Genomic DNA, 60,948 nt, shown 5'->3' on the forward strand with positions numbered 1-60,948 from the left:
CTTGTTGAATTCATTAGTTTTTAATTCTATGAAAGAAATTGAAAGTTGCTATGATATATATAAAAACATGGAATATGTTTGATAAATGTGTTCATTCATAATTATGGAATTATGTACCTCATGTGTGCTATTTGCATAAAGATGATATTTCAAATACTTTGGTGAATAAAGCTTAAATATGAAATAGTATGAAATCGAAACAAATTGTTATGAAAATGTATTTATATTATCTGTAAGTGTTTCGTGCTTCTCGATAATGCCTCGTACTCTACTCCGGCGACGGATACAGGTAAGGGGTGTTACACAATTTATTACTACTTTTCTTATATATCAATTGTAGGGATGTTACATTTATGCTTGTGCCAAAGAAATTTTTGCATATTTTCAATTTGGTCCCTTCCTCAATAAATCATGTCATGCTTCTTGATTTAACTCTCTTTTGATATATTGTAACTTTCATTTTCTTTGATTTTATACCTTATTTTGCTAAAATTTTATCTCATTTTATTTATGACCAATGGGGTTTTGAGGATGTTACACTGCATACAACATACTTGATAATAATCTTGTAACAAATTAATGTATTAATACAAATCATATAAATATATACAAGTTGATAAGTAAGTCTCGTATAGTTTTTCAAAATAAATATAAAAGTTATATATAAATTTTGATTTAATATGTAATATTATACATGAACTTTAATCTTATACAATTTCATACATAAAAATATTAATTTGACCTAATATTTAATCCACAATTTACTAGCACAATTATAAACATAACACTATTTTAATTACATATATTTCATTATTATATTTATCTAATATAAAAATAGATTAATATGTTTAAACCATAATTAAAATTTTAAATGTAAAAATTATTGAAATCAAAATTTTTTTTGTTTTAATATTAATTTTTAAAGAATGTATATTCCAATTGGAGTAAATCTGAAATGCATAAATTTTATAATATGGTATATATGTTGTTTTTTTAATATATAAAAAAGATACTTAGCGTGTTTGTACGAACACGCTTTGTGAACCCCGCCATAAAGGCATGCAATGGCCTTTGGAACATGCTCATCATTGTCTTCATGTAAGAAATTTCCGGTTGATTGATGCGTGCAAAATTATGATATTAGCCCTACACATAGTACTACGCTTTGAACAAATCACATAAGAGGAGTAGTCCTACGCGATAGATGTTGTTTGACTTTTTTTTTTTTTTGAAAATATAACATATAATTAAATACGATCCACCGGCATCACTTCGTTTTTCCAAAACATATATTTTATAATATGAGGAGACATTATAAAACAAGTCGGATTGAATTAATTAAATTAAGCCTAAATTATCTTATTTTAATTTATAATTATATTATTACTGTTGCCTTCAAAATAACATTTCGAACTTTACAAAATTTTTAAGATATCAAGTTAGAAAAAAATTTGTGTTGCTCAAACTCGAATACGCACTCACTACATATTTAATTTTATTTCTCCCACTTGCTTATAATAAACTATTGACAGTGGACTATTTCCTTCCCCATATAACTTAACACATAATTCCCAACACACAAGCTAAGAGTTGCCTTTTTCATGAAAGAAATTTCTATATCGCTTCTCCATGTGCTTTATCCGCCCTTCACCTCCGCCCCCAGTATACATCATATACATACAAAAACAAAAAAAGTCTTTAATATTTTACAGCTGCATTTTATGATCTTTGAACAGCCAACATCGCCGGAGATTCATTATATATACATTACTATATTTAATTATTTTACTCAATTAATAATTTAATAATGATTTTATCAAACTTTGTCAACATAATAAAAACTTTATTGATTATTATTTCAATTTTAATTACCTTACCCATTATTATTTTTGTGTCCTGCCACATTTCTATTTGCAAGCAAGAATTACCATGATAATTATATTGGAACACTCAATTGGAATCACCATCATGGTGAGTTTAATGTTGTATTGGATTCCTTAATTCATTTAGAACTATTGTATTGAAATTATCATGATAACTGTATTAGAATCCTCCTTCAAAATCATCATATATGAATTTATTAGTTTATTTTGTAAATTAAAATTTGTTAAAGAGAATAAATGGCATAATATTTTTTTACTTAAGAAAATAGATATTTATTTATTTTTTGCACCAATAATTACTTTTTAACTAATAATTTTTAAAAATATTAATCAACTCAAAGTACGAATAATTCAAGCCTTGTAATGATATATTATGAGAAGACATTATAAAACAATTGCACTTGAATTAATTAAATTAAGCCTAAATTATCTATTTTAGTTAAATTTCTTCTATATATATATATATATATATATATATATATATATATCGTTACTGTTAGCCTTCGAAAGAACATTTCAAACGTACGTTATAAATTTGAAGATATCAACTTGACAAAAAAGATCTGTAATCTTGTTGCTCAAACTCGTATATGTACTAAATATATATTTAAATCACTATATATTTAATTTTATATCTCCAACTTGCTTATAGTAAACTATTGACAGTGGACCATTTCCTTTCCCCATATTTAATTGTTTTTATATAATCCAGTTCTTAACACATAATTCCCAACACACAAGCCAAGAGTTGCCTTTTTCGTGAAAGAATTCTATATAGCTTCTCCATGTGCTTTGTCCGCCCTCTTCACCTCCGCCCTCAGTGTCCATCATGAGTCTAATATTTTACAAGTGCATTTTAAATTTATTGGATACCACTTTTATGATCTTTGAACAGTCAACAGTCCCGGAGATTCATTATAATTATATATAGTTAATTAAGTAGATATCACTAATTCCACATCAATTTAGTTAGAAATAATATAAACAAATCAATTTTACAAAATAAAATAATACATTAGTAGAGTTATATAAATATTGTATTTTTCTTCTATTAGTAGACTCTAACTTCACTATTTAAGCTTTGAAACTTCATTTATAATTATTTACATTTTTATTTACCTTTAGCAATAATTATTATTTGTATTTTTGCATATTTCAATTTTTTTTTGTAATTACATCCGATTGCTTTTTCTTTCTTTTTTTAAATTTTTCTTTATCCAACGCTTATGTGAATGAGAACTTCAACAATGTAAATTATTTGCAATTGCATTACGGGACTAGAATTTTAGTCTCACAGACCGTGCAACCTTATGCAATTTTTTTATTTTAAATCTGTCTAAATTAGTTTAACTCTCATAAAGTGAGAATTCTCGTAAAAATTTTCTAAGGCATTGAAATATAGCGAAAGCAAACTCGAATGAATGGGCAACGAAGAACAAAAGACCAAAGGAAAAATAGCGCACACCAAGTGTTTGCGTAAATACTCTCAAATATATTCACAACTATGAATGAAATGAAGTGAAGTGATTACTCCAATATCAACGGAATAGATTGAGTTACATCTACAATTGAGATTAGCGCTTATCTACAATTGAGAGTCATAAAGGATTTAAACTTTATACAATTTGATCCCTTTAGGATTTACACTAATAACTCTATAGTTTTACAGGAGTATTTCATTGGACCGCCAAAACTTTAAGTAGATAGGATTCTTCATGAGTTCCATAAGCCCAGTTAGTTCAAGCAGGTCAAATGAGTCCTATTTCATCAATCGAGCTTTATGGAGCATTATTTGTGCAATCGTCATGGGCTTTGATGCACAACCCACCCATGACATTAGTAATTAGTAATTAGTTAACATTTTTTTTTTTGCTTAAATGTGAGGCCTTTGCCAACCAGCCGATCACGCAGGGCATTTAATTGAATGTTGTTTAGAGATTAAAGGATATGTTGACGACCTGACCTCGTAATTTGATGAAACTCTTTACACATGCTTCACCAACTTCATAATTTAGCAATGAAACTTACTGAAGCACACATCCCATTTCCATTTGAAAATAAATTACTACGAACGCAATGCATTCAAATAGTATTATCAGTTTCCTTCACGTGAGGAACCCTAAGCGGACAATTTCGATAAATTAAAGGACGAGACAAGAGACGGTTCCGTCCGGTAATGCAACAACAATATATTGAGAACGTTAATTTTCCATGGGCTTTTATATTATTAGGTTTCACCATTGTCAATATGTTGCAAATAAGTTGATTACATATACAATAATTAAACTTATTTAAAGGTTGATTTATGTGTACAAATGATTAGACATGATCTTTTTTTTTTTAAATAAGTTTTAAAAAATCATATAAATCTAGATTGGGTAGCTAACCAAATTATTATTTAATAATAAAAAAATATATTTTTTAAACAAAAAGTTGTATCATTGGGTTGAGCCAAGAAAATGGGAGTTGAAAGAATGGAAAAGAGTGGACAAAAAATATTAACCAGATCGAAGAGTGAAGGAAGCATATTTAGACAAAATTCAGAATAAAAATTTGATTCCCACATATCTCTCTCTCTATATAATATATCCATTGAATTAAGGTAGGCAAATTCCAGGAATCTCTTAATATGCCTCAAGGGAAAAAAATGGAACTCGTGTCCTAATTCTCCACCATGTAATTACTAATTAGACACACCTACCTCTTATCACCATCATATCACATGTCAAACAGTTTTAGTTAAGACAGCTCAATGAAGCAGCTTTGGTTGGACCCTTTTTTTTTCCTTTTTTTTTCAATCCTAATTTCTTGGCAAAACATGGATGCAGTATAGAGATAAGAATCCTAAATTAATTGTGTCCACCACCGACTTTAAACCTGATTGGTATAAGTTCAATGCCTGGATCGGAGGCAGCACTGATTCAAGATGAAATTCTTATTAAATAAACAAATAAATCATATAATCATTTTTAAGACATAACATTCCGTAAATTCAGTAAGTTTGGAGTTTGGTTCCCCACGTTTATTTTGTTTTTAGACAATGACCTCAGAATTTCGTACAATATATTCATAATCTCAGAGTCTTAGTCAGCTTGTATATAATCAAACCATGTTAATTATTACATTCATGATGTAGGTTTAGGGTTATTTTATTTTTAGCCATTGAGCTCAATGAATTTCCTATAATATAGTCATGCACCATGTTTACATAACCAAGATATTAAATACTATTTTTTCAATGAAAATAAAATTTTATTAGAACTCAAAAAGGTACAGCTAATCAAAATTAAGGTTAATAAAACATAAACAACAGGAACAAACTTACACCATAAAAACCGGACTCCTTTTATATAGGACACACACCTAAGCATTATAAAAAAGAAAATTTACACAAATTGGAAGATAAAATACAAATACACACCTATTCTAACACAACCTTGCAGTAAATTTATAAGTAGTATAGATTGTCAAATTATAACAAGCCGCTTTGTAAGTAGTATACAGATGGTCAAATATTTGCAATTTCCCAAAAAGGGTTTGGGCTTCAGGCAGCAATGGACATATATAATTCTTCATGTTTGAAATGGGTTTCTATAGATATCAGATTCGAAATGGGTTAGACTTTAGATATGATTTTTGTAATTTAGGATTATTTTGATATAAATTGCTATTTAACACTACAAAAAATTTGTCAAATACATATACCGACGGAAGGAAACTGTCGCTAAAATTGTCTTATATTGAGGAATTTAATCTGTCATTATTGGTAACGATTTATATCGTCAAATAATGTATCTGTCAATATACCTTATTTCTATACTGACGGATTTTATAAGTCCATTGGCAAACCTCATACTATAATGATGGATTTTTAAAAGCATGCTTGGTTTACTTTACTATCTTGACATACTTAGGATCAATTGATGTTTATGTTGCCATGATCTTAAGTTGTTAGAATGTAGTTACATAAGTAAAATGATTGTGCAATAGTTTGGTATGTAATAGTATGTTTTAGGTGATAGTTAGGTATCGTTTATATACTAGAAATATTATATTTTGGACCATTTGATATATAGGTCTTGAGACACATTAGTTAAGTTTTGATATAATATGAACAAAAAAATCAATTTATACATTTTTGGGTAAATGTCTTAAGAATTGGAGCTAGGCAAAACTTGTTTAGATTTGATGTTTACTTGTCTCGATTGACAATGGGATGCATGTCTAAACCATCAGTAAAGCAATGAATTAATTATTGGGTAGCAATTGCTTGACATTGCCTTTACCAATGGAGGTTTTTGTAGTATAAGGTGAAAGGGATTTATCAATGGATTGTTTTTGTCAGTAGAATTCTGTATAAGTAATACTTTTCTCGACATTCAGAATTTCGTTTTGGTAAGTATTTTTCCATCGATATAAAACATAAGGTGTTATACCAATCAATTTTTTGATTATATTATCGACAAATTTTGGCCGTCAATAAATGACATTTTTTGTAGTGTAATAAATAATTTTTCTATTTAAATTTAATAATGAATTTTTATATTAATATTTATATAACTTTTGAAGTTATATTTTCTTATCAATTGGATAGTTAAGTTGCATATTATGAATTTTCCATATGTATTCTTCAATGATTATATGTTTATAAATAAATTTCTCCTTAAAGTTGAAACTTGAAAGTCTAAAAGTGTTAATTTTCTATTAAACTAGTGATTTTTTTTGCCACTTGTATTACAAGCTAAGCTACTATTAGCTATCCAAGAAAAAGCAGAGGAACCCATTTATAGCCCAATCCACGATCCACCGCCCATATTTGGAAACGGTGTCGTATTCCCAATGGAATTTTCGAGGGAAAAAGAAATAAAATACTCAAGCAAATGCCGGTACTTAGGTTAGTTCAGTTGTATTTACCGCGAAACCGATGAGAGAAGAAGCCATTGCCATGGCTTCAACATAGCCGTCGTCTATCTCCTCTCCGGAGGTCCCCATGGTTCTCCACGTTTCCAACCGTCTAAATCTCCTCAACTCTCTTCGCCGGCACCTCTCCGACTTTTCTCGGCCCCTCCGTGGCTTCGCCTTCCTTCAGGGACTGCCGAATCACTCATTTCTAATTGGTTCTCATCCATACATGCTTTCTTCGATGTTAAATTTCTTGGATTAATCGATCGATCAGGGAGGATGAGAGCGAACGCGCTATTGCACCGATCACATTGAGCTTTTCAGGTACTTCGGCCGTGCCTTGCTCTTTATAAACTTTCAATTAAGTTATAATTCAGTACAATGCAATAATTAAAATTTAATTATAATCTATTCAATTTTAGGCAAGAAAGTTGCTTCTCTTACGTTAATTTTCATGTTATACGCTTTTTCTTTGCTAAGGTCATGTTTTTTTAGATGCCAGAGCTTATTGAATCTAAAAACTTTTGAAGTTGATAAACTTCCATTTTTACTGAATTAAGGACATTACAACTGGGAAATTGATTCTATTTGCACCTAGGTTACCTGCTGATTATGCTGATTGGTTGGGGGAAATAAAGCTACTGTCTTATTTCCGGATAAATATTCTATCGATGTTGTCGTGTTCATTATGCCAGGTGATAAGTGCTTCTTATGTTTACATTCTTGTTGGCAGGAAAGGTATATGGTTACAGGTTACTGGATAGCATGACCTTCTATATTGATGAGATTGCTCAAATCTTGACAGAAACCCTTGTTGTTCCTCTTACACAGGCTTAACTCTGATAGCAATAATTTCGCAAAACTTGCCAAGTTCAAGGTTTAACATTTCACCGACCATTCTATTCTCATTTGCCGCTTGCCTTTAGAACAGTGTCATATTATTTCTCAAATTTTGGTGTACTTTTGTATTGTCAGACGGAATTAGTGCACCGACTTTGATTCAATTTTTATGACGTTATGTAAAAGTGCTGCATTGTTTATTTAGAGGCTTATATTGTTTTTTTCTCTACTGTTTTTAGGGAATGTATAATTTTGAGACAGATTTGACAAATTTGCATCCGATATTGACTGAGTGCTCTGTCTTCAAGTCTGACTTGGAGCTTACTCTTATTCAAGTTGCCAATGATATAAGTTCTGAAGCTCATGTTGAGGTAATAATTATAGTACATTGCTTGAACAACAATTGTGTATATATGTTTTTGCGTGTATAAGCAAATGATTTCGGCTATAATATGTCATTCTACATGTTTTAGAAGTTACTTTTTGGCCATTTCGTTCTTTCTTACATCTTCTTTTGCTTCACCTGCATTATTGATGTTGTAGCAGAACTGTTTCCTAAGTGTATTGCTAAATAACGAAAATTTAATCTTTACTTGCTATGTTCCATTCTGTGAGGTTATTAGAAAAACTAAAGCAGGCAAGAAAGAATATCAGTTTGAAAGTATGTTTCAATCACACCTACATTTTCATACACGTGCATTTGCAGTAGATGTGAAAATAGGAGTGCCTCAGTTTCTGATTATTTCTTGTTCAATACATGCAATGCATAATAACAGCACATTAATAGTTTTTTCGTGCCCATTTGTTCAGGATTTACCTTTTAAACTAAACATCCGAGAAAGGAAATCTATTATAGCTATCGTTGTTATAGAATTCCGGTATAATGTACCATTAGGAAAACATTTTGAATGTCAAGAAGTGATGCTCAGTTTCTCATTCTGTATGATTTGAGACATATATTGCAGTTTATATTTTTGGAAGTTTTACTTCTTGTATGGTTAATACATGAGAGTGACTATTGATGCGAGATTCCATCAAAATATTTATGTTTTTATTGTGCAATTGTCTTTTACATTATGGACATGCTGCACCTCCAAATGATAGGGTATTATTTTCAGCCATTTGTCTTTTCGTGATTGTAATTTGCATTAGTCTCATCTGAACGAGAGAAACATGATCTCATTAGGTTTATGACTTGTGTCGTCACAAGGGTTCCAAATCAATGCATTCATGTTATTCTGATAGAAACTGCAGATATTAGAAGATAGAGACATGACCTTGCTCGAATTGGGAGCTGAAGACAGTTTATGGATGTGAGACATTACTTGCACATTCCCTGTGAGTACGTATTTTATCTATTTTGCAACTTATTTCTATGCTTGCGTGTGGAATGCCTGATGCGGCTTTTACTTTTCAATTGATGCAGGTGAATGGAAAGCTTACTAATCACAAGCGATCAAAGCCTTGTGTATAACGTAACTAACTTTTCTACTTTCGGACGAATAATTGACTTAAGAACCCATTTTGGGTTGCCTACTGAAAAGGAAAGAACCAACCCTTTCAGTTTTTGTCGTTTGGATCTTTACCTTTTTTTTTTTTTAACTTATTTGGTTCAGTTCTGTTTTTATTTACAAATTAAAATGTTGTAATTATTCAAATTGAAATGAAATGAATATTCCATTTCTAAAATAATAAAAAACCAGACATTATCATGAAAAGATAAATTTCAAAACCTATTAAACCAGATTTGGACAAATGGAGTTTGGTTCGGATTTCTTTGTTTGATTGGAAATATGATCCTATTTGATTTTGGTTTAATTTTCTTTTTAAAAAATAGGAGCCATTGCTTTTCAGTTATAAGTAAAACGACGCCGATTGATATCTTAGAAAAAATCTTTTTAGAAACTCCCGTACCTCTTAAAAAATAAACGGAGGCAGGCCACCACCGGCAAATATATGGACACATAGCAAGAATGCAAGCAAGCAAAAGCGCTCACGCCACAGTGGAGCTCACCTTCCTCCCAAGCACAGGCTAAAGGCTCTAACGAAAGCCCTAATCTTCTCATCGCTTCTTCCTCCACAAAACCCTAATAAAGGTCGTACAAAAGAACATGGGTCGCCGCAAAAGCACCAGCACAACTCAAACCTCGACCAACTCTTCGAACAAATTCGAAGGAGCTAACATTCGCTTCCAAGACGCCGACGACAAGGAAATCGCCAGCAACAGCTCCAATCTCGATGATTCAATCGTCGCCGTTGACAAAGCTAGTGAAGATGTTTCCATGGGAGAGCCCGACGTTTCGTTTTTCGGTTGCGACGGCGAAGATGATAAAACCAGTGCTGATTATTACTTCGATTCTTACTCTCACTTCGGTATATTTTCTGCTTCTCATCCTCTTTTCCAAGATTCAATTTTGAAGTTTTTTTTTACTGATTTTTCTTGTTGATTAGAAAACAATGAGAATGTGAGGATTTCTTAGTGTTGGCTTTAACATTTTTGTGAAGAAGGTTCGAATGTGAGAAGAAAGTTTCTATCTTTGCAAAAGTTAGAGCTTTGAGTTCAATAGTTTATTTATATCTAAGTAATTTGTGGTTCACTGGTTGCATGTTTATGGGGCTAGCATGTCGGTATCAGGTAGCGCATTGGGTTCGCTGATGTTTCAAGTCATACATTCTTTTATTTATCTCCAGTGAGCACTTTCCTCTAAATCTTTTCCCCCCCTTTTGTGTATGTGCAGGTATTCATGAAGTAAGTGTGCAACAACTTGGACATTTGAATCTTGTTTCGTTTTTGTCGACTTATTTATGGAATAGTTCTGCTTCAGTCACCATTATTTTGTGATCTATTGGGTGCCGAATATCTGTGATTGGAGGGTTGTTTGTAATTTTTCTCTTTGTTTAAGCTCATACATGACTTTATGCAACACAGTTACTATCCAAAAACTGTCTTCTTTTTTTAACTTAATCTTTTACTTAAATTTCTGGAAATGATTTCTGCGTTTGTGTTCTTGGTTTCAGTAGAAGAACTTGGTATGGTTGCATAACTTTTTCATTTCTTCTTTTTTTGTAAAATGTTTTTCCTCTGTGTTAACCTGCCATTCCCTGTATTTCAGGAAATGCTTAAAGATGTAGTGCGAACCAAGACATATCAAAATGTTATTTATCGGAATAAGTTTCTATTCCAGAACAAAGTAGTTCTTGACGTGGGAGCTGGGACTGGAATTTTGTCCCTGTTTTGTGCAAAAGCAGGGGCGGCTCATGTTTATGCTGTATGACTTCCAGTTTACATCTTCCTTTGTTTCTGTTTTATGTGTTGTTAATAATCTGTCTGACCAAATTCTTACACTCCTGGCGTCTATCTCTTATTTGTCAAATGCTGTTCATATTTTTCCCTTTCCTAGGTTGAATGCTCCCATATGGCTGACATGGCTAAACAAATTGTTGAAACAAATGGCTTGTCTGATGGTGAGTTTTTTAAAATTGTTGTGTCTTCTTGTATTGCTTCCTCTCCTTTTTAGCACATTGTTTACCAAAGAATTATTTGATTGTTACAGTTGTCACGGTCTTGAAAGGAAAGATTGAAGAAATTGAGCTTCCTGTTGCAAAAGTAGATATTATAATATCTGAGTGGATGGGTTACTTTTTATTGTTCGAGAATATGTTGAACACAGTGTTATATGCCCGTGATAAATGGCTTGTAAGTTGCTGCTATACTTGATACCATAAATATTTATACTCAAAATATTTCCATGGTTGGAAATATGTTTTTGCACTTTTATCATGTAATAGGAAGTTCCTTGATGAATCATTTATGTGTATGCTATGTTAACCGATATTCAATCTAGTATGGCTGTTATGGAGCTGTATGTGTCAGGTATGGCTTATGTTTAGTTGTGAAGACTCGCTGCCTATATGGTATTTTTCTTGTGATACTATATCCAGTATACCACTGTGCGACCAATCTAAATTCTAGTATGGCAGCAGTAGTGTTGCCTGGTCTTATGTTATTGTCAATGTCTTCTTGACCTTTTCCCATACTCCAGTTGCCATCATCTCAAGCTCTTTTTGGTTGGGGGCAGCTAGCTACTTTATTAGTTAAATTCTCCGCTGCATGATATGATTTGCAGAAAGTAGCTTAGATTCCAGCTATAACTGTTAATTGATTGAGATTTTAACTCTATCATCATGTCAAGCTCTCTTGCGCAGTTTGCTTCCTTATTATTTCATGTGGTGAACGGGCTGGGCCTTTTAAATTTATTTTACTCTTGCTCATGAAAGCAAAATTTTTGTTGGGTTCTTATATGCTACATTCTTTACAATCAAAGTTCTTATTCCTTTACACGTGTCAGGTTGATGATGGAGTTGTGCTACCAGATGAAGCTTCTCTTTACTTGACAGCAATTGAGGATGCCGAATACAAAGACGACAAGATCGAATGTGAGTATAACAGACTGCTAAATTGATATAAATCTAGGTATTCATGTTCATATGTATTTGTATAACTTTCAACGAGTTTTTCTATTGTGTTTCATTTCAATTCAACTTTTTGTATTCTTATATGTACCCCACCTTTTCTACATGGCATCATCTTGCTACAGTTTGGAATAATGTTTATGGCTTTGACATGAGTTGTATAAAAAAGCAAGCTATGATGGAACCTCTTGTTGATACGGTTGACCAGAAACAAATTGTAACAAATTGCCACCTTCTCAAGGTGAGAAAATATATAAGCATATTCCTGTATGTATGTATATATCATTGGGTATCTATATATGAACACTTACTGGAAATTATTTTACAAAATAATGTGTTTGGAGTACAACTGAATTATTTATTTTGGTTTTCTGGTTTCAGACAATGGATATTTCTAAGATGGTTCCTGGGGATGCTTCTTTCACTGCACCTTTCAAGCTTATTGCAGAGCGTGATGATTACATCCATGCTTTCGTTGCATATTTTGATGTTTCGTTTACCAAATGCCACAAATTGATGGGTTTCTCTACAGGTTTGTATCTACATCAAAATTCTCTATCCTTTGTCCTTTCCATTTTATCTACGAATAGAAATCAGCAAGCCAGCCTAGAAGAACTTTGCCTTGGCTAATGGCAAATACAAAATGCAGGACCAAGATCACGAGCTACCCATTGGAAGCAAACAGTCCTATATCTAGAGGATGTGTTAACCATCTGTGAAGGGGAGGCAATAATTGGGAGCATGACTGTTGCACCAAACAAGAAGAATCCCCGAGACGTTGATATAATGGTTAAATATTCATTGAGTGGACGACGTTGTGTGGTTTCGAGAGTTCAATTCTATAAGATGCGCTGATTTTGTTGCAGAGCATTTCATCACCACTACTAGCTGTAGGAGGGGACCTTGTTTGCATGTTCCTTAAACGTTTCACCAAACATTTTTTAATTCCTTTTCTACTTTCTTTTTCCTCGAAAGGTTTTCCCTGAGAAAGAAAAACACATAAGATGCATGTACTTCATTAACTCAATCCAACTGTTTTCTTCTCATTTATGCTTCATATTGAATCTTGTGGTTTCTTATCATATAGAATACGTTAAGACTTTCCTTACAAAAACGTTGAACAAAAACATATATCTTACAGAAGTGACATTTACACAAGTTTAACCAAAATTTCTTGAATTAAATAACATTTCTCATGATCCCCACATCATATACTATATTATAAGGTAAGGTAAACAAATTGTAAAGTATATTTTATAATAAAAATTTTGTGGTATCATACAATTATGACGAGCGAACACTTTTAATACTTATCAGTTCCATCATTATAATATTAGTATAATTGTTGTTTTTTTATATAGGAAAAAATTCTATTTAAATCTCATTTTAAGTTTTTACTTTTAAAAATACATTTATAATTGAAATTTACTCTAAACTCTTTTATTGGAAAAATCTATTTCTTATAATAATTTAATTTAAAATGTTATCTTGGGAATTATTTTAAATATTACTTTTTAATCTTTTATTCATATTATTTATAAATCCTTTTAATTTTTAAAAAGATTTAATAAAATATATTTTAATCGTATCATATATATATATATATACACAAGGTACATACCTTATATTTACACCAAGTGGCGCACTCTCAATTTTTACATTTTATTCTATTTTTATTCTAATTTTTTTATCAATTTTAAAAATTATTTTCTTTTAATATATAAGTTTTAAACATAATTAAACAGTATCAAAAGATTGTTAATTAAAATGATTTAAAAATAATAATTTTACAAAAAATTATAATGATAATAATAATTTAAAAATAAAAAGAATGTAATAAATTGTCATTAATTCCTTTATACTTTAAATTTAAATTTGAAAAAGCTTTAAAAGTTGTAAAAACAACCCTAAAGTTTTTAATAGATAATGATAATCATTATTTTTAAATTTAAATAATTAAAAAATTTAAAAATTTAGAAAATATTTAATTAATAAAAATAATTAGATAATAATAAATTTTAAATATATATATTAGATTAAATTTTCATATTATATTAATATTTATTATCTTTTACTTTCAATAATCATAAATCAATCATAATTATCTTTTAATCATAATTACTCTTTTGTAACTATATAAATACTATTTTTCTTTAAAAAAGAACTTACAACTTTCATTTTGGGATGTAGACTTTTTCTTCTTATAGCTTTGTTTTTTTTTTAGAACTATATAAAAATTCAAAATATAGATTCTTTTTCAAAAACAAGATTTTCTTAAAAATTATCAAATATATACTTAAACAATTTATTTTGAATTTTTAAAATATAGTTTTAATTTTAAAATTTGAAGATCTAGAATTATCATTTATTTATTATTTTTAATAATTTTTATTTTGAATTATATTCTATTAAATGATTCTTTTCTACCTTTAAATATTTTTATATAATAATAAGTATTGATTATCTAAATTATTATATCCTAAAAGTAATTTTGTAAAGACACATTTTCTTTAATTACTATCAAAGTTTAAAATATAAAAATAAAAACCTAATATTATCAAGTTTTCATTTCCCATAATATTAAAATAAAATATCTTAATTTTATTTAAATTATTGTTTTTGATGTAAAAAGTATATAAATATTTATATAATCTTGATGTATTTTAAATAAATATGTATAATCAATCCGTGGTAAGTACAAAGTAATTATTAAAAATAATAATAAACCCGCATGGGACTAATACATATTTAAAGTCAAGACTGGTCAACATCAAGATTTAATTGTAATCTCACATTAGTTTATACAACTGACGGCGACGATAAGTTTAATCGTTTAGTGACCAAGTACCTAACTTCAATCTGATACAGTCTCCCCACCCCCCAAATAGTCAACAGATTTGAGGCGGGGGTGTCGGAGAGTCCCCTAAAAATGGCGGCTATAGTGGTGGTCTTTGACTTTGATCGGACGTTAATAGACGGGGACAGCGACAGTTGGGTGGTGACGGAGATGGGCCTCTCCGACCTCTTCCATCAACTCCGATCTACCTTGCCTTGGAATTCCCTCATGGTTTGTTTTGCATTTGATTTAAAACTTCCTTTTTCCAGTTTCCATTCCGTTCGCTTTTCTCATAGTTACAGTAAACACTTCATTTTAATCGTCGTTCACAGGTTTCGAGGTAAAACTAAATGTATTGATCACTAGGAATAAATTGGAGTGATAGGCTTTCTAAAATACATGCTAATAAGTTTTTACTCTACTGTGAAATTTAGCTGATTGCTTTATATCAAATGTGCTATTTGTGTTTATTAAACACTAAGATATCATAATTTACTGTTAACTGTGATAAAGGTTTGTACTTTTTCTGAGTATTGCTGAAAAAGTGTATTAGAGGCTTTTCTCGTTTCTTGAACTTAATATTTGTTTTTTAAATTTACTTGTAGGATAGGATGATGAAGGAGCTTCATTCCCGAGGGGAAACTGCTGACGATATTGCAGAATGCTTGAAAAAGACTCCGGTACATCCCAGAATTGCTGCCGCCATTAAAGCCGCCCATGCTTTTGGGTAGTTATTTTTGGACATCCTTTTTCATGGTTTGTTCTTTGTCAAGCTCTACGGTTAATGTTGGTTATATGGGGAATTTCAGATGCGACTTGAGGATACTTAGTGATGCAAATCAGTTTTTCATTGAGAAAATTTTGGAGCATCATGATCTGTTGGGTTGCTTCTCAAAGATCTATACAAATCCAACCTTCGTAGATGAAGAAGGAAGGCTTAGGATCTTCCCTTATCATGACTCTACCTTATCTCCACATGGGTGCAGCCTATGTCCTTCAAATTTGTGCAAGGTAAATAAGTTCACTGATTGAGCATATTTATCGAAAATTCGTTAATTTTTTACTTTATGTTGATTGAAAATTTGGTTGATTATCTGGAATATTAGTTTATGTGAAGCTTGAGGATTGTTGGTTCTGCATTTGCATTTTGTAGGCATGTCGTGGACTTGTTTATTTTGATTGCTGGATATATTGCCTGTGGAGTCCTCGTTTCTGTTAATGTTCTTGATACTCCTAGTTTCAGGAAAGAATTAAAGGGGAATATATGGAGTTGCTAAGATACATGCTCATTCTTCCTTGTTTATAATGCATCTGAATTTGTTGATGCAAAGTGTTTTCTGGGTAGTGGCCATGAAGTTTATGCACTGTCATTATTCTCCTACTCCCTGAAGTAAGCAAGATGCCAATGTGTATGCCTTGGAATTTGTCTGCAAAATATTGGATTGATTTATTCATGTCTAAGTTTGATTTTGTTGATTCGGGATCTGGTTGCTTAGGTAACATATTTTGTGGTTAAGCATAACTGATGTGGTTAACTTTTGCCAAGTCATCATAAATCTTCAAAGTACATTCCCCCATAATCGTTTTAGTTTTGCATGCTGTAATCCATGTTCCACTAGTAAAAGGGAAAGAGTAACCCTAAAATATTTAAAGTTAAGTTTTCATTAGAATGCTACCTAATAGCTCAAAAGGCATTGTAGTTTAGTTTCCCAGTACTGCTTCCTATATACTACGTTACAGGATCTAAGAGTTTGGGAATTAAATAGTCACTGTGTGGTTTCTATTGTAGGGTCAAGTACTTAACAATAACCAAGCTTCTGCTCCTGAAAGCGAAAGGCAGAATTTTATCTACCTGGGAGATGGGTCAGGTGATTACTGCCCAACTTTGAAGCTTGGAGACAAGGATTATGTGATGCCAAGGAAGAACTACCCTTTATGGAACTGTATTTTTAGTGACCGAGCTTTTGTCAAAGCAGAAGTTCGTGAATGGAGCAACGGTGAAGAGCTTGAAGGAATCTTGCTCCACCTCATTAACAGAATATCCTCAGAACGAAGCATCTTGTAACATTTTTTCTCAATTGAACTCATCTAATTGCAAGCTCCATATTTCAGTGTCTTCGCCCAAAGCCTTAAACCATGGAGGTGCTAATATTGCTTCTATACTTACAATTACACCATATGAATGCGGAATTCTTGTTTCATCCCTTAGGCTCAAAATTCTCTGGCGTTTACATTCATCACAACTTATTCTTGTCTCATTTCATATCGGATCAATGTTTGGAAATCACCTTCCAGACTTAAGGTATATTGGTGGATAACTGAGAACCTTGGTTTGCAAAAAATTATTAGATCAGGCAGACATATTCTATAAGAATCTGTTCTGATTCAGTCGTTTATCATTATTCTTGAATGCTAATAATGTTGTTTAGATGACATGTTAAAGATTATAAAGAATTAATTCGGGAAATATCATGGACTATATATACATAGTTTTCATAGAATTCATACTTCCCTCTTCATCTCTATAGAAACTTGCAATCCTACTTCTGTATTTATTATTATTATTACAAATAAGAAGAGAAAGAGGCATTTTAGTTTTTTTATCATTTTTAAGAAAATATCGTAATTTGAGAATACAAAGTATAGGTCGCAGCCGTCGGGTCTTTAAAAATAACTGCATGAATTATTTCAGCTGCTTTCATCGATAGTAAAAGAAACAGAAAAGGTACCAGGAGAATAGGCGCATTTCATTCCACAGTCACTCACCAATGGCCAGTGGCCACCAAACAAGTTGGAACCAATGAAAAAAGAAAAAACCAACAGCCAAGATTGACTATAAAAGAGCCAGTATAATTCCGGAATTAAATACCAGCAGGTCCACAAAACTTGTTAGTAAATTACCTTCCCTTCCCTTCCCTTCCCTTCGCACAACTGTAATCTAATTTATACTGTACCAAACCAAACCAAACCAAACCAAACCGAAGGGGCCATTACATGTGCTCCTCTGAATCTGAGGCTCTGAAATGTCGCTTGTCTCACAACATATAAAACCCAACCCAGTACCGACCCCCATCAGATAGTTTTTCCCTTTTCTTCTCTCTTTTCCTTTCCCACCCATGCTGTTCTTTTAATAACTAACCGTCTTCTTTTACGAAAAGTATCACTCTTTTTTCACTCTATCTGCTTAAAATGGCAAACAAGTGAGGAGAAAGAGATATGGGTTTGTTCTTTGATGGGATCATAGAGTCCATGCCTTTGTTTGCAAAGGAATTGGTCGCTGGAGGTGTTGCCGGTGGCCTTGCAAAGACCGCTGTTGCTCCACTTGAGCGTGTCAAGATTTTGTTTCAGGTATTTCTTTTTCGATGCTTCACAGTTTGTGCTCGATTTATTGCTTCTTGATTTACTTTGTGTAACTATTTGCTCTTAGCCGCGATTGTACTTGTTGGACTCTTTGGTTCTTCTTTGCTGTTTTTTTTATTTGGTTTTTTGTTTTCTTTCTTATATGAATTGGCATCCATAATTGATTTTCGAGCTTACAATAACTTGTTGGTTTTGTCAATGCAATGAAGTTTCGTTGCTAAAAACTATGTTGGCTTTGAGATTATTTAATTTTGATATTTTGATAGCCTTCTTCATTCTAGGAATAACAAAGTGATATGTAATTTATTAAAGTAAGAATGTAGATTTCAGTATTGTGCCGCCAACTTCCAGGGGCCTGCAACATTTGGATATTCACCGTGCATTTGCAGATGAACTTATAATTCGTTGTTCTGTTCCAGACTAGAAAAGCAGAATTTCGCAGCATAGGCTTCTTTGGATCCATCGAAAAGATTGCTAAAACAGAAGGCATCAAGGGTTTCTACAGGTGGATATCCAATTCATTAGCTTTTTTACTTGAAGGATTTCCCCGAAATATATCTTTAATTGCTTACTAAGTTTATGAGATGACTATAGAGGAAACGGTGCTAGTGTCGCTCGAATTGTTCCCTATGCAGCACTTCACTATATGGCTTACGAACAATACCGTAGATGGACCATCAAGCGATTTCCTGGCATTGGAAGGGGCCCTGCACTTGATTTTGTTGCTGGATCATTTGCTGGAGGAACTGCTGTGCTTTTTACTTATCCTCTCGATTTGGTTCGGACTAAATTAGCTTATCAGGTAAATAGAGAAATATTCTAGAGGCTCCGAGGAGGTGCGGGGGCAGTCGGTGTCGACACTCACTCAGCTTGGCTCCTTCTTTCTGGGATTTTCTGTTTGTCTGACCAAGTTGCGTTTGCTAGAGCAGGTTGTTGGTCCACCAGGGATTAATGTCGTGGGAGTCGTTAACAGAGAACAAGTTTACAGAGGAATTCTTGATTGTTTTTCCAAGACTTACAAAGTGTCAGGGCTCAGAGGTCTCTATCGGGGTGTTGGTATGGATTTCAAAACTAATCATGCTGCGGTTAAATTGTGTGTTGGTGGTTACATTATCATGGGTTTTCTTAGTCATATGTGAGGATGATTTTCAGCTCCATCGCTTTACGGAATCTTCCCGTATGCTGGTTTGAAGTTTTACTTCTATGAAGAGATGAAGCGTCACGTCCCTCATGAGCAGAAGAAAAACATAATGGTGAATCTAGTATGTGGATCTGTAGCTGGTCTGTTGGGCCAAACTTTCACATATCCTCTTGATGTCGTGAGGAGGCAAATGCAGGTATTTTACTCGGACTCAAATCCATCGAAGGAAAAGTGATCAAACCAGGAATTTTAATGTAATGAATGAGAATTGTGTTGTTAGGTCCAAAGGGTATTGGCATCTAATAGTCCTGAGTTGAAAGGAACAATCGAAACATTTATTATGATTGCTAAAAGTCAAGGCTGGAAGCAATTGTTTTCAGGGCTGAGCATCAACTACCTGAAAGTATGAAAAGAATGTCATGCATTTTTATCTATCATTTCTTGTTAAACTAATCTCTGTATGTTTTCTCCAGGTTGTACCATCTGTGGCAATTGGTTTTACAGTTTACGACATCATGAAATCAAGCCTGAAAGTTCCATCCCATGAGGAAGCTGTGATAGAAGTGGTAACAAATAAAAGAAATACCCGAACATCATCTCTTCGGTCATGATAATAAGTAATATCTGTCTCATTGATTGTTCGAGTGGCCATGAAGGAGCTTCACTTCACCTTTAAAGCTCTTATGTTATAATATGGATATCAAGTCAGGCCATCTGAGTTGTACATTCCATTCTTTTAAGCTGTATGTTAGCCTTAGAGCAGCTTACAGATAAGTTTTCATGCCAAGAGACTCGAATTTTATGCATATATTTGAAATCGATTCGGAATGGATGCGGTTCAACTTATCTTTTAGGTTCCCACTGTTGGGTTTTGGAGCTTTGTATTATAGCTTGTTGCATGTACTTGCATGAGAACCTTCCAAGAGGCTCTGGTTTGCTTCATAGATGTTTGATCTAATATTTTTCTGATATTATATACGTTAGTCAAAGTGAAATTGCTATTAATTTAATCTCATTCAATAACATATTTGTTAGTTTTATCCTTTTGTGTTGCCTTTTTTGACTGCTAAAATAACCATGTTGGTTTATTGAAGATGTTTGTTATTTGGATTTATTTAATCCTATTTGATATTTGTATTCACACACATATATATATATATATAAAATGACCATTTCAGGGTAGATGCGTATTTATAGTTGATGCTGGTCGGTTCATGCATACTTATTGAAACCGAACGCATACCTTTGGTTTCTGGATTAATTGTTGAAATCATACTTTCAAAAAAAATCAATGCAAACATGGTCCTTTTTGGAAAAAGAACAAACCCAGTCATGGTTTCCATGGCAAGCCGTTTTTCATTGGCTGAAATAAAGCCAATAGCATCCTGCATGATAGAGGTGGCATTTAATGAAACGAATCGAATAAAAGAATTTTGAATTAGTCAAGTTGAGGGGTGATATTTTATCTTATTAATTCAATTTGATTTTTTCTGAATCAAATTAACTGTAATGAAAATTGAGCCAAATAATTTAGAGTGATAAACTTGATTTGCTAATTTACTTATTTAAGATCTCAAATTTATCATTTTAATTTTTCAAAAATAATATATATAAATATATCATTTTTATTTCTTTGATTTTTTTTTTGTATTTGTTTACAAAATTTGAAAGTTTTTTATATAAATATTTTGAAAATTGTTTTGACTTTTTAATTTTAAAAGAATCAATTTATTCATTTTCTAAATTAACCGAAATCAATAAATGTTTATTCATTTATTATTTAAATTATTTCAAATTATGAAATTAAAATTGAATTTAACTCAAAAATCAAATTACTTATTAAAATAATTTTTAAAATTGAAGAAGTTCGATAAAATTAACTCAAACTATCAAATTTCTTTAAAATTTTTCAAGTTGGTGTTTTTCATATTGAATTGCTTAGTGTCAAAGAATGATTTGCTGTGAAGAAATTCCACCTTTCTTTTTTTCAGGCATACAAGTGCAACCCACTTTCTTCCTCCTTTTTCCCTTTAAAAAGCTACTTATCATTTGCTGCCCTACTGTCTCTTTTATACTACTGTTCCTTCAGTTACACTTAACCATTTTAAATATAATACGAAAGAGGGGAAAAAAAAACGAATATGTTAAAATTTATACAAATGAATTATTAAAATGTAAAAATTACATGAAGATGGCATTTTTCTTCACGTAAATGATAACCCAATGCTTCAAAATCAGTGACATTAAATTATTTGAAGAAACAAAGATATGAAAGTGGTTTGCACATTAGACATTCAACAATGGCCTGCAGTTCTTGATTTTAGAATTTAGATTATATATGATGTATGATGTAATCTCACCCTTCTTTATTTTCTTTAGATTATTATTGTCAAATATTGGAAGTAAGTGATAAAAGAAGCAAAGTGCATGCATCCTATGTTATTAGCTAGTGCTTCATGTCCTTCAATTGAAAGCAACATTTGTGGTGCCTATTTCACTGCAATTATTGCATTTTTTTCCCACTTTCTAATTACTAATTCATTTAATTCTTCCTTCTTCTTTTTTCTTTAAACTATCACAATTTGTTTGAGCAAATCATTAAACTTTATTTTTGGTAATTAAATAAGTTTCTATCTTAGCAATTTATATATATATTTTTATGATGAGTACAAAGCCCTTGTACACGGTTTAGTCCAAAATGGGAAAACAAAGGCGGATTTGGAGATTCCATTTGCAAGTTGATTATGATTTTTAAGCAATCAAATCCATGAAATATTGACATATACCTTTTCTTAGCAATTGGATGATTGGGAGCATCTTATCAACATCCAAAAACTTTTATACACTATGAGAAATGCAATGATTCTTTTATATGTACAAATATAAAATCTATTTATTTATCATATTCGTGAATAAAGAATTAAATTATGTTAAGATAAAATTAATTTAAAAAGTTACAATTTCATTCGATTTATGGATAGATTTAATTAAAAGTCTTCAAAATTAAAAATACATAGAAAGTTAAGACAAAGATTATAAAAAATATTACCATAAGTAATATATTATTGATAGTAACAAGCAAAATACATGTTTAATTATCAAAATTTAAAATTAACTCAATATAAAATATTACAAGCAAACCCCAATTGAAATACAAAATAATCTAAAGGAGGATATACATATGATATTTCGACACAATAAAAAAAAATTCTAAAATTTAGTGTAATAATAAATAAAAGAAGAAAAGATGATGTTATGAGAGAGATTGGTTTGATTATGTTAATAAGTTGATGTGGTTGTTTTCACTAATAAACACCATTAGCTCCTTAAATAGAAAAGGAGAAATGCAAGTAGGGTAAGATATCTATAAACTAGGTATATTTGGATTGTGATTAAAGACAGTTCCACCCTGAAATTTGATTAAACAAACCTTTTTTGAATGCAAAACCTGTATTTAATACCTAAAACAACATCAAAACTACTACTTTTTTTCTTTTTTAAAGTAAGTAAAAGGAGTCTGATTTTTCTCAATTTGTGGTTTGGGGGGGCACTTATCTATCCAATACAATATATAATAAATTTCAATTCAAGTCTTGTTTAATTGGAGAAAGTTTTTACCCTATCATACAACTCCATTATTTCATTCAACAATATCAACTATATTCTACCGCTTTCCTTCTTTTCTAAATATTATATTTTATTAAACAAAACTTAATTTCACCATCCAATTCTCGTTACTTTAAAATATTCTAATTACATCTTCAAATTATAGATTTTATATCAATAAGGTCATTCTATTACTAAAACCGTTAATTTAACTATTAAATGAGACATTAGATATTACGTGACATAATTTAAAATAAAAATTTTAAAAATAAATATTGTAAAATAGATTTAAAATCTTGATTTTTAAAATTTTTTTTAAAGAATTCATAAAACCTATTGTTCACTTTCTTTTCTTTTCTTTTTAAGTTTTTAATTTTAAAAATTATGCGGCAATATCTTACTTTTCTTTAAAACTTTTATTTTAAATTATGTCATATAAAATTTTATGTATCGGTTAAAACAGATTTAATAATGAGAAGACTCGATTAGTATAATATATAAATCAATGAGTAGAAAAATAGAAAAGATACATTGTGAATTGTGGGAGATGTCAAACAGTTTGATATTTGTTTTTATTATTATTACTAATTTATTTATTTATTTGTCTACCAGCAATTCCTTTGAACCATAGTTTTTAAAGTAAGAAGAAGAATTAGGTTAGAGTTTCTTCAGATATAAAAATGGAATAGTTAACATATTAGCCGCCCAGTAAGCACGTCAGTTAAATCCCCAAGTAAACGACAAATGGGAAAGGTTTGAATTTTGCTAATCATTTATTTCTTTCAATAAATAACGAATTTTAAAATTATATATTAAAAGATTTGAGATAAATTTTAAAATTATATATGAAATTTAGTATAATTTACAATTTCACATATGAAATTTTGATTCGATCCAATTCTCATAAATTTTAGCACAATTATTAATATAGCATCATTTTATGTTTATATATTGCATACATAAATATTTATATTTATCTAATATTTAAAATAATTTTTTATTTATATTTCCTAAGTCATTTGGTGAAAATAATTATTGAAAATTTCATTAAACATTTTCAAAGCATTTCAAAGACGTTTCTCTTGATCTCTATGATTTTAAATGTGTTTTAATTTATCTAATATTTTTGAGTCAATCCAAAATGTTATTAAGTGTTTTAAATTCATTTATACAAGTCTAGGAAGTTGTATAGATACGTGGAGAAAGTTCTACCGATAGAAACAAGTTAGAAAGAACCCCAAGCATTCCTACATACTTCTACCAATACTTAAGGAGACTTCTACCGCTATAAGTCCACTTCTACCTATATACCTTGTGAGTTGTATCGATACAAGTCTATCTGGAATACCTCCAACAGCTATAAACAATCACAAAATTTTCCCTTGTTCGATATACATATAAGGAGTACTTAAAGATACAAGAGATGAACATATAGAGATCAAGAGAAAAGTCTTCAATTCTTTATTTGCTTCGTTTTCTCTTGTACATAGATTCATCAAGAGCTTATTGTAATACCTTTTCATCTTTGTATTTAGAGCTTCAATTTGCAGACACACACCTACAAGAGGTTCATTGTTAGTTTGCTAATCTTCTCTTTGTTGTGAAGTGCATATTTAAGGTGTTTGTGGTATAAAATCTTAAGTAGATTGTAAAAGGTTTTCAACTTAGCCACAAAAGCTAGAGGGTTTTAATTAAGTTATAAAAATTAGGGGAATGATCAATCTTAACCCTGTGAAAAAGATTGAGATTATATTGTAAATGTTATACATTTTCCTTGAAAGATAATAATCTAAATATAGTGAATTGAGAAATCCTTGGTTGAGGTATACCAATGCAGTGGAGGTAGTCAGTTGGGGCCAAACCACTATAAATCGAATTATTCAAGCTTTTCTTCCATTTTCTTTTTTCTATTTATAGAAGTTTGTAGAAAATTTTAAAATACCAATTCACTCATCTCTTGATATTTTCTATCCTAACAATATTTATCTTTAAATGAGTATGGTTGGACCAAAATTAAAATTTTATCTATGCATTAATTTACAATCAAAGTTCATGTGTATAATTGCTCGATTTAAAGTTCATATATAAAATTGCAGTTCATGTATAATTTTGAGATTTGTCGTAAAATATTTTTGTTAAATGAAATTATTTTATGAGAAATAAAAATTATATCCAGCAATTCATTTTTATTTCAAAGTTTTGGTTTTCTTTTATATTTAATATTAAATATAAAATTGGTACTTGAATTTGTTCACTTCTCCCAGATTGGTACCCAAACTTTTTTTTTGTAACTACCTGAATTTTAAGGTTATCAGAAAAATGTATTTTCGGGTCTCCGTTTCTAAAAAATAGATTAGTAAATAATTATTAAAAATATTTATGAAGTTAGTCGAGTGGTTAATTAGAGTTTAATGAAGTAAATTTAGCTTAATTAAGGATAAATGGATAAAATGATTAAATTGAATGAAGTGTGAAAGTTTAATTATAGAATAAAGAAAATTGAGGGGATTAAATAAGCAAATAAGCCAAAGTGAGTGCCAAGTGTGTGATAAAATAAAATACATGTGTGATAAATAATGTACATACATTTGTAATACATGTATGTATTTACTTATTATTTAAGTACTTGTATTTATTATTATTAAATTGATAGTATATGATAAATAAATAAAAGAAAGGCAAGTGTATGGAAATGATTTGATATAAGTGTAGAAATAAAATATACACATTTGTAATACAAGTATTTGATAATAAATAGATATTTATTTAAATATTAAATTATTTCTATAATTATTAATTAATATTAATATTATATTATATTATGAAATAAATTAAAATAGTGACAAATGTGTGGTAATTATAAAATACATGTGTAATAAATTGAATACATACATTTGTAATATGTATATTTAATTATTAGTAGATATTTATTATTTATAAAAGATATTTATTAATTAAATAATTATATTATAAGAGTTTTATGTAATAAATATATTAAATTATGACAAATGTGTGGATAATAAATGGATACAAATGTAAAATAAATATTTGATATTAATTAGATATTTATTAAGTTAACATATTATATATATATATGTTGTTTCAATAGGTCGAAGCGTGTAAATTATTGTACTAAAAATCACACAAAGTTCAATTCCTGGGAAGAGAGGTGGATCACAAGGATCTCTTAAATACCAAGTCTTTCCTTAGTCGAATATCCCTTTATAGTAATTTAATAGCACAATTAAATACTACTATTATACCCTCAAATATTGAAAGAAAATAGGACAAGAAAGAACACAAGAGTTTTAACGAGGTTCGTAAATTATACCTACGTCCTCGCACTAACACCAGATGATAACTTTACTATCTCCAAAATATTACAAACAAATAGAATTCTTTAAGAATTCTCAAATGGGAGAAGAGAGAAAACTAAGAGAAAAGATTGGTTGGGATGATTGAAATGAGAAATGGTTAGGCCTATTTATAGTTAAGGCTCGTGGACTAACTTGCAAATGGCCTAAAAAATTAGGGACCAAAATTGCAATTATCCCATTCAACTTTAAACAAGTTGCTTGCCACTTTTTTTCTTTCGGTGCCAATTGCACCTCCCACCACCCACCATTTTTGACTTTTCAACAATCTCCACCTTGAAGATTTGATTAGGATAATCACATCTTCACTTCTTTCAACTCCCCAAATTCGATAAAGCTATCTTTTGTAATGCCTCCAAATGCGCTCTCGAGCGCCATACACCTGAAGGTGCTCAAATTCTCAGGATGTTAATCAAGTTCAAACAATGATTAAACTTGATTGTTGTTACCACTTTGGTCATCATATCTGCAGGATTATCTGCTGTCGGAATCTTCTGAAGTAGAATTTTTCCTTTTTCAAAGACTTCCCGCACAAAGTGATATCTTACGTCGATATGCTTGGTTCTTGAATGATAGACTTGATTTTTCGCTAAATGAATAGCGCTCTGACTGTCACAATATAGACTAATGTGACTTTGAACAACTCCCAAGTCTTTCAACAATCCATTAAGCCAAATAGCCTCCTTAATGCCTTCAGAATCGCCATATATTCCGCTTCGTAGTAGACACACCATCAGAGATCGTAAGGTAGACTTCCAACTCACTGGGCTTTCGCAAGAGTAAACAGATACCCGTAGTTGAACGACGCTTATCTAAATCACCAGAAAGTCGGAATCAACATATCCGACTACAAACCCGACCAAGTGCTTCATCCTGTTCAAAATTAAACCAACATCTACGGTTTTTCAAGATACCGTAGAATCCATTTCACAGACTTGGCAATGTCCTTTTCGAGATCATGCATATACCGCCACAACTCCAACAACTTGTGAAATGTCGGTCACAGACACACATCGCATACATCAAACTCCCAATTGCATTAGCATATGGGACTTTTGCCATATATTCTCTTTCTTCTTCGTTTTGGAGATAATTGAGCACTAAGTTTCAAATGAGAAGCAAGTGGGGTACTTACATGTTTTGTGTTTTCATTTACACCAAAACATTGTAATACCTTTTTCGATATTGCTTCGATTCAAACAAAGCTTGCCTCTCTGTCTATCTCTACTTATCTCCATGCCGAGAATCTTCTTGGCCTCACCTAGATCTTTCATCTCGAACTCTTGATTCAACTGAGCCTTCAGCTTATCTATCTCTTTTTGGCTCTTCGAAGCGATTAACATATCATCAACATACAAGAGTAGATAAATGAAAGATCCGTCATGTAGCTTTTGCAAATACACACAATTATCATATTTGCTTCTTGTGTATTCGCTTTTCATAAAGCTATCAAATCGCTTGTACCACTGCCTCGGGGATTGCTTCAATCCATATAGCGATTTGTTCAGCTTACAAACCCAATTTCTACCACCAGCATCTTTGTATCCTTCGGGCTGAGTCATATAGATCTCCTCTTCTAACTCACCATGCAAGAAAGCCGTTTTAACATCAAGTTGAGCTAGCTCCAAATTCAACTGTGCTACCAAGGCCAACAAAATTCTAATGGAGGAATGCTTCACAACAGGGGAAAAAACATCATTGTAGTCAATTCCTCCTTCGGCGTAGCCTTTAGCTACTAACCTTGCCTTGTAGCGAACATCTTTCTTGCTAGGAGATCCATCTTTCTTTGCGAATACCCACTTGCATCCGATTGCCTTTTACCTTTCGGTAATTGCGCCAACTCCCAAGTATTGTTCTTCAGAGAGATTGCATTTCTTCATCCATGGCGCTTTTCCATTTATCACTTTCTAAGCTTTGCATTGCTTCTTGATAAGTGATAGGAATATCATCATCAACAACGGAAGGGCGTGAGCCACCATATCGAAGAATCGAAGCGGTTTACGAATTTCTCTCCTTGGCCTTGCAACCTGCAATCGGTTCGTGTACTTAATGGTTCTTGGGTCAAAACCTCTTCAACCTCTAATTCCTCCATTGTGGCTGGAGAATTAGACTTATTAACGGAAAATCCCCATCTGCTCAAACTCCACTGTTTTGGAGTACACTCCACCGCTGTGGAGTATCGCTCATCTGAATATCTTTATCTGCTACCTTTTTCAATGTGGCGATTCATCAAAGGTAACATCTCTCTTTCTGATCATTTTCTTTGTGTCTAAGCACCAAAGACGAAATCCCTTCACTCCGAAGTGATTCCCATAAAGAGAGCTTTCTTTGCCCTCGGATCTAACTTTGACTCCTTCACATGGTAATATGCGGTGGATCCAAACATATGTAAGGAATCATAATCAGAGCGGGTTTTCCGACCATACCTCCATAGGAGTTTTTCTTTCTAATGCGATGATGGAAAACGATTAACAAGATGGCCAGTATATGTCACGACCTCAAATTTCAAAATTGCTTGCCCAACCCACATTGGACAACATACATCGAACTTTCTCCAAGAAGTGTTCGATTCATACGCTCTGCCACTCCATTCTGCTGGTGTATCCCTAATCGTGAAGTGTCGAACAATACCATACTCTTGGCACACATCGAAGAACGGATCACTTCATATTCGCCTCCATTGTCCGTTCTAAACCGCTTGATTTTCTTGCCGGTCGGTTTTCGATCATAGTTTTCCATTTAAGAAAAACTCTAAGCACTCCATCCTTAGTTCTCATGGTATACACCCAAACTCTTCTGGAAAAGTCATCAACAAAAGTAACAAAGTAGTGTTTTCCTCCCAACGAAAGTGTTTTGGAAGGCCCCACACATCCGAGTGAACATATTCCAAAATACCTTTTGTATTATGGATAGCGAGGCTTAATTTCACTCTCTTTTGCTTTCCCGAACACAATGCTCGCAAAATTTTAATTTGCAAGCCTTTGCACCTTTCAACAATCCTTGCTTTGCCGAATTTGCAAGGATTTTTCACTGCATGTCCCAACTTCATATGCCACAACCGCATTGAGTCCAATTCTTTGTTACCGGAAGTCTGCAATGATCGCTCCAATAATCTGTACTACCTTGGTAGTAATACAAGTTATTTTTCCGATGCCCTTCAATATCACAAGTCGCCAGATGTCACTTTCAAAACCCCATCTCTCATAGTAATAACCGAACCATTGGATTCCAAGGCTCCCAATGAGATGAGATTTTCTTCAAACCGGGCACGCATCAACATCGCTTAGAACTCGGTTGATCCATCTTGATTCTTTAATTGGATTGAACCTATCCCAACAGCTTTCTGAGCATTGTCATTGCCCATATAAACAACTCCTCCATTTAGTTCTACTAAATCGAGAACCACTCCGGTTAGGGACATATGATAGGTACAACCCGAATCCAATATCCACTCATCCGAATGGAACGACGATGATGATGCAACCAGATGATAATTGAGTCATCGGTATCATGCTTTGCAACACAAGCATCTACAGCAGACTTTTTCCTTATTCTTCACTTTGGACAATTTTTCTTCCAAAGGCCTTTCTCATGACAAAAGGCACATTCATCTTTCCAGTCCGGACTTTAACTTTGATCTCCCTTTGAGTTTTCTTCCGAGTGTATGAACGACCTCGGACTACTAAAGCTTCAGATCTCGATTGAGTTTTTCTGTTTGTCCTTCTTTCTCTGCTCATAACGTATAAGGCCGCATGACTTCGCTCGAGATATATCACTCCTGCCATGAAGTAGAGTAGTTTCTAGGAACTCAAACTCCTCAGGAAGTGACCCCAACAACATCAAAGCCAAATCTTCATCTTTGAATGTCTCATCCATATTCAAAGAAATCGGTGACTAACTGATTAAATTTGGTGATGTGATCATTCATTGTGGTACTTGGGACGTAAGTGAAGCGAAATGCAGTCTTTTCTTCAAGTGGAGCTTATTTTGACCTGTTTTTCTTCAAAAATTTTCTTCAAGTGCCACCCACAACTTATTTCGAAGTCTCCTTTGAAAAAGCATACCTCTTCTCTCGAGAAAGGCATGATCGAATTGTGCCACATGCCAACCGATTGATCGCCTTCCAATCTTTCTCCGTACATCATCTGGTTTCTCTTCATCAATGGCAATGTCTAGACCTCGCTGAAAAAGGGCATCTAGAACCTCACTTTGCCACATACCAAAATGGCCCGTGCCATCAAAGATCTCCACGGCCAATCTTGAATTTGCAATTGTCGGTCTTGTCCACATGGACGATGTTGAAGCTCCTACACCAATCGTTTTCTCCATAATCTTTCAATATACCTAAGGAAATCTTTTCGATGTGGAAGATCGCTTTAAAGCGCAACCACAGAGCATACTACGATTAACCTTCGACTCGATACCACTTGTTGTTTCAATAGGGTCGGAAGCGTGTAAATTATTGTACTAAAAATCACACAAAGTTCAATTCCGTGGAAGAGAGGTGGATCACAAGGATCTCTTAAATACCAAGTCTTTCCTTAGTCGAATATCCCTTTTATAGTAATTTAATAGCACAATTAAATACTACTATTATACCTCAAATATTGAAAGAAAAATAGGACAAGAAAGAACACAAGAGTTTTAACGAGGTTCGTAAATTATACCTACGCCCTCGGCACTAACACCGGATGATAACTTTACTATCTCCAAAATATTACAAACAAATAGAATTCCTTAAGAATTCTCAAATGGGAGAAGAGAAAACTAAGAGAGAAAGATTGGTTGGGATGATTGAAATGAGAAATGGTTAGGCCTATTTATAGTTAAGGCTCGGGGACTAACTTGCAAATGGCCTAAAAATTAGGGACCAAAATTGCAATTATCCCATTCAACTTTAAACAAGTTATGTGCCACTTTTTTTCTTTCGGTGCCAATTGCACCTCCCACCACCCACCATTATTGACTTTTCAACAATATATATATAAAGTAAAACAAAAGAAAAAGAAATGAAAAAAAAAAGATAGAAAAGAAACAGAATGAAACGAAACAGAGAGCAAGGAAGAAAAGAAAAGAAAGAAAGGGAGAAAAGGGAAATTTCAGATTTCAAGGTTTGAAAGTTTAATTGGTAAGTCAATTTAGCCCTTTTTACTTAATTTTGATGTTTTAGAAGCTTTGGAACAAGATTTTGATGAAATTAAGTTGATATTTTGAAAGTTATTAGATTTCTAGATAATGTTCGTGTTGAGTAAAATGATGAATTAAGGGCTAAATTGATAGAAATTCAAGTTAGAAATGAAATAAGGATTGAATTGTAAAGTGATTCATAAGTTTTATGCTTTAAGGACTAAATTGAAAGAATTTCGAAATTATGGTTTTATGATGAAAAATAGATAATTATGTCTAAGTTTGGTTAAAAATTGAGTAGAAATAAAGTATGAATTAAGATAGAAAAGTAAGTGAATTTAGTTAGGATTAAATTGAAATTAAAAGTAGAAAATCAACATTTTGCACTAAGACTATTTTGGACAGCAGCAGTAGTCTAAGTTTGAAAAATCACTAAAAAATTTATAAATTTAATTAGAGAATTAATAAAATATGGAATTAAAGCTTATTGAGTCTAGTTTTTATAGAAGAAATGGTATAAGCAATTGAATTGTAAATTATGAGATATAATGAATTTTGTGAGACAAGGTCAGAATGAATTCGGGTTCCCCTGTTCTGAGTTTGGAAAATCACAAAAAATTGGAGAAAAATAATTAGAGGCTTAAAGTTATATGTTTAGAATCCCTAATGAGTCTATTTTCAGGAGAAATCAACGGGAATATTATCCGAGTTCTGTACTGTGAGATAATTAACTTTTAGTGAAGAAGAGTCGAAACTGTCAGACAGCAGAATATGGATGAATTTAAAGAATAAACTGTACTTAATGGCTAAACGAAAAATTCTGAAAATTTTAGGGTAAGGAGAAATTAGCGGATCTTAATTTAGAATTCTGTAACTCAAGATATAAATTAGTAATGTATTAATGATTATGAATTGTATTACTTTCATAGTCAATGTGGTACCGAAAATCTCGGCTAAGAAAGAACAAGACAAAGTCAACGGGAGTTAGCTCAGAAACTATGGTTTGTATTTCTATAATCCGAACTTAATACTTAAATTGTTGGATTTATTATTTAATATATATATGTAGTAGGTGTTTTGAGATGATTATTTGAATTGGATTGAATATTGATTATATTGAATTGATTTATGAATATATATATATGAATGTTTGAACTTAAATGAATATTGATGTGGAAATCGAATAATAAATATTTGTTATATTGGAAAATATATGTAGTTGGAAGTGTGATGAAATTGATAGAAAATTGTGATTATTGTGAAATTAAATATTTATTAGTGAAAAGTGAATGGAATTATATTGAATTGAAAATATATAGTTAATTAATTAAAATATGAATTAATTAAAAACTGAAAAATGAATTAAATACCCTATTAACTAGTCGGACTAGTCGGATATAGTTGGCATCCCATAGGGTATGGAAGAGTACGGGTTTTGCCGCTTCTCGATCGAGCACTTATGTGTGACTACTATTATTATTCATTCTTCATTATCGATTCGGCACTTTGTGTGTCGGATATTATTATTATTCAGTTCTTTATCTTTTTTGATTTGTTCCGATGAGGTACTCGTATCGCATCGCCATCGTTATCGTTATTATTCCGCTTTGGCCGATGAGGCACTATGTGCCGTACTGGTGTGTTGGTTGGATCCGTGTATTCGTCTGAGTCCGAGTCATGTTAATAAGGGTAAATAAAGGTATAAAATAACTGATTATTACTGAATAATTAACTGTTACCGAATAATTGACTGTTACTGAATATTAGACTGTTATTGAATAACTAAATATTACTGAATAATTGATCATTACTGAATAACTGATTGTCACTGAATGAATGACTGTTACTGAATAACTTAATTGTTACTGAATACCTGATTTTACTGAATAATTGACTGTTACTAGATAACCGATCAATTGATCGAGACTGAATAACTGGTTATTATTGAATAATTGATTGTTATCGAATAATCGATCATTCTTGAATAAATAATTATTCTGATTGTTAATGAACATTACTGATTGATTAATTGCTATTGAAATTAATAAATGATTTGAAATTTAAAGTAAACCAAAACATTGGTTGGAAAGTGAATGTTTGAATACTCATTGAGTTTGAATAGTTCGATATATATATAAAATAATAAGTTTTATAATTACTTAAGTGTTCAGATTATAGAAATACCACTGAGTGTATACTCAGCGTACGGTTTGTTTCCGTGCGCAGGTTAAGTTAAGGCTAGACTGTTGAATCAGCATCCCAGGTCGATCCTGAATTTAATGAGGTAAAGTATGTTGAGTATTGATAATGGCATGTACCTAGGATGTTTAATGAGAGTCATTTAGGTTGTAAAAGTATTGATGAAATAAGTAAATTATTGTTGGCAACGGTATATAGTATGAATTTTGAAATTTATTAAAAATTCGTAGTGATTCTAAATTAGTTCCAAATTGAATTTACTGTTCATATTGGACCACGAGGGCCCATTAAAGGGACGACATCTTAAAATTAGGATGAGTGTGAATATTTATTTTAATTAATGACCGGAATTGGACTGTACTGGCTGGTAATGTCTCGTGACCCTGTTCCGGCAACGGTATAGGGTTAGGGGACATTACATTTTTCGTCCACTATATTGATACCCAGGTCTAATTGATGTGATTCTGAGATCAAGCACTAAGTCAAATTTTGATAGGCTGATGAATGATGTTAATGGGCCCAATCATCATGGTCCAACTATGCATGGAATGTCCAACATATTGCTTGATCCTTTGCAAATGCCAATTGGGCCAATTACAAGGGCCCGAGCAAAATGACTCAAGGAGGCTCTTAATGGATTGATGCGTGGACTCTTGGATCAAGCCCAAGACAGTCTTGTTCAAATTGGGTCGAGAATCCTATTCTAGTTCACTATACCAAGGTTCGAATAATTTTGCAAGTTAAGTGAGTTGGGTTCAATATAACTTTGGTTCCTTATACTGCAAGTACTTCGAGTCAACGTTTCCACCCATTTGTTCCTAAATCAAGACGATCCTTAAAACAATTGTGGCTTTCTCCTTACTATTGAATACGGGCCTCATCGATTTATTTTCGAGGTTCTATTCAGGTTCAAGAAATCGCATCACTAATGTCTTTACTTTTTTGCTAATGTGGCATCGCTAGCCACTCGTGTGCCGCCATGTGCGTACCCTCTTTTTCCATCTTTTTATTTTTATTTTCTTTCTCATGTTTTCTCATTTTCTTTTCTTCTTTTTCTTTTTTTCCTACCTTAGCCACCGGCCGACCTCCTTCGGTGAACTCTCCAACCAACAACGACCACCGTCTGACCTTCTTTCGTCTGCTTTTGTCTGTTAATACTATTAATGAGACTAACGTTGTGCTGAAACTGAAGCTTGCTTGTAGATCTTAGGATTTGAGTTTTAAGGGGGGGAAATGAAGGGTGTTGGTGAATAAGAAAAACAAGAACAAATCTAAATAAGAAGAAAAAATTTATGGGTATTAGAAAATTTAATTTTCGGGTCATCATTTCTGCAAAATGAATTCGTAAATATTTATTAGAAATATTTACGAAGCTAGTAGTGTAGTTAATTAGACTTTAGTTAAGTGAATTAGCTTGAATTAAAGCTAAATTATTGAAAGGACTAGATTGAATATAGGATAAAAGTTTAATTATAGACTAAAGAAATGTGAAGGGACTAAATTAGTAAAAAAACCAAAAAGGGACAAATGTGTGGTATAAATTAATACATTTGTAATAATTTTATTTATACAAATGTAAAATATATATGTATTTACTTATATTTTAAGTATAAGATATTTAATATTTATAATATATTATTATAATAATATAATATAATATTTAAAATAAATAAAAGAAACAAAATAGAAAAAGAAAGAACAGAGAATGAAAACGAAATAGAAAGGAAAGAAAAAGGGAAAGAAAAAGAAAGGAAAAACAGGGTTTTTGAGGTTTGAAGCTTAATTGGTAAGTTAATTTAGTCCATTTTCTTATAATTTTGATGTTTTTGGAATCCTAGAATAAAGCCCTACTTGAATTATGTTAAAGTTTAGAAAGCTAGTGAATTTTTAGATGTTAATTAAGTTGAACAATTGAATGAATTATGAGAAAAAGTGATAGAAATTCAAGTTAGAAGTGGGAAAAGGATTGAATTGTAAAAAGAGATATAAGTTTTGTTATAATAGGGACTAAATTGAAAAGATTGTAGAACTGATGTTTTATGGAGGAAGTTAAGTGTTAAAACTTGTAAAGGATGGATTAAAATGAAAATATGGGATTGGTTTTAAAGAGAAAGAATGGTTATGGTGGAAGGACTAAATTGGAATTTATGTAAAAGTTACATGGAAAATAGAAGAGTGTGTTATTAAATGATATGTATTGATGATTTTAAATATTAATTTTTCCGTAGCTAACGTAGCATCGGGAACGTCATCAAAGAAGGGAAAAGAGAAAGTGAGCGAAGATAACGAATAAACTCGAGAACCACGGTTTTTATTTTTATAAATCGAGCTTAATAATTGTTTATTGATGTAACACCCCCTGACCCTTATCCGTCCCCGGAACAGGATTACGAGGTATTACCAGTCAATACAATTCATTTACGGTTATTAATTAAAATAATTATTTACACTTATCACAAATTTAACAAATTATCAAATAATTCAAATTTATACCAATTAAGCCAAATCCTATTATATACCATTACCAAACCTAATTCTAAATATTTCATCAATACATTGACAATTCAAAATACACATACATAAAATATACTAGGTACATGTCATTACCAACTATTAACACGCTTTATCTCATTGAATTCGGGATCGACCTGGGATGCTGATTCCACGTTCTAGCTTTAACTTAACCTGCGCACGGAAACAAACCATACGCTGAGTATGAACTCAGTTGTATTTCTATAAACCAAACATTAAATAGTAAAACATACACTTAATATCATTTAATGATCATAAATTTTCATTTATTCATTTCAAGGATAATTTTTTTACAACTCATTCAATTTTTATCATCTCAATTAGCTTTTCAAATAAATTCACAACCATTTAAATAATAATTTTATCATCTATTAACCCAATTAGCTTTTCAAATAAATTCACAATCATTTAAATAATAATATTTTTCATTCATATGTCTTACTTATGCTTCGCTCACTATTCAATATCGATAAATAATTTTTAGTATTGATCAATTTTTTAGTTTCATTCAGTAATATTCAATCATTCAATAACAATTAGTTGTTCAATAATATTCAGTCACTCTTTAACAGTCAGTTATTCAGTAACGATAAATTATTCAGTAACAATCAATTATTAAGTAACAATCTTTTACACAGTAGCAGTCAGTTATCTAGTTACAGTCAGTTATTCAGTAGCAGTCAATTATTCAATACATTTATTTATCCCTATTAACATGACTCGAACTCGACGGATACACGGATTCAACCCACACTGGGATAGCATACAATGTTTCATTGGCCGGAGCCGGAATACACCGTAACGGTAACAGTAACAGTAGCGGTACACAGAGTACCTCATCGGAACAAATCCGGAACAGTAACAGTAAGGTACAGAGTACCTCTTCGGAACGAATCCGGAATAGTAACAGTAAGGCGACACTTATAGTGTCTCATCGACACAAAGTCACAATATCCCTGAACACTTCCAATCCTATGGCATGCCAACTATATCCGACTTAGCCCGATACTGTTAATAGGGTTTCATTTTCCAGTTTCCAATCATTTCACATCTCAACAATCATATATATATATATATATATTCATAATTCGATATAATTCATTTTACTTTTCAATAACAAATATTTAATTTTTACAATAATCACATATATCCGTATAAATTCAATAAATTTAACACATACCTTGTAATGACCCGAATTTTACCGTTACTGAAAAAATGTATTTTCGGGTCTCCGTTTCGAAAATGGATTAGTAAATATTTATTAAAAATATTTACGAAGTTAATCGAGTGGTTAATTAGAGTTTAATTAAGTGAACTAGCTTAAACTAAGGATAATTTGATAAAATGATTAAATTGAATGAAGTGTGAAAGTTTAATTATAGAATAAAGAAAATTGAAAGGACTAAATAAGTAAATAAGCCAAAAAGAATGCTAAGTATATGGCAAAAATAAAATACAAGTGTAATAAATATAATACACACATTTGTAATACATGTATGTATTTGTTTATTATTTAAGTAAATATTAGTGTATTTATTATTATTAAATTAATATTATATGATAAATAAATAAAAGTAAGACAAATGTGTGGTAATGATTGGGTACAAGTGTATTAATAAAATAAAAAAATACATACACTTGTAATGCTTGTATTTAAGTATTAAAAGATATTTATTAATTAAATAATTATATTATAAGATTTTTATGATAAATATATTAGATAATGACAAATGTATGGTTATAAATGAATACAAATGTACTAATAATATACACATGAATAAATAAATAATACTTATTATTAAATAATAAATGCATGTGTATATATATAAAAGGAAATAAAGAAAAAAAAAGAATAGAAATAGAAACAGAATAGGCAAAACGAAAAGCAGGGAAAGAAAGAAAGAAAGGAGAAAAGAAAGAAGAAAGGGAAAATTGAAGGTTTGAAGCTTGAGATTTAAATAGGTATGTCAATTTAGCTCTTTTTACTTAATTTTGATGTTTTAGAAACTTTAGAACAAGGTTTTGATGAAGTTAAGTTGATTTATTGTAAGATAGTTGATTATAAGACATTGTTCTTATTGAACAAAAAGATGAATTAAGGGCTAAATTGATAGAAATTCAAGTTAGAAATGAAATAAGGATTGGATTGTAAAGTGATTCATAAGTTTTATGCTTTAAGGACTAAATTGAAAGAATTTTGAAATTATGGTTTTATGATGAAAATAGATAATTATGTGTAAGTTTGGTTAAAAATTGAGTAGAAGTAAAGTATGAATTAAGATAGAAAAGTAAGTGAATTTAGTTAGGATTAAATTGAAATTAAAAGTAGAAAATCAACATTTTGCACTAAGACTATTTTAGACAGCAGTAGTAGTCTAAGTTTTAAAAATCACCAAAAATTTTATAAATTGAATTAGAGGATGAATAAAATATGGAATTAAATCTTATTGAGTCTAGTTTCTTATAGAAGAAAAGATATAAGCAATTGAATTGTAAATTATGAGATATAATGAATTTTGTGAGACAAGGTCAGAATGAATTCGGGCTCCCCTGTTCTGAGTTTGGAAAATCACCAAAAATTGGAGAAAAATAATTAGAGACCTAAAGTTATATTTTTAGAATCCCTAATGAGTATATTTTCAGTAAAAAACAACGGGAATATTATCCGAGTTTTGTACTGTGAGATAATTAATTTTTAGTGAAGAAGGGTTGAAACTGTCAGACAGCAGAACAGAGATAACTTTAAAGAATAAACTGTACTTATTGGCTAAATCAAAAAATTCTGAAAATTTTATGGTAAGAAGATATATGAGTCTAGTTTCAGGAAAATTAGCGGATCGTAATTTGGAGTTTTATAACTCCAGATATAAATAATTTAGTGACTATGACACAGATGGACAGTTTGAATATCCATAAAAGTAAATAATAAAAATTATAGATAATGTTACTTATAAGTGTGTTATATACATTAAGGATGTGGAATGGAGAGTAGGAGGAGGAAAAATATATATGAATATTCAGTTAGCATGGCTAATTTGCATGTTTTAAGCTCATGGACTAAATTGAATAAAAGTAAAACTTTAGGGGGTAATTTTGTAAAAATGTCTAAAATGACTAAATTGAAGGGAATGAATTGTTTTATTATCTGAATTAATAAATTGAATGAAATTATCAATTTATGATTGGGTGAAATTTGGGAAAATGGTAAATTACCAATATGCCCCTAAATCTTGGTATTTCTGCAATTTAGTCAGGTAGGTTCGTATACCTTGAATGAGCATGTAAATATGACAATTTAAGTATTGTACGTATTTTATATGATATTTTGAATTGAATATATAAAAAGGATGTTACATGAAACATGAAAATGAATACTAAATAATATAAATTAATTGAAATTATTCTGAAAATCTCAGTAATGCCTCGTATCCTATCCCGGTCTCAGGTACGGGTATGGGGAATTACATACCTAATCAATCCATTTCAATTATATAACACAATAATTTTCACCTCAATTACTATTATAATATTCAATCAAAATTCAACAATAAATAAATAATTTCACTTTTCAATTCTAACCGATATCTATTCTAATTCAAATATTCATCTCAAAGCACTTTCTATACATATTAAGTAATAAATTTAATAATTAAATATTAAGTTCGGATTGTAAAAATACAAACCGTAATTTTCGGGCTAACCCTCGTCGACTTTGCCTTTTTCTTGCTTAGCCTAGATTTTCGGCATAATGTTAGCTACGAAAATTAAAACAATTAAAAATTCATCAATATACAATTTCATTTTTTTATTCCAATTTCAACTCAATATTTACATAACTTCTAATTTAATCCCAATTCAAACTAACTTATTTTCTTTACAATTTATTCTCTATTTTTCACTCAACTATCACTTAAAATCAAATTTCAACTCTCTAATTTCCCATAAATCCCTAATTTCAAATTTCTTTCAATTCAGTCCCTAAAGCATAAAACTTATGAATTACTTTACAATTCAATCCTTATTTCACTTCTAACTTGAATTTCTATCAATTTAATCTCTAATTCATCATTTTATTCAACATGAACCATATTTAGAAATCTAATAACTTTCAAAATATCAACTTAATTTCATCAAAACCTTATTCCAAAGCTTCTAAAACATAAAAATTAAATAAAAGAGCTAAATTGACTTACCTATTAAACTTCCAAACCATCAAACCCTAATTCTCCCTTTTTCTTTTCTTTCTCCTTTCTTTCTATCCTTCCCCTGCTTTTCGTTTCTTTTATTCTGTTTCTTTCCTTTTTTTTCTTTCTTTTTTTTCATTAAGCTATTATATATTATTTATACTTAAATTAGTAATACTTATTTATTATTTATACATGTGTATATTATTAACACATATGTATCCATTTATAACCATACATTTGTCATAATTTAATTTATTTATTACATAAAAATCTTATAATAGAATTATTTAATTAATAAATATCTTTTACTTAATAATTATCTATTTAATAATTAAATACAAGTATTACAAATGTATGTATTTTTATTAATACACTTGTATCAAATCATCATCACACATTTGCCTTTCTTTAATTCATTTATTTATTTACTTTATTTAATTAATATACAATAATAATTTTAATATAATAATATTTGCTTAAATAATAAGTAAATACATATATGTATTACAAATGTATGTATAATATTTATTACACATTTATATTTTATTACCACTCATTTGTCACTATTTTAATTTATTTAATAATATAATAATTTAATATCAATTAAATAATAATAACCATAATAACAAATTAATTATTCTAAGAAAAATCTTAGATTTTTCATCTTTTGCCACCTAAATTAGGACAAATAGCATAATTGCCATTTTGGTCATTTACATTTTCTTTTAATCTATAATTCAACTTTCACACTTTATTTAATTTAATCCTTATAACTATTTAGCCTCAATTTAAGCTAATTCACCTTATTAAACTCTAATTAATCACTCAATTAACTTCGTCAATATTTTTAATAAATATTTACAAATCCATTTTTCAGAAACGGAGACCCGGAAATAAACTTTTCTGATAACCGTAAAATTCGGGTCATTACAGTATCTATTATTTAAATTGTATGAAAAATGAAAATGAGGTAAGTATTGTTATCTTACTGTACTGTTTTAAAATGTGAATGTTTAAATTTAAAAGAAACTGAAATCCCTATTAACAGTGTCGGGCTAGTCGAATATAATTGGCATGCCATAGGATTGGAAGTGTTCAGGGATATTTCGACTTTGTGTTGATGAGGCACTATAAGTGTCAACTACTGATACTATTCCGGATTCGTTCCGATGAGGTACTCTGTGTACCGATACTGCTACTGTTATTGTTACTGTTACTGTTACTGTAACGGTGTATTCCGGCTTCAGTCGATGAAACACTGTATACTACCCCGGTGTGTGGGTTGGATCCGTGTATCCATCCAGGTCTAAGTTATGTTAATAGGGGTAAATTACTGCACTGAAGACTAAATGATACTGACTGAATTGAATATTTTACTGGTTCCGATTCTAATGTTAAATGTTATTATGAAATGAAAACAATTAATTGAATGCTTATGATGTGTTTATTTATTGGGTTCTACAGTTTAAGTATAAATGCATAAATTAATTATTGGTTTATAGAAATACTACTGAATGTATACTCAGCGTACGGTTTATTTCTATAACATCCCGAAATAGGGTCTAGTCGGAATAGTGGTTTCGGGACCACAAATTCGACATTAAAAATATTTATTTTATGATTTTTATGAGGCCTAGAATATGAGTATGTGCATGTGTTAAAGTTTTATGAAGAAATTCCAGTATAAGGTGTCCAATTGGAAATTAGGGACTAAATTGAATAAATTGCAAAACTTGGATTCTAGAAGAAAATTGTATGAAATTACTATATATTATGAATTAGAAGGTCTTTGAGATCAATTTGTCCAAATTCTAAATTTTTGGACAAAAATGGGCTTGCATGGATAAAATTTTAAAGAAATGGCATAAGGGCATTTTGGTCATTTGTCACTTTAATGAAATAAAAAGGGAAAAATAGAGAAAAAATATGCTCATCTTCTTCCCATAGCTGTCAAAATTTGGAGGATACCATAGCTAAGGTTTCTTCAATTTTCAAGCTTAATAGTAAGTGCTCCCAAGCCCTATTTTTCATGTTTTTGTATTTTTGAAATCCTGGTAGTTTGCTCTTTCCATTTCTACCCATATTTCATGCTAGGGTTCATGTTCAAAAATTTACCCATGCATGAGTTATTGGTATTTTGATGGATTATGGAGGAATATGAAAGATAAATGTATGTTAAACATCTTTTCCAAGTTGGTTTTCATGAGAAACCCTTATAGGGACTACTTTTCAAAAGATGTAAATGTGTGGTAGAAATGAGGAAAATAATGAAAAATGTGGGTTTCCATAAAAGAGAAAAATGTTTGGTTAGGCTTGGGTAAGATAGAGATTGCATGTGTTTCATTATACGAGCCTAGGGACTAAATCGTAAAAATGTCAAAGGTTAGGGGCAAAACAAATTATTTGGACCGGGGTAGACATTAAACTTGAAATGTATAATGTGGGGTATTAATGAGCTAATTTTGTTTTTATAGACCCCGAGGAACAAATTCCGAAGACCGATTGAGGTAAATGCAAGGTTTCGAAATAACCGAAACATAACTCTGAAATTGTTACCAGGTAAGTTCAGATAACTTAAAGTAAACCCCTAATATGCATGATTGTATGATTTATGAATGCATGATAGTTGTATTATTAATGGCATGAGAATGCATGAAATGCATCTTTGATAATGACTTGTTGATAACCGTTGTTGTAGGCCAATTTTGGGCCCTTTTACAAAATACCCATAGCCCAATTTTATCCACACTTAAACCTCAACCCATTTCATAAACCTATTACCCAAACCCCCTAAAACCCAAATACAACCCAATACCAACCTAACCACTACCCATACCCAAATTAGCCCAATAACAAATAGCCCAATTCTAACCCTAGCCCAGGAAAAAAACCAAAACTTTCAGCCAAGGGAAACCCTAGGCCTTCGCATGCTAGGCATGCCTCCACTCCTCTGACACCAGCACCATCCCTGGTCACCCCCATACCTAGACATCGCCCATGCTTCTGCCAACACCATCCCCGCATGCCTGGCACCTTCATACCCTGCAAGCAGCAATGAAGAGACAGAAAGTAATAGAAAATAAAATTGTAAGGCTATAAGAGCCATGAAATCAAATGTAAAGAGTTCTTTTTTTTTTCCGATCCTATTTTTGGCAACTCTAAAATAATACAAAGAAAAGCATTCGTTTTTTAAGCAAAAAGATAGCGATTCCATCAATATTGAAGAGAATAATCACCAAATCAAACACAAAATCAGAGAAACAGAGAACAAAAATCGAAATCAAAGAACGAAGGTGATTTCCTTTTTTTTCCTATTTTATTTTCATTTTTTAAGCTTATTTTCTCACCTATATATTTTAAAACATATAAAAATATAATAATAAAAAATATATAAAAAAAATTACCTTTTTCCTGCCACCGTGGGCGGTGGCCGGTGCTGGCGCCGGAGACGGACGACGGTCGACGATCGGCCGGTGATCGGCCCCCTTGGCCAGATTTCCTTTCCCCCCTCCCTTCTCTCTTCTTTCTCCCTTCTTTTTTTTTTCTTTCTCTCTTCAAAATGATTTTTTTGTCAAAAATTGGCCTTATATAGCCCTCCAAAATGACGTCGTTTTGGGGGCTGCCCTTTAACCCCAAAACGACGTCGTTTTGAGCCTACCCGACCCGACCCGATCCAAACTCGCCAAGGATCCGCGTGTTTTCTATTAATGGTTTATTTATGCGCGCGGTCCTTCTGCTTTTTCACTCTTTTACAATTAAGTCATTTTTTATTTTCAATTTGGCCCCATAATTTTTCGCGCCTTACGATTTAGTCCCATTCAATGCGGTGCATTTTGGAGGCTTGAGAAAATTTCCCTTTTAGCCCCTCCAAGTTACGCGCATTTTATAATTTCGTTCTTTTTTACCTTTTTTCGTTACTCTACTTTAATTTTTATTATTATTATTATTATTATTATTATTATTATTATTACTTCTAATGTGCCCATATTATGTATTGTACTATGTGTATATATATATATTTATATGTTACGTACTTTTAATATTATATTTATATATATTATTACGTATATTTTTAATATGTATGTATTCGTGAAGTATTATCAATATTTTATTATTATTATTAGTTTCAAAATGTATATATTGTGTTTATATTTTAATACTACGCTATATATGTTCAGATTATGTATGTATATTTTAAATATTATATATTGAGTATTTCTAACGTTATTACTATATATATATACGTATTTTATCGCATAAATATTTTTATTTATCACTTCTAATGTATATATATATACGTATACGTTTTATATCGTATATTTCCTCATTTATTTTTTATTAGTTATATGTTTTTTATTTCATGTACATATCTTTATATCATCTTTATTATTATTAATCTTAATACATGTTATATATATATATTATGTATATTTTAATATTATATTATATGTACGTATTCATATTATAGTGTTTTTAGTTACATATTTTTGTACTATATTATTTTATTAGTTTTGCTATTGTTAGTACTAGTTTTAGTTTCAATAAATATTCTAATATGTATATATATATATATACTTTAGTATCATAGTTGTATACTTTTATACGGTCTTATGTACATATATTTACATATATTTTCTTTTATATACATTTTAATATCACATATGTATATGCGTTTTACTATATTAGTTAGTCTTTTTCCTATTATATATATATATATATATTTCAAATACTATGTATAGTATATTTATGACTCCATTACTATATATATCTTATGTACACACTTTTAATATTATTATTATGTATATATACTCATTGTTTTTATTTCATGTTTAATATTATCATTATTTACGTTTAATATCGTATGCATGATTATTGTTTTTAATATTATTATCCTATTTATTATTTGCTTTAATATATACCTGGCACTTTTATTTATTTCTATTTCATATCAATTTGCTTTGCATTATTTCGAAAATCTTATTCCTGTTTTCCGATTAATTTCGAGGCATAAGGCAACATATCGGTTTAACACCAAGTCGTCAATTTCATTGCTATGCTGGGTGAATATCAATCGACTCGTGTTAAAACGCTATATCCTTCTCAAAAAATAAAAAATAAAAAAGATTGAAAATTCTTGTCTTTTCAAACAGATCACGATTTAATCTTATATTGAACTCGTATTTTTGAAAATCCAGACAACACGTGTTTATAAGATACCAATTTTGGGCGTCGCGAGGGTGCTAATATCTTTCTCGAGCGTAACCGACTCCCGAACCCTAAATTTTCTCTGGATTTTAACGTAGACCTAAACTCAGCCTTTTGTTTGTTTTAATAAGAGATCTAATAGGTGTCCGATCACACCTAGGAAAAAGGATCGGTGGCGACTCCCTATTTATTTCAAAAATCAAACGTCAAATTTCAAACTTTTTTTCAATAAATCGCCATAATTAGCGACCAAGCTAAGCTAAAATTTTTACGTCGCTACAACCGTCTCGGTTGAGGTTAAAAGGGAATTCGATAGATAAATCATGTTTTACATGTGAAAGGAGATCCTGCATGTGTTGCAGCAAAGATTTAGCCCGGACGAGCAATCCGTGATCTCGAGTATGGAAAGGAATCTAACCCGGGCGGGTGTTCCTTGAATGATCAAGCCTCCCAAAGAATATGAGTGCATTGTGGATTTAGCCCGGACGGGTAATCCGATTAGGATCTGAATTTAGCTTGGACTGGTAACTCAGATCCGAGCTCATTAAGAGTGTTTGTTGTTATAAGGGATTTAGTCTGGACTGGCAATCCCGACATCATTTTATGAGTTCATATAATGGGGGATTTAGCCTGGACTGGTAATCCCGCCATATGATGTGAGGTTCGCGGGAGCGCATATATGGAAAGATCATTTGAATGAATTGACGGATAATGGGTATTCCATCGAGATTTCCTAGAAACTCAACGAGATTAACGTAGGATACATGTATGAATGAAATGTTGAATGAGCTCTAGTTAAATTACATGATACATGATTATGTGACTAACTCATTGATTGAGTGCATGTGATAGGAAATCATTTCATCTTGAATGATTTCATGATTTAAGCATGGATGTATGCTAATTACTCAGTAAGTTTATTCTTCGGTTATTCGAGCTTACTAAGCATGAAAATGCTTACCTCTCTCTTTTCCCTGTTTTACAAAGCTCTATGACTCATAAGGATTGAAAGACGGGTGGGAGAAGCAACACACTATTAACTAAACAAGCTTTGGTATAAAGACTCTGTTTATTCTGTTCAATGGCAGGTATAGTATTTTTAAGTATTTTGTTATATGTGTCATTTGATTTGCCCAGTAAAGGCATGTAAAAACATGTTTATCTCTTTGTATATGGCCATGAAAATTGGCTTCATTTAAGTAGGCTATGACCTACGATTTTATGTATGATTTTAATTACAAATGATGGGTTACTATCAATTGGCAATGAATCACATGAATGAGTCAATTTCAGATGGATTAATGTAATATGGGAACCCATGACACTAAATAGGAAATAACCATTTATGTATGAAACCAATGATATGAGGTTTCCATATAACTATTTTCATTTAGATTATTTACAAGTGTATAAACTTGGTAACCATTAGGCACAAGTAGTAGAAAGGGGTGATTAAAGGCTTGGAAAATAGCCTATTAAGGTCCACATGGTTAGACACACGCCCAGTCGTGTAGGACACATGGTTCTCTCCTATGGGCGTGTGTTATGGCCGTATGTCCCTTGCACTTAAAATTTTAGCTCAAAGTTGTACACGGGTAGGCCATACGGGCGTGCGCCATGGCTGTGTTAAAATGACAGTTTCGTCCACGGGCAGGCAGCACGGGCGTGTTCCATGGCCGTGTTGATAAGTCAGTGTTGCCCACGGTTGAAGAGCATAAGTCCACACAGCCCACCTACACGGGTGTGTGTCCCTTTATGTTAAGAAAAAATTTTCTGAGGAGCCTAAGGTTAATCAAACGTGCCCGTATTTGTCCCGTATTGTCTTCCGATATGTTATAGGTCTCGAAGGCCTATACAAGGGACGAGATGTTCAAGATTGAAAGGTTTTAAATTCAAATGAAATTTTGTGACCCGAGTTAGTATACTGAAAGTGTAAAGTTTCGGTAATACCTTGAGCCCTGTCCCGGTGTTGGATACGGGTTAAGGGTGTTATAGTTTCCGTGCGCAGGTTAGGTACAAACATAACTAATGTCTCAGCATTCAAGCCAACTTCTGAACTCAAATACTTGGTGAAGCTTCTTAACCTAAAGAATGGCATGTACCTAGGTTGTTTTGATGTTATTTTATGTATAAAAGATATTAGTAAAGAATGTTGATAGTTGGCTCATAATGTAAAGTGTATGATATAATATAGTTCATTTTGATCTAATTTCAATGGTTCTTATAAATAAAATACATATGATAGATTGTTGTACTAGTGGTTTTAGTGTGTATTAGATATGTTTAATCATGTTTTGGACTGGTTGAAAGATTGTATTTTAAATTGCTTACTAATCAAGGTGTGTGGGGTTGGTACATTTGAACTATAAGGTTCATTTTGAGTCCACACGGCATGTCACAAGGGCGTGTGATCAAACCGTGTGAGACACACGGCTTGGACACGGGCATGTTGATAGACCGTGTGTCCCCTGCATCCTTAAATGTGAAGTCAGGATAGTACACAAGCAAAAGGCACGATCGTGTGTCTTGGTCGTGTGAAGGACACGGGTTTTAAGGATAGTAGTATGTCAGAATCGTGTAAAAATGGCTTAAAAATGGTGAAAAATTAGTTTACCACACGGCCTAGCCACATGGGCGTGTGCCCAGGCCGTGGGCCCCTTTGTTGCTTAAGAAGTTGTAAGTCAGAACTGCCCACGGGCTGGCCACACAGCCATGGGAGCCACACGGGCTGGCCACAAGGGCGTGTGCCCCTAACTTCAAGAAAGTTTTTTCAAAGTTTTCTAAAGTTACCGGTTTAGTTCCAAATCACTTCTAAAGCATGTAATGGGCCCCGTAAGCCTATATTAGGGACTTTATGGTGAAATTTCAAAAGTTTTAATTTGGAATGCAAAATTATGACTCGATTTTGTATAAATGCTAGTGTATGAGTCCGGTAATACCTCGTAACCCTATTCTGGCGATGGATACGTGTTAGGGGTGTTACATATAAGGTTTTGAGAAATGGGTTAAACGACATCAAATGTTGTCTCTTTCACCTTTCTTCTTCTTCTTATTTGCTTCTTTGTTGTCTTCTTCTTCTTCTTTTTCTCAGATATACCACCCAAATGGAGATGCAAATTAATATTCTATGGGGATTGCAAATAAGTAAAAACCGACATGAAAAAGGGGGGAGAAAGTGAAAATTTTCACATTGAATAATGCATACATATTTTCCAAAAGGTAAATGAAAGCTTCTATTTGTAAATGAAAGCTTCTATTTTCGCTCTCTCTCTCTATTTCTCTCCACTTCATCTAAATATTGAATAGGTACATATGTTTGCCCCACTTCAAATTGGGAATTGGGTATTTTTCATTGTTTTTGTTGGTTGTGCAACTCATACTCTTTCTCCCCCCATAATTTCCCTTGTGTCTTATAGTTGAACTGGATAATTTTTAATCATAAGAAATTCTATTTTCATTTTTGGTCAATCTCTTGAGTTACCCATAATTGCAATATTTCTGTTGTTTTCTGAGCTTTTTTTTTCATGTTATTCTTGTCGAACATGGTAAAGTATAGGAGAAAGCTTGATGCTCTCTTGTTCTAGACAGTGAACTATTGAAATGAGAGTTTAGCTCTATCTGATTTTACCATGTCAATTCCCCTTTCTTCATATCCCACACCTCCAACACTATACACTCTTTCTATTTGTATCATTTTTTTCTCTCTCTCTCTTTCACCATTTTGGTGCCTTCTATTCACCTAACCAAAGAAAGCAGGTCGGACAGCAGTCGTTGTTGGTAGGAGAGCTCATTGGAGGAGATCGGACAGTGGCCAACTGTGTAGAAGTAAGGAGCTATAGTAGGAACAAGAAAAAGAAGAAAATAAAAAAGGGGAAATGAGAAAGAAAATAAAAAGAAAAAGAGGGCCAAAGAGGACACAACACGTAGCGACGCACAAGTGACCAGCATTGCCACGTCAGCAAAAAAGTAACGCGTTAGACTCGGGTACCAATATAGTGGACAAAAAAAAAGTTTGAGTATCAATTTAAGACAAAAAAAAACTATAAATACTAATATGGGAGAAATGGACAAATTCAAATAACAAATTTATATTTAACCCTTATATTTATTTAATTTATAAATAAAAAATCCTTTTATTTTCTTTCTTCTTTATTTTATAACAAAAGTCAAATATTGTTTCACAATTCTAATATTTCATTATAATGAAATAAATGAAAATGTTTGATAATAAAAACTAGTCGAATTGACATTCACATTTTTTATTTTTAGAATTAATTCACAATAACATTAAGCATATAAATTATTTATTTTTATGCGAAAGAAACAAATACCACATATATTTATTAATTCATTTAATTATCAATTTATGGGGTTCAAAGTTTGAAACACCTGATTTTGTAAGATACTTCTTATCCCTTTCTTTCTCAAGTCCACGCCTCCAAACTATTGGAGGATCTTCGTCTTCCCCTTTCTTTCTCTCGTATTTCTTTTCATTATTATTTTAATTTTCTTCTATGTCTTCATGTTTTGTTAGTTTATAGGAATGATTTGTTGGAGTCAGCAATTAGAGGAATTTATATGTATTTGTATGTGTATCAATGTATATAAATTATTTAATTTGACATTGTTGAAAGGATTTTACTTAAATATTACTCTCGACTCAAATAAGATTAGATTTAGATCATAAAATGGAAGAAAATACCTGTGGTCGAGAAGGAGGAGACAAGGGTAAGGCATGACCCCTTAAAATGAAGAATTATAGTTTTAGACCTCAAAATACATAAAATCTTAAATTAATATATAATAAAATTATAATTCTCACATGTTAAAATCTTAATTTAATTCTTTTAAAAGCCATAAAGATACAAGTTAATACAATAAGGAAATTACAAGTTAACTCTTGTAACAATGTATAATTTGATCTCAGTATTAAATTTTATTATTTTTATTTAATCCTATCTATGTTTATAAAAATTGTATATAAATTATTATTAAGCTAAGCCGGAAGTTCAATTTTGATTTATTTATTTTGTTATCTTGAATGCGAATCTCAACATATTCTGATTTAATTTTCAAAAACATATACCGCATAGATGTATATATCATGCTTGCTACATTGTCCATGGATGAAAAATAAAAAGGAAAAGAAAAGATGCGGAGCATGAGATAATATAAAAAAAAAGAAGAAATCTATTAAGAGAAGTGTGGTATTGTATTTTTCATCTGTTTGGAACCCCAAGTAGGAAAAAAAATATCCAATAATAAACTATGTCCATCCAATCACCTTCTCTAGGTATGCCTCCATTTTCATAAACCCACACCTACTCCATCATCATATATACCTCCCAACATATCTCTTATTTAATTCTTCTTCTTCTTCTCTCTCTCTCTCTCTCTCTTTCTATTTTTCCTTTTTTTTTTCCTGTCTCTGATCTCTGTGTCTGTTTGAGGTTGTTATTTTTGGGTGTGCTTGATTTGTTTGAGCTTTGTCTGGACAGAAATGGGCAGGAAATGCTCACATTGTGGAAACATAGGCCACAATTCAAGGACCTGCACCACTTTTAGAGGGTCTAGTGTTGTGGGAGGACTTAGGCTTTTCGGTGTTCAACTTGGCATCTCTTCATCATCATCAGACAGTATGAAGAAGAGTATTAGCATGGATTGCTTATCGTCCTCAGCCTCTCCTTCATCTCCCTCTCCTTCATCTTCTTTGTCTTCTCCTAGAATCTCCATGGATGAACTTTCTGATAAAACTACTTCCAATATTGGTTATCTATCTGATGGTCTCATGGCCCCATCTCATGAAAGAAAGAAAGGTTTGTTTCTTTTTATCAAACAAACTCATTAAAATAGAACCATACTATTCATATCAGGTTGTGTTTGGTAAGATTTTTTTTCCCTAGAAAAATAAATAACCAGAATTGTTTGGATTGGTTAGGAGTTCCATGGACAGAGGAGGAACATCGAGTGTTTTTAATAGGGTTGGAGAAGCTAGGGAAAGGAGACTGGAGAGGCATCTCTAAAAACTTCGTTACTACAAGAACTCCAACCCAAGTTGCAAGCCATGCTCAAAAGTATTTTCTTCGACAGTCAACTCTCAACAAAAAGAAGCGCCGTTCCAGCTTGTTTGACATGGTATATATTATATATAATTATATAATTATCATATCCCTAGTTATGGTCCTTCAGTTTACATCCTAATTAAAAATCTAACCAGAGACATCCTATGAACATGACAGGTTAGAAGCAGTAGCATGGTTGCACCTTATGTTAATACCTCAAACTCCCAGCATCATCATCATCTCATGTTCGATAAGTTGCAGTACGGATGCATTGATTCTCAGACAAAAACATCAAATGCAACAGCAGAATCCATGTCTTCAAATCTGGTGCCCGATTTGGAACTCAAACTTGCCGCCCCAAGACCGGGTTTAGAAGAAAACAATAAGTCATCCCCGACAACCCTCCTTATCAGATCTATTAGCGTTACTTGACAACTTCTGCTAAGAACAAAACTGAAATGAATAACCATGTAGTTCATGTTTAGACTGATTAAAATGAAGCCACCTAATACTAGTGATTAGTAGCATTATTTATGGACATTTTCCAGATTAGTAAATATTTTCTCAAAATGATCAATAATTATTCCTTTAACATTATCCTATTTAGACAACCAGTTTTGTGGACGATACATTATGGTTTTTTTTTTTCTTCTTTTGGATAATCAAGGTATTCTCAGACTTTTGTCTAGAGATGATGTTATAACAGGGCGGCAATATTATTATTAGTAGAAGCTCGGCTTAATTCATTAATTTGTCGATTATTGCTGGCGATTATATATAATCAGTTATTCCTATGGGCCTAAGCCTAATTTCCCCACGGTTTTTAGTATGGGAAATAGCATCATATTGATATATAAAAATTAAATTAAGTCATCATCTTCATCAGTTCCTCATCGAAAAAACCCAGAATTTCCTCCTTTTTTTTTCTTTTTTCTTTCTCAATGCATGTTAAATTGGCCAAATCAAACTACCTTTATGTTCAATCTATGATTTGCAATGGTGACAACTTTATCGCTTCATTTTTTGGTGCTAGCTGTGTAAACAACGACAGTTGTGGAAAAGAACCAAACTGATTGATCATCATTGAAGATAAATCTCTCTTTTTTGACAATTAATGGAATCCCAGCATGTGAGATTTTATCAAAATTGACCAAATTAAAACGAGGAAAACCCATGTTATTAAACTTTTAATTGAAAAATCTACATTTAATACCAGGCCTCTGCTTTGACAGGAAACACTTGTAACTTGTGTGTTTTTTTTTCTAAACAGCTGATCCAGATCCTTCTTCTGTTCTTTTATAGGCTGCACTTTTTCCAGAAAGGTGTATTTGTGGCACATAACATAACTGACATTGGTGGATAAATACATAAGAAAAGACAACGTATATCTTGTCCCAGCAGGTAATCTGGGACCATTTGCTATATTGGCTTCATCATAGATTGAAATTTCACCTATAAAGAAAAAAACATTAATCTGGAATTTCCAATAATTAATAAAAGATAGACCCAAAGAAACCCAACTTACAAATTGGGAAAGGAAAATGAAATTTTGACTGCTGACTTTTTCTTTTTTGAAAGTCATAATTTTAATCTTTTGAAAGTTCAATGAATATATTTACCTTTTTACAGTGTTTTTCTTAATTCAACCTACCAAGTATTTTTTTTTTTTTAAATATCTTGGAATTTTAAATTCATGTACATTGAATTGGTGGTGGTACATACATGCATGCATTATCATCACTTGAAATGACTCCAACAAAATCGGTACAATGTTTATACATATATATACAAAGAAAGAGATTGTGTGACTAGGCAATTGGCACACCTTCGATTCAAGGCAATTTTTGGACTCCACCCTTTTTTATGAAGATAAGGAAATGAAGCTTGTCCACCACATGCCTCCAATGATCTACAATAACAGTACCGGCATTGAATTTTGTTACCAAAATCTTTTATTTTGTATTAAAATATTAGTGAATTTCAAATTGGGTATCGAATATATAACTGTACGTGACATTCAATTTCAGTTGGAATAATATAATGATTAGTATTACAGTGGAAGGGGACGTATCAAAACTGTCTGTGCTATATTCGGTTTGTAAAATTATGGTTAATAATAAATGTCATGTTATTGTTAAAATAGGAATAATATAATTCCAAATCACTGTTATTGTTCAAATATTTTATTACTAAAATGTGGTGTTGTAATTAGTAAATTAGTTATTTTCCACGCACCCTCACTTAAGTTGATAGTTCAAACTTAGCTGTTGTTTCATAAATTAAAATATTATATATTAAATTTAAGCTATATAATTTGTTTAGTATGTTCTTTAAAATTAAGTAGAAAATATAATTATATTGTTTGATAAAATGTAATTTTAATATTTTTAAAATTAAAATATTTTAAGATAATGTTAAAAATAAATTAAAAAATTTGAAAAATTTCACAACCTATTTATCATTTTTCACACTTTTTTATTGAAAAAATTTTTATTATTATTTTTCATTATGAATTATCTAATATGCTTAAAAAATCAAATCATCGAAATATTAATTTTCAGTTTATTTAATATTTTAAATGGATCATTAATCAAATCTTAGATAAATCCTAAATTTTGTAAATTTAATAAAAATATTGTAAATTTGGAGGATTAATTTAAATTTAAATTATAATTTAAGGATATCTTATGAATTAACCCTAAAAGAAGGGAGTAAGATCCACTCAAAACACTAGTGTCTTGTGTCTGTATGAATAAGATGGATTGGTTTGTCCAAAATTGAAAAATTCATATGAAATTCATTTTTCGTAATTATTATATAAATTTTTAAGACAGTGACCTTTCAACAAACAGACATGTTTTTATTTACTATCTGTAACATCAATGAGGTGTTAAGTTCTGTTCTCTGAAAAGTGGAAACCTATTATTAATAGTATTAATAATTATAAATAAAATTGGAAGAAGAAAACATAATTAATTGTAATTAAAGGATTAAATTATAATCACTAGTTATCCATGCAGTTGAATGCAGCAATCCCATTCCTTACATCTATAATTTATAATTATTAGTAAAAAGTAAATAAATAAACACACGGTAAATGTTGGGGTTTGAGGTTTTACCAAGTGGTTTGTTTTTATTTTACCTGAGAGTGAAAGGAGAGAGCTGATAAAAGAAGAAAAATAGGGAGAATGTAAAGGAAAAGAAAAAAATGATAAAAATTAGTTTTGTGTTATTCTTAAGTTAATAATTGAGATCATTTATATTTTAAATATTGATGGTTTTATGTGGTGTTTATTTTTTTTCATGTTACTTTCTAAATTTTTATCCATTCAATTTAATTATTTAAAATATTTAAATAATTATTTGTTTTATTTTTAAAGTGCATTAAAATTAAAAATTAAATTATTGTGATTTCAAATTTAAATTAAATGATTTGTTTAAAGAGGTGTATATATCCCTATTTAGAATCTGTGCTCTGTAGCCAATATGCATAGAATTTCTTTTATCACTCTTAAGTCAGATTTTTTTTTTTAACTCTAATATATCTAAAATAATAGATCCATGGTTTAGCTCACAAGTCAGGCATCCAATTTTAAACCATTATTTTAAGTTTAACTTTTATAATTAACAAAATATCATAGATATCTTTTTCATAGAAAAATATCATAGATATTAATAAAAATTTTCTATTAATTAATTATTTAAAGAAAAGAAGCTAAAAACCTAATCTCGGATGACGGGGCAAAAAAAGTAAATGAAAAATGGTGGATGTACAAAGAAGAGGTCTTTATATAGGCTAATTAAGTATATCTAAATAAAATTATTAAAGTATACTAAATTTAATAATAAATAGTTTTAAATTAAATTTTTTATTCATATAAAACTCTTAACTAACTTAAAAGTTATTCAAAATTCAGAATAAATAAATGATAAAATAATAAAACTTAATAAATACAATATTGAGCTCGTATATAATAAAAATTAACCATGAAACTCGAACTCAATATGATTTAAACTTGAATAAAAAACCCGAAACTCATAATTTTCGTAATAATCCTGTATAGAAATTCTTCTCACACAGTCTTCACTAAAACGCTTATAATTTGGGCTTCCGAACTCAAAATTGAGTGATTTAGAGTGCACTTCGAAGCTAAAAGATAATTCTTCAAACTCTGTGCAGACATCTAAGCCAATAAATGTCTGGATCCCGTCAAAAAATTCATGACAGGTTGACTAATTTTTTTAGCTTGAAAACTAACAACTTGGTTGAATTAATTTTAATAAATTCCACCTATTTTGTGAATGTATCATTTTCCCATTCCGTGAAAAGATTCATTTTCACTTATTGTCTTTGATCGAATATTGATTTGATTTGTTCGGCCTTTGATCTTGTTATTGGGCCTTGAAATAGCATAAGCCCATAAGCGCATCACATCTATGGGTTTGAAATTAGGCCTTGATACTCAGAGTATCAACATCATGTATATAGCCTCTTACGTGAGAATTTAAGGTAGAATGTTAGTGACGGGAGGAACGTTTGGCTTTGGGATGATGCATGGGATGGTAATCTTGGGCCGTTTCGAAACTTAGCCTTGAGGTTAAATGATCGTTTGGAGAATGCAAGGGTGCGTGATATGTCGATATGCATGGTGACCGTGGATCTGAGGGAAGTTTGGTCGACTGTTAGATTTAGAGACTTTGTTCCGGATAGGGTCAATACCAACACAGAGTGCATTAGCAAGGCCTGATACATGTTGGAATGACAACTCTCTAGGTCTTTTCACAATTCGAGGGGCATATAGCAGGTTTTTAGGTACTTTAGCTAGTGCTGGGAGTTGGCAGTGGAAAATGGTCTGGAAAAGTGCCTTACTTCCGAGAGTACGGTTTTTCTTATGGTTGGTATTGCGGGAGAGGATCTTGTGCAAAACTGAACTATTTCAAATAGGGCTCTGCGACAATAGCGGCTGTGCTGTGTGTGGTGCGCAGCTTGAAAGGGATATGGGAGTGATTATTTCTAGCAACGAAACTGTTAACATTAATGGAAGACAATTAATAATGGTTGCCATTAACATTAATGGGAGACAATCAAAAATGACAACCACCAACTTTGGAAAAGTGGCATGGGATAATTTTTTTTTGGTCCTTGAGATAATGGGCTATTTATAGTTTGGTCCTTGAACCTCAACTATAAATAGGCCTTCTCATTCTCATTTCATCATCCCAACCAATCTTTCTCTCTTAGTTTTCTCTTCTCCCATTTGAGAATTCTTAAGGAATTCTATTTGTTTGTAATATTTTGAAGATAGTAAAGTTATCATCGGTGTTAGTGCCCGAGGGGCGTAGGTATAATTTACGAACCTCGTTAAAACTCTTGTGTTCTTTTGTCCTATTTTTCTTTCAATATTTGAGGGTATAATAGTAGTATTTAATTGTGCTATTAAATTACGTTAGAAGGAACATTCTGACTAAGGAAAGACTTGGTATTTAAGAGATCCTTGTGATCCACCTCTCTTCCCTAGGAAATACCAATCTCCACATTGAAGATTTGATTAGGATAATCACATCTTCACACACTTTCTTCAACTCCCCAAATTCGATAAAGCTATCTTTTGTAGTGCCTACAAATGCGCTCTCGAGCGCCATACACCTGAAGGTGCTCAAATTCTCAGGATGTTAATCAAGTTCAAACAATGATTAAACTTGATTGTTGTTACCACCTTGGTCATCATATCTGCGGGATTATCTGCTGTCGGAATCTTCTGAAGTAGAATTTTCCTTTTCAAAGACTTCCGCACAAAATGATATCTTACGTCGATATGCTTGGTTCTTGAATGATAGACTTGATTTTTCGCTAAATGAATAGCGCTCTGACTGTCACAATATAGACTAATGTGACTTTGATCAACTCCCAAGTCTTTCAACAATCCATTAAGCCAAATAGCCTCCTTAACAGCTTCTATAACTGCCATATATTCTGCCTCTGTAGTAGACACAGCTACTGTAGACTGTAAGGTAGACTTCCAACTCACTAAGGCTTTCGCAAGAGTAAACAGATACCCCGTAGTTGAACGACGTTTATCTAAATCACCAGCAAAGTCGGAATCAACATATCCAACTACAAACTGACCAAGTGCTTCATCCTGTTCAAAAATTAAACCAACATCTACGGTTTTTCGAAGATACCGTAGAATCCATTTCACAGCTTGCCAATGTCCTTTTCCAGGATCATGCATATACCTGCTCACAACTCCAACAGCTTGTGAAATGTCAGGCCGCGTACACACCATCGCATACATCAAACTCCCAACTGCATTTGCATATGGGACTTTTACCATATATTCTCTTTCTTCTTCAGTTTTCGGAGATAATTGAGCACTAAATTTCAAATGAGAAGCAAGTGGGGTACTTACATGTTTTGTGTTTTCATTTACACCAAAACATTGTAACACCTTTTTCAGATATTGCTTCTGATTCAAGCAAAGCTTGCTTCTCTGTCTATCTCTACTTATCTCCATGCCGAGAATCTTCTTGGCCTCACCTAGATCTTTCATCTCGAACTCTTGATTCAACTGAGCCTTCAGCTTATCTATCTCTTTTTGGCTCTTCGAAGCGATTAACATATCATCAACATATAAGAGTAGATAAATGAAAGATCCGTCATGTAGCTTTTGCAAATACACACAATTGTCATATTTGCTTCTTGTGTACTTCGCTTTTCATAAAGCTATCAAATCGCTTGTACCATTTGCCTGGGATTGCTTCAATCCATATAGCGATTTGTTCAACTTACAAACCCAATTTCTACCACCAAAGATCTTTGTATCCTTGAGTGAGTCATATAGATCTCTCTTCTAACTCACCATGCAAGAAAGCCGTCTTAACATCAAGTTGAGCTAGCTCCAAATTCAACTGTGCTACCAAGGCCAACAAAATTCTAATGGAGAAATGCTTCACAACAGGGAAAATACATCATTGTAGTCAATTCCCTCCTTCTGAGCGTAGCCTTTAGCTACCAACCTTGCCTTATAGCGAACATCTTTCTTGCTAGGAGATCCATCTTTCTTTGCGAATACCCACTTGCATCCGATTGCCCTTTTACCTTTCGGTAATTGCGCCAACTCCCAAGTATTGTTCTTCGGAGAGATTGCATTTCTTCATCCATGGCGCTTTTCCATTTATCACTTTCTAAGCTTTGCATTGCTTCTTGATAAGTGATAGAAATATCATCATCAACAACGGGAAGGCGTGAGCCACCATATCGATAATCGAAGGTTTACGAATTTCTCTCCTTGGCCTTGCAAGCGCAATCGGTTCAGTGTACTTAATGGTTCTTGGGTCGAACCTCTTCAACCTCTAATTCCTTCATTGTGGCTGGAGAATTAGACTTATTAACTGGAAAATCCCCATCTGCTCAAACTCCACTGTTTTGGAGTACACTCCACCTATTTGTGGAGTATCGCTTGTCTGAATATCTTTATCTGCTACCTTTTTCAATGTGGCAGATTCATCAAAGGTAACATCTCTGCTACAGATCATTTTCTTTGTGTCTAAGCACCAAAGACGAAATCCCTTCACTCCAGAAGTGATTCCCATAAAGAGAGCTTTCTTTGCCCTCGGATCTAACTTTGACTCCTTCACATGGTAATATGCAGTGGATCCAAACACATGTAAGGAATCATAATCTGTAGCCGGTTTTCCAGACCATACCTCCATAGGAGTTTTTCTTTCTAATGCAGATGATGGCAAACGATTAACAAGATGGCCAGCGTATGTCACAGCCTCAGCCCAAAATTGCTTGCCCAACCCAGCATTGGACAACATACATCGAACTTTCTCCAGCAATGTTCGATTCATACGCTCTGCCACTCCATTCTGCTGCGGTGTATCCCTAACTGTGAAGTGTCGAACAATACCATACTCTTGGCACACATCGAAGAACGGATCACTTCTATATTCGCCTCCATTGTCCGTTCTAAGCCGCTTGATTTTCTTGCCAGTCTGGTTTTCGATCATAGTTTTCCATTTAAGAAAAACTCCAAGCACTTCATCCTTAGTTTTCATGGTATACACCCAAACTCTTCTGGAAAAGTCATCAACAAAGGTAACAAAGTAGTGTTTTCCTCCCAACGAAGGTGTTTTGGAAGGCCCCCACACATCTGAGTGAATATATTCCAAAATACCTTTTGTATTATGGATAGCGATGCAAACTTCACTCTCTTTTGCTTTCCCGAACACAATGCTCAAAAATTTTAATTTGCAAGCCTTTGCACCTTTCAACAATCCTTGCTTTGCGAATTTGCAAGGATTTTTCACGGCATGTCCCAACTTCATATGCCACAACCGCATTGAGTCCAAGTCTTTGTTCTTTGGAAGCTGCAATGATCGCTCCAATAACTGTACTACCTTGGTAGTAATACAAGTTATTTTTCCGATGCCTTCAATATCACAAGTGCACCGGATGTCACTTTCAAAACCCCATCTCTCATAGTAACAACCGAACCATTGGATTCCAAGGCTCCCAATGAGATGAGAGTTTTCTTCAAACCGGCACGCATCAACATCGGTTAGAACTCGGTTGATCCATCTTGATTCTTTAATTGGATTGAACCTATCCCAGCAGTTTCTGAGCATTGTCATTGCCCATATAAACAACTCCTCCATTTAGTTCTACTAAATCAGAGAACCACTCCCGGTTAGGGGACATATGATAGGTACAACCCGAATCCAATATCCACTCATCTGAATAGAACGACGATGATGATGCAACCAGTGATAGTTCAGAGTCACTGGTATCATGCTTTACAACACAAGCATCTACAACAGCTTTTCCCTTATTCTTCAGCTTTGGACAATTTTTCTTCCAGTGGCCTTTCTCATGACAAAAGGCACATTCATCTTTCCTGAGTCTGGACTTTGACTTTGATCTCCCCTTTTGAGTTTTCTTCCGAGTGTATGAACGACCTCGGACTACTAAAGCTTCTGTATCTCTGATTGAGTTTTTCTGTTTGTCCTTCTTTCTCTGTTCATAACTGTATAAGGCCGCACAAACTTCGCTCAGAGATATATCACTCCTGCCATGAAGTAGAGTAGTTTCTAGGAACTCAAACTCCTTAGGAAGTGACCCCAACAGCATCAAAGCCAAATCTTCATCTTTGAATGTCTCATCCATATTCAACAAATCGGTGACTAATCGATTAAATTTGGTGATGTGATCATTCATT

The 60,948-nt window shown here is 31.9% G+C and overlaps 4 protein-coding genes and 2 long non-coding RNA genes across 13 annotated transcripts; 5 read left to right on the plus strand and 1 right to left on the minus strand.

Moving 5' to 3' along the window:
• Positions 1-6,749: 6,749 nt before the first annotated feature.
• Positions 6,750-13,155, plus strand: LOC108486694 (probable protein arginine N-methyltransferase 1). 7 transcript variants are annotated; one of them, XM_053028450.1, is made up of 13 exons: positions 6,750-7,109; positions 7,384-7,480; positions 7,617-7,662; positions 7,865-7,996; positions 8,880-8,963; positions 9,052-9,998; positions 10,739-10,894; positions 11,027-11,090; positions 11,180-11,322; positions 11,975-12,062; positions 12,224-12,339; positions 12,480-12,630; positions 12,748-13,155. In XM_053028450.1, the coding sequence occupies exons 6-13, from the start codon at positions 9,864-9,866 to the stop codon at positions 12,951-12,953; spliced, it is 1,059 nt and encodes a 352-aa protein (XP_052884410.1). In that variant the 5' UTR covers positions 6,750-7,109; positions 7,384-7,480; positions 7,617-7,662; positions 7,865-7,996; positions 8,880-8,963; positions 9,052-9,863; the 3' UTR covers positions 12,954-13,155. The 7 variants fall into 7 exon arrangements, with proteins under 7 accessions (XP_052884410.1, XP_052884409.1, XP_052884411.1 ...); XM_053028449.1 differs by having other exon boundaries at positions 7,424-7,480; positions 8,880-8,967; XM_053028451.1 differs by having other exon boundaries at positions 7,384-7,662; positions 8,871-8,967.
• Positions 13,156-14,862: 1,707 nt separating this feature from the next.
• LOC108485410 (thiamine phosphate phosphatase-like protein) lies at positions 14,863-17,435 on the plus strand. Of its 2 annotated transcripts, none has more exons than XM_017789243.2 (4): positions 14,863-15,165; positions 15,540-15,661; positions 15,744-15,945; positions 16,724-17,435. In XM_017789243.2, exons 1-4 carry the CDS (start codon positions 15,028-15,030, stop codon positions 16,997-16,999), a joined length of 738 nt encoding a protein of 245 aa, XP_017644732.1. In that variant the 5' UTR covers positions 14,863-15,027; the 3' UTR covers positions 17,000-17,435. The 2 variants fall into 2 exon arrangements, with proteins under 2 accessions (XP_017644732.1, XP_052884668.1); XM_053028708.1 differs by having other exon boundaries at positions 15,058-15,165; positions 15,545-15,661; positions 16,724-17,151.
• A 96-nt stretch (positions 17,436-17,531) lies between these two features.
• On the plus strand, positions 17,532-20,478 carry LOC108484575 (mitochondrial carrier protein CoAc2-like). The gene is made up of 6 exons (XM_017788402.2): positions 17,532-18,282; positions 18,714-18,799; positions 18,889-19,096; positions 19,224-19,350; positions 19,447-19,631; positions 19,909-20,478. The coding sequence occupies exons 1-6, from the start codon at positions 18,151-18,153 to the stop codon at positions 20,044-20,046; spliced, it is 876 nt and encodes a 291-aa protein (XP_017643891.1). The 5' UTR covers positions 17,532-18,150; the 3' UTR covers positions 20,047-20,478.
• Positions 20,479-36,210: 15,732 nt separating this feature from the next.
• On the minus strand, positions 36,211-40,593 carry LOC128293329 (uncharacterized). Its single transcript, XR_008283508.1, has 3 exons — positions 40,467-40,593; positions 39,957-40,028; positions 36,211-36,426 (listed from the first exon to the last, which is right to left on the minus strand). It is a non-coding gene; the product is annotated as an uncharacterized LOC128293329 (long non-coding RNA).
• Positions 38,119-46,935, plus strand: LOC128293328 (uncharacterized). The gene is made up of 3 exons (XR_008283507.1): positions 38,119-38,235; positions 42,935-43,019; positions 46,653-46,935. It is a non-coding gene; the product is annotated as an uncharacterized LOC128293328 (long non-coding RNA).
• Positions 46,936-50,813: 3,878 nt separating this feature from the next.
• Positions 50,814-52,338, plus strand: LOC108485641 (transcription factor MYBS3-like). Its single transcript, XM_053028763.1, has 4 exons — positions 50,814-50,958; positions 51,164-51,481; positions 51,604-51,800; positions 51,905-52,338. Exons 1-4 carry the CDS (start codon positions 50,934-50,936, stop codon positions 52,157-52,159), a joined length of 795 nt encoding a protein of 264 aa, XP_052884723.1. The 5' UTR covers positions 50,814-50,933; the 3' UTR covers positions 52,160-52,338.
• Positions 52,339-60,948: the final 8,610 nt, after the last annotated feature.

Source organism: Gossypium arboreum, chromosome 5 (genome assembly GCF_025698485.1).
Source record: "Gossypium arboreum isolate Shixiya-1 chromosome 5, ASM2569848v2, whole genome shotgun sequence".
In the NCBI taxonomy this organism is placed as follows: domain Eukaryota; kingdom Viridiplantae; phylum Streptophyta; class Magnoliopsida; order Malvales; family Malvaceae; genus Gossypium; species Gossypium arboreum.

Bases quoted from the DNA above. Each gene is read 5' to 3' on its own strand.
- LOC108486694 (XM_017790876.2), top strand. From the start codon at position 9,737: ATGGGTCGCCGCAAAAGCACCAGCACAACTCAAACCTCGACCAACTCT. The intron at 12,063-12,223 runs GTGAGTATAACA...ATCTTGCTACAG, and splicing joins CAAAGACGACAAGATCGAAT to TTTGGAATAATGTTTATGGC. The intron at 12,631-12,747 runs GTTTGTATCTAC...TACAAAATGCAG, and splicing joins ATTGATGGGTTTCTCTACAG to GACCAAGATCACGAGCTACC.
- LOC108485410 (XM_017789243.2), top strand. From the start codon at position 15,028: ATGGCGGCTATAGTGGTGGTCTTTGACTTTGATCGGACGTTAATAGAC. The intron at 15,166-15,539 runs GTTTGTTTTGCA...ATTTACTTGTAG, and splicing joins TGCCTTGGAATTCCCTCATG to GATAGGATGATGAAGGAGCT. The intron at 15,946-16,723 runs GTAAATAAGTTC...TTTCTATTGTAG, and splicing joins GTCCTTCAAATTTGTGCAAG to GGTCAAGTACTTAACAATAA.
- LOC108484575 (XM_017788402.2), top strand. From the start codon at position 18,151: ATGGGTTTGTTCTTTGATGGGATCATAGAGTCCATGCCTTTGTTTGCA. The intron at 19,351-19,446 runs GTATGGATTTCA...GATGATTTTCAG, and splicing joins AGGTCTCTATCGGGGTGTTG to CTCCATCGCTTTACGGAATC. The intron at 19,632-19,908 runs GTATTTTACTCG...TGTTTTCTCCAG, and splicing joins TCGTGAGGAGGCAAATGCAG to GTTGTACCATCTGTGGCAAT.
- LOC108485641 (XM_053028763.1), top strand. From the start codon at position 50,934: ATGTCCATCCAATCACCTTCTCTAG. The intron at 51,482-51,603 runs GTTTGTTTCTTT...TGGATTGGTTAG, and splicing joins ATCTCATGAAAGAAAGAAAG to GAGTTCCATGGACAGAGGAG. The intron at 51,801-51,904 runs GTATATATTATA...TGAACATGACAG, and splicing joins GTTCCAGCTTGTTTGACATG to GTTAGAAGCAGTAGCATGGT.